The sequence below is a fragment of the Solanum lycopersicum genome, chromosome 7 (genome assembly GCF_036512215.1).
Source record: "Solanum lycopersicum chromosome 7, SLM_r2.1".
NCBI classification, from domain to species: domain Eukaryota; kingdom Viridiplantae; phylum Streptophyta; class Magnoliopsida; order Solanales; family Solanaceae; genus Solanum; species Solanum lycopersicum.
In genome coordinates, this window is record NC_090806.1 from 15,353,188 (window position 1) to 15,425,276 (window position 72,089).

Genomic DNA, 72,089 nt, shown 5'->3' on the forward strand with positions numbered 1-72,089 from the left:
GGAATTACCTTGATAGGTAATTCTGCATCTTTTCCATTACTTTCCTCTGCTTCACCACTACCCTTTACCACATTATCATTATCCTTTCTCACATATTCTTCAGTAGATGGCATAGGTGGGTCAATGGTTTGCCTACCACCCCGAGTAGTGATTGCCATACAGTGCACATCATTCTTTTGATTATGGACGGTGTTGCTAGGAAGAGTGACCGGTTGCCGTGTGTTCACTGTCGCAGATAATTGGGCCACTTGTAATTCGATCTGTTTAATCGAAATTGCATGTGTATCAACTTTTTTCCCAATACTAGCTAAGTCACACCTCAACTCTTTAATGTGTTCATCACTAGTGTTGAACCTCCTCATCATTTTGTGCAACATATCCTCAACTCGCGCCATACTATCTCCACTATCCCTAGGAGTAACTTCACGATTTTGAGGAGGGACATAGGGCCCATTCCTGTCGTTTCTGTTAGCATAGTTACCCCTGTTAAAGTTGTTGTCACGGTTGTAGTTTCCATATCGGACATAATGACCCTCACGGTTGTAGTTACCATAGTTCCGACCTTGGTTCCCTTGACCTTGGCACCAATTATCCTGATTTGAGACTTGGGCGCTTGGTCGGAAACCCCCTATCTGTTCATTTACTGCATAAGTGTCCTCTGCATAATAACACTCATCATTAGGTGGTGCTTGTTTAGCCAAGTAGTTGACTGCATTTATCTTTTCTGCACCCCCTGTGACATGTTTTAGTACCAACCCAAGCTCAGTTCTCATCTGAGCCATTTCTTCCCGAATCTCATATGTGGCTGGGTTGTGAGTGGACTGCACTGCGAAGGTGTTTCTCCCTGTATCAGACTTCCTAGTACTCCAACCTTTGTTATTTCAGGAGATTTTCTCTAATTTTTCAGCAATCTCAGCATAAGGGCATTCTCCATAAGATCCACCTGCTATAGTGTCCAACACTGCTTTGTTGTTATCATCCTGTCCACGATAGAAGTATTCCTTCAGTGACTCATCATCTATACGATGATTTGGAAAACTTCTCAAGAATCAGGTGAATCTATCCCAAGAACTACTAACTGACTCTCCTAGTAGTGCCACAAAGTTATTCACTCTGTCTTTGTGGTTTAGTTTCTTGGAGACCGGATAGTAGCGTGCCAAGAAAACATCCCTCAATTGGTTCCAAGTGAAGATTGAGTTGTATGGGAGCTCAGTGAACCATATAGCAGCCTCTCCCATCAGTGAGAGAGGAAGATTGAGTTGTATGGGAGCTTAGTGAACCATATAGCAGTCTCTCCCATCAGTGAGAGAGGAAACACTCTGATACCTATTACATCTAGATCCAAATCCGTCCTCCCCACACAACTTTTACACACTGCACTTACCTTAGCTATATCGGCATGTGGATCCGCAGAAGGTAGCCCTGAAAACAAACCTCTGGCAGTGAGCATTTGCATCAGGCTACTAGTTACCACAAAAGTGTGGCCTGTGGGTAGAGGGGGCAAGACAAGTGGCCCATCCGAGTCTGCTATGTTATCATACCCTCTGTAGTATGCTTGGGGCCGTGGAACAGGATTTTGTCCCCTCTGTTGATATTCACCCGGAGCATCGGGTAACATCTGACCATGAACATCAACCGGAGCTTGGATGTTCTGGTTCGGATCCTCATCATTTATTCCCAAGTTTCGATTCATATTGCGCAGTGTACGCTCTAACTCACGATCGTAGGGAAACAATGGTTCTCTTCCTCTCCGTGTATTTGGCATACAAGGAGGATAGTTCTGAAAAGAAATCAAAAACAATAAAACAAAGTAAAATCAAGAAAATATCAACTAAACTATAGTAATAAGTTCAAGTTAATCTAAAAGCTAAAATCCCCGGCAGCAGGGCCAAAATTTGATACGCTCAAACTTACTTCTAAAATAAGAAGTAAAGCGGTGATGTCAAGTAAATAACCCAACTAGTGAGGTTGGGATCGTTCCCACGAGGAAAATAGTCTAGACTTAACTTCAACCTATTATTACTATTGTTTGGTCATTGACTTCCTTGGAAAGTAAAAACATAAAAAAGGGGGTTTCTATCTCTAAATAAGTGAAAATAAATAACGTACTTGAAAGAGACACTTGACAGCTTTTAATGTTGGGTTTTAATCAATTAATCAAAGTAACTAGGGTTTACGTGTTCCCCACAGGTTCATAACTTGATAACTCTAACTATAACAATTCTTTCCTAGTATCTTGCACGCAAAGTGATAAGTTATGCATTTCTAAATCCTTGTTCTGGCATCTAGAAAATCTCACGCCGCACCTTGGTCCGGCTACGTGTGTTGCTATCCTATCCCTTATCCTTACCTTATATTAAGCATCGTATTCGATATTTGACTAAGTTATTACCTCGTACCAATCAATACTAGCCTATTAGATAGTATACACTAAATCTATGTTAGTAATTCTTTTCCTATTATCTACCTCCTTGGTCCGCCAATTAGCATTAAGGCGAGTTCTAACGTTGGCCATCCGTTAAAAAGAATTCTAAACGAAAGAATTATTAATACATGCAAGACACTATTCTAGAATTGTTATTTTAGTTAGGGTTTATCTCATTATTTGCCTATGGTTCCCACAACCCTAGTTATGGAGTTTAGTTACTCATAGCTATAAACACATTATTCAAATATATTAAATAAGAATTCATGTACTTACTTCAATGAGAAAGAATAAAGTCTGAAAAATTTGCTTGATTAATCACCAAAAATCACTTGTAAGAATCTCAAAATCTAACACTAATCAACAATAAAAAATTCCAACAATCCAACAATCCAAAAGTCTAGTAATATGGAGCCTAACAATACGGAGTCTAACATCAAAAACGAGGTTTTTCAAACTATTTATAAAAAAAATAAAAACCTAATTAAACATGGATTCTAATTGCTGGAAATCTGCCAAAACACGGCTGGGTCGACGGACCTCGCGAAGGACCGTCGTGATCACGACGGACCGTCATGGACTCCGTCGACCCATACTTGTGCAATTTCTTCTGCTGCTCTCTTCATTCCCCTCGACGGCAAGTATGACGGACCGTCATAGGCACAACAGTCCGTTGAGGGTCTTCATTCTAAAACACTTCAACTCTTGGAATCTGGGTACTGGGATCACTTCTCTGAACTTCACGACGAACCTGCAGGACGGACCGTCATAGCCACGATGGACCGTCACAAGCTTCGTCATCCCACACTTTGTCAGACTTCCCCATCTTCTTTCAGCAACTGCACTACGCTGCCACCTACGGACCGTCACAAGTACGATGGACCGTCATAAGCTCCGTAGGTGGTCTCTTCTGCATTTCTTCGCTCAAAATCTCCGCATTCAGCTTCGGACAGATTTCCTGCAAAACAAAGAGAAACTTAAATAAAAATTAGCACAAAAAGGCTTTTGGACACACTAAACTTAAGGAAAAAGTATTAATAATACCGTAAAACCATGGTATATCAGTGCAGGATGGACCGTCGATGCCACCATCGGTTGCCCCTGCAATTTTTTTGAAAAAAACTTATTTTTGGTCTATTTTGGCTACGGGGTGTTACATTATCTCCCCCTTGGGAACATACATCAAGATTAAAAAAATCATATTAGGAGGAATGTCATTATTTACTAATATTTTTTTAATATTTCTTCGGATACATGACCCAAACGTTTCTACCACAAATAAGAAGAACTTTCATTTGGTGAACTACGTCTAATAATTATCGCGTTTCAATATATATATATTATCAATAAGAAGACCAGAATCATAAAAAATAGTATTCTTATATAAATTGAAACAACCATGTCCAAACTTAAATCAAACTCTGAAACATCAAGTGTTGAAAGAGAAATCAAATTCCTAGAAACTGAAGGAACATAAAGAGTCTGTAAAAGATCAAGGTGATGTCCAGTCTCCAAGACCAAAAGACCTATTATGCCTTCAATTTTAGCCTTCAAGCAATTTCCCATGAACAAGAATTTTTTTTAATTCGGATTTGTAGTTTGGATCGTAGTGAATCCTAAAAACATAGTGGATATATAAGTAGTTGCACAAGAATCAAGGCACCAAGTATTATTAGGAACTTCTACTAAATTTGATTCGAAACACACAAAGGCACTAAATATAACTTTCTTTTCAAATCAAGCTTTACGTTTCACGCTATCTTTATGATAGTGTCCTTCATTTATAAAATAAACGACAAATCTCAGCCTTTAGTTCCTTATGAGCATCTTGTGGAACTTTAGTAGATACTTTTTTTTCTTAAACTTGTTGACTTTCACTTTAAGTGCTTTATCATCTCTTTGACCCATGAGGTTAATGGAATGACCTCCTTGTTTCTTAGGTATTAACTCGTCTTGAGTAATCGTAGTGGAAAATTTACTAACATTTCACTTATCCTTGATAGTGTTATTGTTAATTTGGAATGATTCATTCTCAAGAGGCAATGAGTTTAGAATAAATTGAACCAATAAGGTGTAATTCACTTTTATTCTCAAAGTCCAAAGTCTTGTTGCATTGTTTAGTCATCTCGATGATATGATTTTGCATACTATGCGGCCCATCAAACTTCATGGTCATGAGTTCAGCCATTAGTGTATCAACGAGAGACTTAATAGCATAATGAAAATGTTCTTCTAAAAATTTCAGTTATTCCCTAACACTTATGGTTTATAGAATAGTACTCTTAATTTTATTAGAAACAATCATTTGCATGAACTTAAGGTTCAATAAGGCTCAATCTGTTATAGCGCTCCATTATTTATGAAAAGATTTCTCATCATCACTACTCTTATTAGTAATGGCAGTGAGTTTTTCATTCAGCAGAGCCAAGTCAAGTTCCATTAAAACTCAGTGGAACTTGACTTGTTCATGTCATTTAGAGAAGTTCAATCCATTGACCACAGTAACAGACGGAGCATGCGAATGAAGAGGTATAACTACAAATAAATACATGCTCACATACAAAAAAAATTATGTGAATTAAGTAAATCGATAAAATTATGTTGTAATTCTCCTTTGCGTATATACTACGACACACTATCATAATTTGAATGTCATTTTTATTTAATTATTAGTAGGAAATTAAATAATCTTAATGAAACATATACGACATCTTTGGATATATAATATATGTTTTGATTGAAAATATTAATTTACACTATTCGTAGAATGATAGATTCACCTTTGGTAATTTTTTTATGTTCTTGCAATAGTGAAAGTCAATTTATCTTCTTATTTTTCAATGTAGACATTTAATTGACCATCATAGATAAATGACAATTTTATGAGTGCAAATTTTTCTTAACCATGCTAGTTCGGATACTTTGGTGACTAACAAGCTATATTAATACAAATGCATACATAATATTATAAAATTTTGTGCATGTGAATAATTTTAAACATTTTAGTTTGGCCTCTTTGGTGACTAACATAATATAGAAACATAATACATGATCAAGTAATCATAAACATGATATGTGTAGATGTTAATTTTCTCTAGTTTGGTCATTTTGGTGGCTAACAAACTATATAATTACAAAACACATATAATATCATAAAGTTTTGTGCATGTGCGTAATTTAAACATTTTATTTGGTCACTTTGGTGACTAACAAACTATAGAAACATAATACACGCATCAAGTGATCATAAATATGATATGTGTAGACGTTAATTTTCTCTAGTCTGGTCACTTTGATGACTAACAAACTATAGAATTATAATACATGCATCAGATTGAAAAATCAGACCCAGTCACTTTTGGAATACTTAATATGCAATAAATAATGAATTGTGTTAATCAACATATTCTAAGTGATCATAAATATTATATATGTATATATTAATTTTCTAGTTTGGACACTTTCGTGACTAACAAACTATATTATACTAACTGTACATACATTATTTATTGCTTTGTAAAACGGTCACTTTAATTATTGCACAATCTAAAACAAACATATATTATTACATTCTGGGAAGATTAGAAATTTTCAAAATTTGTGAAATCTAAAATAAAATATAATTATTTATTTAATTAGGGGTGGTGAGCGGTAATTGCCCATTATTACCCCACCAAGGTTGATGTGGTTATATAGTTTATGAAGATTTTATGTTTCAACAGTTCTTACTCTGATGCCACGTACAAGGTTAATTACTTTAATACATAATACCGGATCTTGAACACGATAATCTAAACATATAAACTGTTAAGGTCACATACATGATGAAGAAGACATCATGACAGAGAAAAAGAGGAATCGTTAGTCGTAAATTAGTTTCTACCTCCTTTCCCTAACTTGATGTTATCACACCCATCATTGATGGAATTATTGTAGAGAATATATGATAACCCTAATAAGTGGAGGGAGGACCAATTTATGGAGGTTATGACTTAATGTGGTATGTCCATCAAGTATTCAATGTACGGACGAGACCTATTCCTTATAAAATATTATTTATGATATTACTTGGATTATAAGTTAACTTGGGTCTTAAGTACGAAATAATTAATTATAGTTAACAATAATTCTTACATTCTCCCGTTTGCCCCAATAACCATATAACATTATTATTTAATAAACATTAATTGTGCATACAACCAATCTCTTCTATAATGTCCATCATACATACCATAGTATAACGAATTACTAATTCGAGTTATGGCGGTTGTATCTCAATTTTAATCTACATATTTCCTTCCATATACTACTACATTAACAACTTATCATACTAGCTCCATAAATTATAAAAAAAAAATATTACAGTCCACAATAATGCCTCATGGAGACTTATGTTATATTATCTCAAAACAATAGTGTGTACATCCTTATGAAAAACAAAATATTCATTAATGTATATCAGAAAAACATAATTTAAGCTCAGAGTGTAAAACATCATGAATTTATTAATCATAATTACAACCAAGACCCATTCTTTGAACATGTTCTTTAAGTATATTTAGTTGTACGCCTTTTGTTAACAGATCTGCAATCATGAGATAATTTATGATATTTTTAAGTAACACTTTTTGTTTTCAGAGAACATCTTTGACAATAAAGTACTTTAATTCAATATGTTTGGCACATTTGGAGTGCTTATCATCTTTGGAGAAGTTTACTGCTACAATATTATCACAATAAATTTTCAGCAGCTTGTTAATAGTGTCGACAACTCCAAGTCCTGAAGTTAAATTTCGCATCCATAATACATAAATTGTTGCTTCATAACTAGCAATAAACTTTCTTTGCATTTTTTCAGTGATCAATTCCAGAGATACTTTAATATCTTTCTAACATTTCGACCCACAAAGCTAATATATGATCTTGTGCAAGTTTGAACATACATCAAACATCCAACAATAGAATATTAAGAAATTTAGACCATTTCCTTTTGTTCTACATCATTATTTAGGCATAACATGAGATTAAATTTGTCCCTTTTTAATAGGAACTATTCCTACTCAACAGTTGTTCATGTTAAATCGCTCTAGAACTATTTCAATAAAGTCTTTTTGAGACAGTACTGATAATCCTTCTGATCTATCATGGAATATTTATATTCCTATCACATATGATGTCCCCCTCATATATTTTATTTCTATTTACGTAGAGATAATGTCTTTCGTCTCAAACAATATGCTTAAATCATTAGTAGCAAGTAAAATGTCATCGACAAAAAGGACTAAAAATTTTAAACTAACTCCCAATGATCTTTTGGTACAGGCACCAATCAACAGTAATTTCCTTAAATTTGAAATATGTTATATTAATATTAAACTTTATATATATAATTATCATTATTTTTGTTTAATTCCATATATTGACTTCTTTAGCTTATACATCGTTTGATCTTTTCCTTTACTTTCAAAACCCTTTGGTTGGTCCATATAAACATCCTCATTCGAGGTCTACATTAATAAAGAGAGTTTTCACATCCATTTTGATGTAACTCTAAATCATAATGAGCTACAAAAGACAAAACAATTCTAAATGTGTCTTTCTTTGAGACCGGTGAAAAGGTCATTTATAATCAATGCCTCCTTTTTGAGTGTATTCCTTGGCAACAAGTATGGCTTTATATCATTATATATTAGCATTTGAATCATGTTTTGTCTTGAAGACCCATCTGCACTTGATTATTTTAGAATTTTTTGATAATTGAACGAGATCCCAGACTTTGTTGTATTCCATGAATTTTAACTCTTCATTGATGGTATTAATCCATTTATCAGACTCGTTGTTCTCTAGGGTATGTGAAAACGAAATCAAATCTTTATTAATTCAAATGTCAAAATCTGACTCTTGCAACTAAATCGCATGTCGGCCGACTTTCTTTATTAGATTGTTTGTGTTTGATACTTGTGAGTTAGTTCCTTCTTGAAGTATTTCACCCAAATGTTGTTCAACATTGTTAAAGTGTTCTTCAACAAGAGGAACAACATTTGTGATTGGTGCGGAAGTAGGTACATTCATTGGCAATGAAATATTTACCCTTATCTCAATAATTTCCACACTTTAGCATTCAACACTCCCACCAACTTCACCAATCTCAAGGAATTTCAAAAATAGACCTACACACTCTTCGATTCATTAAATTTTCCATAATATTCATAATCTCTCTCTGACTTAATGATTTTCACTTTCTTATTTAGTTATCCTTCAACCTCTTTAAAAACGTACACTTTGAGCGTCTGCGGCTTGAGATTTTTCCTTTCAACAAATAGATAAAATCCATAACGTGAATTATTGATAAAGGTGATAAAATATTTTCTCCGCTAAAATATGGAACATCAAAGGGTCCGCAAATATCAATGTGTATAATTTCAAGAAGCTGAGTGCTCCTTGTGGCACTTTCTTGGTATACTTGGTTTTATTTCCATTAATGCAATCCAAATATATATTATCAATAAAATTTAGATTCGGGAGATTCTCACTCTTTAGTAATCTTCTTATTCTTTCTTTGGATACATGACCCAAACATTATACCATAAATAAGCAAATTTTCATTTAGTGAACTACGTCTAATTATTATTTAGTTTCAATCTATATAAGTCATCAATAAGAACACCAGAACCATAAAAATACGTACATAAATTGAAACAACCTTATCCAATAAATACATGTAATTCAGACAAAGCATGTGAATGAAGAGGTACAACTGCAAATAAATACATGCTCACATATCAAAAAATAATGTAAATTTAGTAAAACGATAGAGGTACATTGTAATTCTCCATTGTATAGATACTACGACACACTATCATAATTTAAATGTCATTTTTGTTTAATAATTAGTAGGGAATTAAATAATTTTAACCAAACATATACGACATCTTTGGATATACAATATATGTTGGATTGAAAATTTTCATAATTTTCACTATTCGTAGAATGATAGATTCACCTTTGGTTATAAAAGTTGTAAGTTCTAGCAATAGTGAAAGTCAATTTGTCTATTTATTTTTCAATATATACATTTAATTAACCCTCATTGATAAGTGCCTATTTTATGAGTGCATATATTTCTTAACCATACTTGTGTGACAACTTTGGTGACTAAATGTTATATGAATACAAATGCATGCATAATCTAATGAAAACGTTGCGCATGTGAATATTTTTTAACATTTTAGTTTTCCGTCTTTGGTAACTAACAAACTTTAGAAACATAATACATCCATCAATTGATCATAATCATGATATCTATAGACACTAATTTTCTCTAGTTTGACAACTTTGGTGAATAACAAACTATATAAATACAAAAACACCTAACATCATAAATTTTTTGCATATGAATAATTTCAAACATTTTAGTTTGGACACTTTGGTGACTAACAAACTATAGAAACATATTAAATGCAACAAGTGATCATAACATGAAATGTGTGTATGTTAATTTCTCTAGTTTGACCGCTTTGGTGACTAACAAACTATATAAATACAGAGAACACATAACATCATAAAATTTTGTGCATTTGAATAATTTTAAACATTTTAGTTTGGTCACTTTGGTGAGTAATAAACTATAGAAACATAATACATGCATCAAGTGAACATAAACATGAAATGTGTAGACATTAATTTCTCAAGATTGATCACTTTGGTTACTAACAAACTATATAGATAAAAAGTATACATAACAACATAAAGTTTTGTGCCTGTGGATAATTTTAAACATTTTAGTTTGGTCACTTTTGTGACTAACAAACTATTGAAACATAATACATGCATTATATTCAAAAATCAGACCTAGTCCCTCTTAGAATATTAAATATGTCAATAAATGATTGTTCTAATCCACATATATCAAGTGATCATAAATATTATATGTGTAAACATTAATTTTCTAGTTTGACTTCTTTGGTGAATGACAAACTATATTGCACTAAGTACACCCATATTATTTATTACTTAGTATAACAACCACTTTAATTTATTGCACAATCTAAAAGAGAACATAATTATTACATTATAGGAGGATTAAAAATTTTCAAATTTGTGCAATCCAAAACTAAACATAATTTTTTATTTATTCACGGATAGTGGGAATTAATTACTCTTTATTACCCTACAGAGATTGATAAGGTTATATAATTTATGTTGATTATCTGTTCAAACAGTCCAGACTCTGATGCCACCTGTAAGATTAATTGTTTTAGTTGTAATCCAAGTAATACCATAAATAATATTTAATAAGGAATATATATCTTCTATATATTGGTTACTTGGTACGTCTCTATATAAGATTATCGGGTTCAAGTTCCTGATATTATGTTATAAAGTATAGTGTTACATGTGGTATTGGAGCAAGGATTATTTGAACATATAATATTCATAAATTATATAACTCATTAGTCTTGGTGGGGTAGTAAAGGGTAATTACCGCCTAACACCCCTAAATAAATAAATAAATGTGTCTTATTTTAAGTTACATAAATTTTGAAAATTTTTTGATGTTCCCATAATGTAATAATTATGTTTTATTTTAGATTGTGCAATAAATTAAAGTGATCGTTTTACTAAGCAATAAATAATGTGTATTTAGTACAATATAGTTTGTCAGTCATCGAAGTAGCGAACTAGAAAATTAATGTTTATACATATAATATTTATGATCACTTAGCATATGTTGATTTGTACAATTCACTATTTATTGGAATATTCAATATTCCAAAATATATTGTGTATGATTTTTCAATCTGATGCATGTATTATAATTCTATAGTTTATTAGTGATCAAAGTGTCAAACTTGAGAAAATTAACGTCTATACATATCATGTTTATGATCTCTTGATGTGTGTACTATGTTTGTATAGTTTTTTAATCAGAAAAGTGTCAAAAAAAATGTTTAGAATTATGCACATGCACAAAATTTTATGATATTATGTGTGCTTTGTATTTATATAATTTGTTAGTCACCAAACTGGCCAAACTAGAGAAAATTAACGTCTACATAAATCATGTTTATAATCATTTGATAAATGATAGTTTGTTAGTTATTAAAGTTAACAAACTAAAATTTTTCAAATTATGCACATGCACATATATTATGTGTCTTTTGTATTTATATAGTTTGTTAGTCACCAAAGTGACCAAACTAGAGAAAATTAACGTCTACGCATATCATCTTTATGATCATTGATACATGTATTATGTTTCTATAGTTTGTTAGTCACCAAAGTGGTCACTAAAATGTTTAAAAATATTCACATGCACAAAATTTTATGATATTATGTATGCATTTGTATTTATATAGCTTGTTAGTCACCAATGTGGTCAAACTAGTATGGTTAAGAAAAATATGCATTCATTAAATTTTTATTTATCAATCAAGGTTAAATAAATGTCTACATTGAAAATTAAATAGATAAATTGACTTTCTCTAGTTCTAGAACTTAAACAAAATAAAACAAAGTTGAATCTATCATTTTACAAATAGTGAAAAATTATGAAGTAAATTAATATTTTCAATCAAACAGATATTGTATCCAAAGATGTCGTATATGTTTGACTAAAATTATTTAATTTTCTACAAGATTAAAAAAATTAAATTTGAATTATGATAGTGTGTCATTGTATCTACCCAAAGGAGAATTACTATGTACTTTTATCGTTTTAATGAATTCACATTATTTTTTATATGTGAGCATGCATTCATTTGCAGTTACCCCTCTTCATTCGCATACTTGGTCTGTTACTCTGTTCAATGGATTGATCTTCTGTAGATGGCATGAACAAGTCCAGTTCCAATGGATTTTGATTTGCTCCACTGAATGAAAAACCCCCTATCATTATTGATAAGAGTTCTAGTGATGGGATGTTTTTTGCTAAATCATAGGAGCGCTCTAAAATATTGAGCCTTATGTTCATCCGAATGAGTTGGTAATAACATTAAGAGTATTATTCTACAAACAAAAAGTGTCAGGGAATATCTGAAGTTTGTGGAATAACGTTTTTGTTTTGTTGATAAGTCTCCCGCTGGTACATTTATAAATGAACTCACGACCATGAAGTTGGATGGGTCGTGCACTATGCAAAATCGTATCATCGAGATGACTAACATTGCAGCAATACTTTGGACTTTGGGGATGAAAGTGGATGACACCTTCTTGGTTCAATTTATTCTTAACTCATTGCCTCGTGAGTATGGACCATTCCAAATTAACTATAACACTATTAATGATAAGTGAAATGTTTGTGAATTTTCCAGTATGATTATTCAAGAGGAGCCAAGAATTAAGAAATAAGGATGTCATTCCATTAGCCTCAATGGTCAAGAAGCTGGTAAAGGACTTAAAGTCGAAGTCAACAAGTTTAAGAAAAATAAAGAATCGATTAAAGTTCTACAAGATTCTCATAAGGAACTTAAGGCTGATGTCTGTCGTTTTTGTAAAAAATGAAGGACACTATAAGAAGATTGTCTGAAACGTAAAGCTCGATTTGAAAAGAAAGGTACATTTAGTACTTTTTTTTATGTTTCGAATCAAATTAAGTAGAAGTTCCTAACAATACTTGGTTTCTTGATTCTGGTGTAACTACTCATGTATCCATTATGTTGCACGGATTCACCATGATGCAAACTACAAATTAAAAAAAAATTGTTCATGGAAAATAACATGAAGGCTAAAATTGAAGGCATAGGGACTTATGGTTTGATCTTGGAGACAGCACATCACCTTCATCTATTACAAACTCTTTATGTTCCTTAAGTTTTTAGGAATTCGATTTCTCTTTCAAGACTTGATATTTCTGGGTTTGATTTAAGTTCGGACATGGTTTTTTTTATTTACATAAAAATACTAGTTTTTATGGTTCTGGTGTTCTTATTGATGGTTTATATAGATTGAAACTCGATAATAATTATACGTAGTTCACCAAAAGAAAGTTCTTCTTTTTTATGGTATAAACGTTTGGATCATGTATCATAAGAAAGATTAAAAAAATATTAGTAAAGAATGAGATTCTTCTGAATCAGAATTTTATTAATCTTGATATATGTTTGGATTGCATTAAAGGAAAGCAAATCAAGCATAACAAGAAAGGTAGCACAATGAACACTCAACTTCTTCAAATTTAATCTCATGTTATGCCCAAATAATGATGTAGAACGAAAAGAAATGGTCTCAATTCCTTAATCTTTTATTGTTTGAAGTTTGATGTGTTTTGTGGTTGAAATGGAGGAAAGATATCAATGTATCCCTGGAATTGATCACTGAAAAGCTGTAATGAAAGTTTAAGACATGTTATGAAGCCACAATTCATACATTATGGCTGCGAAACATTGTTTCAGGACTTGGGGTTGTCGGCACTATTACCAAACCGCTGAAAATTTATTGTGATAATGTTGCAGCAGTATTCTTCTCCAAGAATGATAATTACTCTAAATGTGTCAAAAATATGGAATTATAATACTTTACTGTCAATGAAGAAATTCGGAAACAAAGAGTGTTACTTCTGAATATTAAAATTGATCTCATGATTGGAAATCCGTTAACGAATGACTTACAACCAAAGACATTTAAAGAACATTTTCAAATGGGGGTCTTGGTTGCACTTATGATAAAATACATTTATGACTTTTTACACTCTGAGCTCAAATTATGTGTTTCTGATATACATTAATGAATATCTTCCTTCTCATAATGGTGTATACATTATTATTTTGACATACTACAAGATAAGTCTCTATGAGACATTATTGTGGATAGTAATGTTATAATTTTTAATAGCTTATGAACCTACCATGATAAGTTGCTACTGTAGTAGTATATGGAAAGAAGTGTGTAGCTTAAAACTTATGTACAATCTCCATAACTCCCATTAGTATTTTGTTATATTGTTATATGCATGATGGACATTATAGTAGATATATATTATATATGGAATTAATATTTATTAAATATTAATGTTATATGGTTATTGGGTCAAGTGGGAGAATGTAAGAATTACTACTAATTATTATTACTTATTCTTACTTATGACCTTAGTTTACTTGTAATACAAGTAATATCATAAATAAAATTTAATAAGAAATATATCTTGTGTGTACATTGGTTACTTGATGGACGTACTATATTAAATCATAACCTCTATATATTGGTCCTTCCTCCACCCATTAAAGTTACCACATATTCTCTATAATAATTTCATCGTTGACGGTTGTGGTAACATAAAGTTAGGGCAAGGAGGTAGATACCAATTTACAACTATCAATTCCGTTTTTCTCTATGATTATATCTTCCTTATCATATATGTGCTCCTAACAATCTCTGTGTAAGATTATCGTATTTAAGATCCAGATATTATGCTATAAAGTATTTAATCTTACATGTACTAGTTGCTAAATGCTAATTGCAAATATTCTTTAAGATTCATTTAGCAAATAATTCTTGTTCTATTTTCTACTTACAGGAGACACACGTATGGCCACCTCTGTTCATCCTTCTTTGATATTTACTTAGTCTAGGAATAACTTCCAAACACTTTCGTATTATAACATTTGCTCTTCCCTACTTTCAATTTTCAGAATATTTTTATGGGTTTTTGTTTAATATGCATGTGGTCTACAATATGCTAATTTTGATCATTACTTTTGAATTTAAAAGCTCCATATGTATGTTATATGATTTTTTTTCTGCGTTTTTTATTGTGTAATTGCATCATGTCAAAGGAGAAATTCAAGTCTTTATGTATGGTTTTAGAAGTAATAAAGACTTTTGAATTTTATGGTCTTAAACTAGAAATATATAGGATGTGTCAAAATGCTCTTTTGATCTTGTGGTCTTTAACTTAGAAAAAAAGAATTGCTAACAAAGTAGAGAAATTCTTTTAAAAAAATTAACTAGAAAAGTAATACAAAAAATTGAAACGGAGGGAGTAAATATGTTCTACTATCCTTTAGGGATGTTATATTTAAGGTAAATTTAGTTTATGTTATAAACATCTGTATATGGTCGTTTCCTGCTCAATTATCAATACAAAATTTTTAATATTATAAGAAAAATTGTTGTGATCATTGTCTATGTAATACTTACAAACATTAAATGTTGTCGATGTGATATTCCACTCGTGAATTGACAGTGTTGTTCAATTTAAGCTGCTAATCAGATGGTGTTCTACAGTACCATGTATCTAACTTAAATATGTTTTACCTTTCTTTTCTATCTTTTGACTAATACTTTTAGAAGATGTTATTAAGAAGGAAAACAATAAAAAACAAGGACATAAAATGTGTCTTTCTCACTATTAAATGTTTTCCAAATGCTCCTAGGGACTTTTTCAAGTTCAATGGGAATAAACAAGCGATGAATTGAAGTTACTTGACAGTATTGTTGGTGACTGTTGTTAGGTGAGGTATAAAATTTCACTCATTAAGAAATACTATTAGGTTTTTTTAGAAACAGTATAGTACCTTATTTAATCAATTATCCTTACATCTTCTGCTTTGGTGCATTTACAAAATACTCTTTGATTCAATCTTCTAGCAAGTAATATAATTCCTCTATTCTAATATGTTATTAGGAATTGTTGAAACATCAATTTTAATTACAAGCACCAAGTTCTCAAATCTTACTATTCTCCATTCCAATTGATCTTGGAGTTGTACTTCATCTGTGGAAGTAGCAATTTGAGAAGACATCAACACACCTCCAAAGAATGAAGAAGGTATCATCGAATGTTTAAAGGACCAACATTGTCATATCAGATAAAGGAACAAGACAAAAGTGATTCACACACACAGATAACTTACTATCTAATAGAGGAACAAATGGGGAAGAAGAGCACACCGGATGTGTAATACCCTATATTTGATAAGATTTAAATGTTCTGTTTGATTTTGAAATGCTTCTACCGTTTACAAGAAAAATATAAATGGGAGTAGACCTTGATAAATCCCGTAGCTAATGGCAGGATCTCTAGACCTGGTCACCTTGTACTTATTGATTTCTGATAAAGCCCTTGTTAGTGGAAAGGTGGAACTAGTATATTGTTACTGACATCCTTCAAGTAGGGATCTACTAATATGAGTATTTAACTCCTTTATGAGGAGTTCACCGTAAGTGGTTACTTGTTAAAGAGAAGGTCACTCTGATTACATGATTCATCTTTGGAAACCTCCCAGATATAAGTTTTGATATGAAAGTGTTTTTCTGAGTTTAGAGCTATAACATTTGATATGAAAATTATTTTCTACTCTACTAAAAAATAAAAGATATTTCTCAAAAATATTTTTCATTCAAAAAAAAACACTAAGGGTGTGTTTGGTATCAAGAAAAACATTTTCCGAAAAAGTTTTCCAATTTTCTGTAGTGTACAACAAGTACTCTTCTTGATGCTGACAATATAACCTCAAATTTATTCTCCACTTCCAGTGGAATTTGTAGGTTTATTCAGATCTTCTCTCTGACTACAAACATAGGTCATGCGACAATGATCATAACTAGAAAAAGTTTGCTAAGAAAACTTCTCATTGTTGGTTGTAAAATATAAATTCATGGACATATTAAGTTGCTAATACAATTTTGTTTACTCTTCTATGTGATTGTAGGTCTATCATACATGGAGAAAAAAGAAGTCTATGGAGGTTGGGTCCTATTTTATCTATTCCTCTCTTCATTTGGCATGCCTTCTATGTTTGGATATATATCATTACCAGGTCACAGTTAAAAAGCCTTGCAGAAGAACTGATCATTTTGAGAAAGTTGTTGGATTATTTCCAAAGACTTTGGTGAAATATAGATATATGGAAATAATTACCAAGTGGCAATAACTATTGGTACATAGCTGGTTTTTCAAAACAAGTTGCACTTATCATCCGAGAACCTTTGACGCTTTCTCAGAAATGTTTCCTCTCTCATTAGTTTAATGTTTCCAATGTGTACAGATTGATTCTGCCTTTAATAATCTTTTGTATTTATTGAAGCATTGTTGTACATTTTTCATTATTACTAATCTAACATTACCAATCTATTTTCTATACGACGAGTTTAACATGTAACTTATTCAAATTTGTCTAATAACATTTTAACTTCAACCTTTAAACATGTTGTGTATTTTGATAATTAGCTGCCAGCCACGAAATTCGTGTGATTCGATCAGTTTCTGGACAATTTAGACAAAAGGAAAGCAAGTATGCAACCTATTCACTATCTCTAAAACAGGTGAGCATCTTTGCTTACATTTTCAGTATGCCATATTGATTATCGCGTTATTATAAATTGAGATTGTTTGCACATAAGGGTGCATGTTGGATGCGTCTACTCAGCATCTTGAGACCTAAAATACATTTCCAACCAAAAGTTTAGTCTAAGTCGATGCTTCAATAGTATGTACATCACGTAATACAGATAAACAAAGCGAGTAATATAATTCTATAAAAGGTTCCTAATTGTTCAAACACAAAAAGTTTGAATATGAAAGAAGAAAACATTTTCAAACTTATATCAGAACATACCATAATATGTTTACGTTCACTTCGTTTGGTGTCGACTCTCCCACACCCAAGCACCCACCCACCCACCCCTACAACCATCATCCCCAAAAAAATAATTTAAGTTTGTTTTTACAAATGATATTAACTTCAAAAATTCAATTTTTCACCCTTATCCTTGACCCCCCCCCCCCCAATCAACCCACCCCTTACCAGCCCCTCCCCCCCCCCAAAAAAAAAACAGTTTGTTTTTAAAAAATATATTAAACTTCAAAATTTCATTTTTCACTCATACCCTTGACCTCCCCCCCCCCCCTCCACTAGCCCCCTACCATCACCCCCACCTCCCAAAAAAAAAAAATAATTTAACATTGTGTTTTTAAAAAAGTCAAACTTCAAATTTTAATTTTTTCACCCCTACACTCGAATCAATCCCTCCTAAAAAATTTAATTTTGTTTTTAAAAAATATTTTAAACTTCAAATTTTATAATTTTCACCCCTATCCTCAACCCCCTCCCCCCCCCCCCCCCACACACACACACACAAAAAAAAAATTAATATTGTTTTTTTTAAAAAAAATTGAACTTCAAATTTTTATTTTTTCAATCTTACCCTCGACCCACCCCCCTCTCTCACACACACACGATAAATTTTGTAAGTTTCTTTTTAAAAAATATTTTAAAATTATTTTCTACTCTAGTAAAAAATAAATGTTATTTCTCAAAAATATTTTTCATTATAAAGACAAAAACTAAGGGTGTGTTTAGTATGAAGGAAAACATTTTCTAGAAAATGTTTTTCAATTTTCTCATGTTTGGTTGAGCCAAATGTTTTGGAAAATGTTTTCCAAATCAACTCATTTTCCTCAAATTTAAGGAAAATGACTTCCCTTCAGAACATAAGGAAAACATTTTCCAAAATTCTCTTCCAACCTCCTCCCTTCCCACTCCACCCTACCATCCCCCAACCCAACACCTACCATCCCCCTACTCTACCATCCCCCAACCCACCCTTTACAAACCCCCCTACCCTAACACTCTCTGACAAGAGCTATGAATGACCAGCATGGTTTGTAGGTGGACCTACGGTCCGTAGGGGTTAAATTTGGAACCGTTTAGGCGAAATGCAGTTGGCTCAACTTAAAATGATCATAACTCTTAGAAAAAAATTAATTAGGTCTCCCATGACCTACCCACGGATAGATAATTGAATTTCTTTCCATAGCCACCGACCTTGCTAAAATCAAACCTCCAAGTAAAAGTATATGCCCATTTTAGTAAAGGCCTGTCGAACAAGCCCTCACGACGGACCCAATGACAGGGCGTCGGGCACACGACGTACCGTCATCCTGGCCGTCGTGAGGCCCAATAGCAACCTTCTCAGGGGTCTTTTTGACATTTCCCACTCCGTTTAAACCCTAAGTTACGTCGTTTTTACCCTAAATTATCAGATTTTAGTCAATTTAAGCCTAGAAATATGATTAAAACATATTCGTCAAATCATTAAATCAAAACTTAGAAAATTAGAAGCAAGAGAGGAGGAAAAAATCTCAACAACCCTAGTTCAAGAATGCCACAAGCTCCAGCAGTTCTAGCCCCGAAACTTAAGTATTTTTCTGGGGATTTCATCACCAGGTCTGTTGGATTTTACTAGTGGGTTCCTTTCACCCATATGATCCCTAGTTTTCAGTCAGATTCTTGATTCCCATATCATGATTAAACCTAGGGTTTCTAGAAATTTGTTAGAACTTAATGAATTTATTTAATATATGTTCCAAATAAGATTATCATATTATTACTCAGATTATCGCATGAATTTTTCAGAACCCTTGCTTTGTATTTCTTTAGTTCTTGAATTACACATGCTAGGTCATAAATTTCAGACACTTCAGATAGACATGCCTCAATTATAAATGCATAATTACCAGATTAATTGTTGCATTCTCTGTTTGCATGTTCAGTTTCGAGCTATTCAGTATTTACACAAATTCATATATAATTAGTTAATTTACAGAATTAATTGGGAGTAGCATAATACGGAGTTGGACTAGGGTTTAGCATACCCAATAGTCCCAGAACTACTAGCCGAGTAGGTTGTAAGTCCCCTCTGTGGGCAATCAGTTTAGTTATCACGCCAGCATGCCTTTATTCCTTTGGTAGGGTATATTGGGTCCTCTCGATGGGGCGTATACATCGGACTCCATATTTAGCTCATGTGGTTTTATTATCGGTTATTAGTAGCTCCCACAGTTCAGTCAGACTCTCTAGATTGACCATTTATCAGTATATTCATATTCAGCATGTTATAAATTGGTCATTGCATCCAGTTAGCTCAAAAATCAGCACATCACGTTTAGATTATTATACTTGTTTTTGTGCTTGTTCAGTTATGTTTTATTTCAGCTTTACTCTTTCCTACATGCTCAGTACCTTTCAAGTACTGACGTATACGTGCGGCTACATCTTCTCGTTATGTAGGTTCAGCTTCTCAGCATTCTGATCACGCATAGATTTATTTCTCGATCTCTAGTTTAGCAGATTCAGTGGTGAGTCCTCATTCTCCGAGGACAACAGTCATGAGTTTCATTTTAGTCTTTAGTCATTTAGTTTTAGTTTTTGCTAGATTTAGCTAGGGGCTTGTCCTAGTATTTCTAGTCTAGTTTAGAGGCTTTTTTCAGACATAGTTAGATTCAGCTTAGTATTGAGTCAATATTTCTTTTGTATTAAAATCATTTTTTTACAAATATCTCAGTTATAGAATATGGGTATTCCCCATCTTTTCATTTTAAGTATGCTTTAGCTTCCACAACATTTTATTATCTTTAGTATGCTCATGATCATGCCGACAAGGTTATCTTGACATCACTTTTTGTCCTAGGTTCCGTGTCCGCATCTCGGGGTAGCTCGGTGCATGACACAACCTTGTATTAGAGAACTAGGTTCAAGAGTTCTACGATGTCTGAAAAGCTGCTCTAAGTAGAGTCCTTTTCATTGGTGTGAAGTTCACCACATCTAATGAGAGGGAGGCTATTAAGTGTTTTAGAAAAACTTCACTTTCTTGATGTTCATATCGTGCGTTTGTATGATTTTCTTTCTAATCCATCATTATGCGCTTAAGATCATTCCTTCTCATAGATCTTAGGCATGGAATGCTAATGCTAACGCAGTTCCTCTAATACCAGATAAGGAAGTTCAAATACAGAGTTTTAGAATGCCAATTCATCTTTTGGATCAGGGTATAACAAACCAGAACAATCAGCAGGTTCTAGTTCCTACTAATAGAAATGACCGATTAGTGGCAGACATAGTTTGTGATTTTGTTAGGATGAATTCGCCTAAGTTTTTAGGGTCGCAAGTTAGTAAGGACCCAAAGAAGTTCATTGATAAGGAAAATAAAATATTTTGAGTTATGCAAGTAACTGGGAGTAATAGGGTGAAATTCGCATCCAACTAGCTTAAGGATGTGACTCACATATGGTTCACTTAGTGTAAAGACAACAGAAACTACTTTGTCTTTTATAACTCAGTATAGAACTAAACTTTAATATTATTCAAGAAACTCTCTCAGAACCTTTCACAGTCTCTACACCAGTCGGTTACCCAACTATAGCTAGACGGGTATGTAGAAATTCCCTGTCATAGTATCTTAGAAAGTCACCTCAGCAGATATAGTAGAGTTAGAAATGGTAGACTTCAATGTCATTCTAGGCATGGATTGGTTACACACATGGTTTGCCTCAGTCGAATGTTGAACTAGGATTGTTCTTTTTCAGTTTCCAGACGAACCAATCTTAGAATGCAAGGGTAGTAGCCTGGCGCCTATGGGTCGATTTACTTCTTACCCTAAGGCCAGAAATATGATATCTAAGGGTTATCTCTATCATCTAGTTCGGGTTAAGGTATTTTATCCTTGAAACCCCATCTCTTGAGTCAGTTCCAGTAGTCTGTGAATTTCCAAACGTATTTCCAAAAGATCTTCCCAAGGTTCCTCCCGAAAAGGAAATCGACTTTGGAATTGATATCCTTCAAGATACCCAGCCTATTTCTATTCCTCTTTACAGAATGGCTCCAGCAGAGCTTAAGGAATTGAAAGAGCAGTTGAAAGACCTTGAGATAAGGGTTTCATCAAACCTAGTATTTCACCATGGGGTGCACCAGTATTGTTCGTAAAGAAGAAACATGGTTCTCTCAGAATGAGCATTGACTATAGACAGTTGAAAAATGTCACAATAAAGAATAAGTATCCCATCCCCAAGATTGATGACTTGTTTGACCAACTTCAGGGTGCAAGTAATTTCTCAAAGATAGGCCTTAGATCGGGTTATGATCAGTTCATAGTCAGAGATAGTGACATTCCAAAATCAGCCTTCAGAACTCGGTATGGTCATTATGAATATGTAATTGGGACTAACTAATACTTATGCAACTTTCATGGATGATGAATAGAGTGTTCAAACAATACTTAGACTTGTTTGTTATCTTCTCCATTGATGATATCCTCATTTACTCTAGGAGTGAGGAAGAACATGCAAGTCATTTGAGAGTTGTTCTGCAGACTCTAAAAGATCACCAGTTATTCGCTAAGTTTAGTAAATGTGAGTTTTGGTTGCATTCCATTTCTTTCCTTGGTCACATTGACTCTAGCGAAAGGATCAGCGTAGATTCACTAAACATAAAAGCAGTGAAACAATGGACCAGACCTATCTCTACTACAGATATCAGAAGTTTCTTAGGTCTAGCAGGTTATTACAGAAGGTTCGTGGAAGGATTTTCATCCATAGCCTCACCATTGACTAGGTTGACTCAAAAGATGGTCAAGTTACAATGATCATATGATTGTGAGAAAATCTTCGCAGAATTGAAAACTAGATTGACTACAACTCCTGTCTTGACTCTACCAGAGGGTTCATATGGTTATGTGATCTACTGCGATGCATCTAGAGTTGGACTTGGTTGTGTGTTGATGCAAAGTGATAAGGTTATATCTTATGACTCAAGAAAGCTTAAGGTGCATGAGAAGAACTATCCAACTCCTGACCTCGAGCTTGCAGCAGTGGTTTTTGCACTCAAGATATGGAGACACTACTTGTATGGTGTTCATATAGATTTGTTCACTGATAATAAGAGCCTTCAGTATGTTTTCACGCAGAAAGAGTTGAATCTTTGCCAGGGGAGATGGCTTGAGTTCCTTAAGGATTGTGATATGAGTGTGCATTATCATTCTGGAAAGGCGAATGTAGTGGCCGGTGATATTAGTATATTATCTATGGGTAGTGTAGCCCATGTTGAGGAAAACATAAAGGAGCTAGTAAAGGATGTTCACAGGTTGTTCGCTTGGGAGTTCGCCTTATGAGCATATCAGACAGAGGTGTAACAGTTCAGAATGGGGCAGAATCGTCTTTGGTAGTGGAGGCTAAGGAAAAGCAAGAGAGTGATCCGGTCTTGCTTTAGCTAAAGGGTGCATTCAACAATAAGAGAGTGGAGGTTTTCTCCCAATGGAGAAATGGTGTACTTCCCTACCAAGGTAGATGGTGTATTCCTGATGTGGGAGAGTTAAGGCAGCATATTCTTACAAAAGCTCATAACTCCAGGTATTCTATTCATCCAGGTGCCACTAAGATGTACCGCGATCTGTAAGAAGTCTATTGGTGGAATGGCATGAAGAGGGATATAGCAGACTTTGTGAGTAAGTGCCCCAATTCCAAGCAAGTCAAGGTAGAACATCAACAACCAAGAGGTATGACTCAAGAGATCGATATTCCTACTTGGAAGTGAGATGTGATCAATATGGATTTCATCACAAGGTTACCTCGTACTCGTAGACAACATGACTCAATTTGGGTGATAGTTGATAGGATGACTAAGTCTTCTCGCTTTTTAGCGGTGAAGACTACATATTAGGCAGAGGACTATGCCTAGCTTTACCTTACTGAAATTGTTAGGTTCCATGGGGTTCTTTTGTCTATCATATCAGATAGAGGTCCTCAGTTTACCTCTCATTTCTGGAAGTCATTTCAAAAAGGTCTTGGTACTCAAGTTAACCTTAGTATAACATTTTATCCACATACGGATGGGCAGGCAGAGCGTACCATTCGGACCTTAGAGGATATGTTGAGAGCTTGTGTGATCGATTTCAAAGGTAGTTTGGATGATCACCTTCCTCTTATTGAGTTTGCCTACAATAATAACTACCATTCCAGCATTCAGATGGCCCCTTATGAGGCTTTATAAGGGGGGTAGATGTAGATCTCCTGTTGGTTGTTTTGAATTAGGTAAAGCAGTTTTAATAGGGCCAGATTCAGTCCTTTATGCTATGGATAAAGTGCAACTCATTAGATATAGATTTAAGACAACCCAAAGTCGTCAGAAATCTTATGCAGATGTGAGGAGAAGGGAATTAGAGTTCTAAGTTTATGATTGGGTTTTTCTTAAAGTCTCACCTATGAAAGGGGTGATGAGATTTGGAAAGAAAGAGAAACTTATTACTAGATATATAGGCCCTTACAAGATCTTGAAAAGGATTGGAAAGGTGTCATATGAGTTAGAGTTGCTAGCAAAATTAGCAGTAGTGCATCCGGTCTTCCGAATCTCACTTGAAGAAGTGCGTGGGTGACCCAGCCTCTATAGTGCCATTAGAGAGTGTGGCGGTGAAACATAGTCTTACTTATGAGGATGTACCAGTTGAGATTCTTGCCCGTCAGGTAAGAAGGTTGAGAAACAAAGAAGTCGCTTCAGTCAAGGTTTTGTAGAGGTGTCAGTCCGTTGAAGGAGCTACTTGGGAAGCAGAAGCAGACATAAAAGCCAAGTATCCTTACCTTTTTCCTTCCGATTCCATTCCAGCTTGAAGTAATAGTTCCTCTTCAGTTTTACAGTCATTCATGCGTAAATTTAGTTTTAGAATCATGTTCCCTCAGTTTGTACTTTCATTTTTAGCTTAATTGCATGTACTCAGAACTCAGTTCTCTGTGTTTAGTTGTAGGGCTTGCATCTCTGTCCCTCTATTTCAGCTAGTTCAGTCTTCATTTGAGGACGAATGTTCCCAAGGGGGAGATAATGTAACACCCCATAGCCAAAACAGACCAAAACATAGTTTTGCGGAAAAAATCTGTAGGTTCTACCAAAGGTGGAACTGATGGACCGTAGACTGAACCACGGTTTGTCCTGCACAACCGTCGATGGGATCAGAAATTCCCAAAAATTTCAGCCTAGAATAATTGGTTAAGTCTTGGACGACGGACAGACTTATGGTCGGTAGGTCAAACGACGGTTCGTAGTCTGTGATCGTCGATCAAGACTCACTTCAACCACTCTCTGACAAGATCTATGTATGACCAGCATGGTTCGTAGGTGGACCTATGGTCCGTATGTCTGATCGTAGGTGGAAAATTTGCAGCCAGTTAAGGGGAAATGCAGTTGGGTCTAATTAAAATGATCATAACTCTTAGCACAAAATGAATTAGGTCTCCCATAACCTACCCACATATATAATAATTGAATTATCATTCCGTATCCACAAACCTTGCTTAAATCAGACCTCCGAGTAAAACGTTTTGCCAATTTTAGTAAAGGCTTGTCGAATAGGCACTCACGACAAAACCAACGACACGGCGTCGGGCGCATGAAAGACCGTGAGTCCAGGCCGTCATATGGCCCGACATTAACCTTCCCAGGGGTCTTTTTGACCTTTCCCACTCTGTTTAAACCCTAATTTACGTCATTTTTACCCTAAATCATCAGATTTTAGTCAGTTTAAGCCTAGAAATATGATTAAAACATATCCAAGTCAAATCATTAAATCAAAACTTAGAAAATTAGAAGCAAGAGAGGAGAAAAAAAGCTCAAGAACCCTAGTTCAAGAACTCCACAAGCTTCCGCAATTCCAGCCACGAAACTTAAGTATTTTTCCGTGGATTTCATTACCAAGTATGTGGGATTTCACTAGTGGGTTCCTTTCACCCATTGGATCCCTAGTTTTCAGTCAGATTCTTGATTCGCATATCATGATTAAATCTAGGGTTTCTAGAATTTTGATAGAACTTCATGAATTTATTTAATATATGTTCCAAATCAGATTATCATATTATTACTCAGATTATCGCATGAATTTCATAACCCTAGCTATGTATTTCATTAGTTCTTGATTTATACATGCTAGGTCGTATATTTCAGAGACTTCAGATATAAATGCCTCAATTATAAATGCATAATTACTAGATTAATTGTTGCTTTCTCAGTTTGCATGTTCAGTTTCAAGCTATCCAGTATTTATAGAAATTTAGATATAATTGGTTAATTTACAGAATTAATTGGGAGTAGAATAATACCGAGTTGGACTAGGGTTTAGCATACCCAATAATCCCAAAACTACTAGCCGAGTAGGTTGTAAGTCCCCTCTGTGGGCAATCAGTTTAGTGATCACGCCAGCATGCCTTTATACCTTTGGCAGGGTATATTGGGTCCTCTCGATGGGGCGTATACATCGGTCTCCACATTTAGCTCATGTGGTTTTATTATAGGTTATTAGTAGCTCCCACAGTTCAGTCAGACTCTCTACATAGACCATATATCAGTATATTCAGTATTCAGTTTCAGCATGTAATAAATTGGTCATTGCATCCAGTTAGCTCTGAAACAAGCACATCACGTTCAGATTATTATGCCTGTTTTTGTGCTTGTTCAGTTATGTTTTATTTCAGCTTTACTCTATCCTACATGCTCAGTATCTTTCAAGTTATGACGCATACGTGCACTAGATCTTCTCGTGATGTAGGTTCAGGTTCTCAACATCGAGATCACGCATAGATCGATTTCTTGATCTCCAGTCCAGCAGATTCTGCGGTGAGTCCTCATTCTCCGAGGACAACAGTCATGAGTTTCATTTCAGCATTTAGTCATTTAGTTTCAGTTTTTGCTAGATTTAGTTGGGGTTTGTCCCAGTATTTTTAGTCTAGTTTAGAGGTTATTTTCAGACATAGTTAGATTCAGCATAGATTGAGTTAATATTTCTTTTGTATTAAACTCATTGTTTTCAAACATCTCAGTTATAGAATATGGGTATTTCCCATCTTTTCATTTTAAGTATGATTTAGCTTCTGCAACATTTGATTATCTTTAGTATGTTCATGATCATGCCAACAGGGTTAGCTTGGTATCACTTGTGGTCCTAGGTTCCACGTTCGCGTCTCGGGGGTAGCTTAGGGTGTGACATTATGTTACATAATATGATCACTAGATTCATATTTTAATTATTAAAATATTCTTTTAAAATGATGTATCAGTAGTTTTTAATTAATTTGAAGAAAATATCAAATTTCATGACTGAATGAATGAACAATGTTTGACCATAAAGAAATCAATAATTTTATAATGTATTCGTCGAAAGATTATAAAATATAAAATTTTAATTTTGATATCTTCTTAATATCAAATATGATAAACTATTTAACAGAGGAAATTTGATAAGGTCAACGTTCAACATTCAAATCCTAATGAATATTGAAATTCAAAATAAACAAAATGAGTAGTTAAAAAATAAAGGAGAACAACAAAAGAAAATGTTAATAGAAAAAGCCCTTTTTATAGAAATATAGAGGAAGAAAAAGCTAAAAAATAAATAAATTAGAAAAAACAATAACCTGAAAAAAAGTATACTGGTTATTTTGTGGGAGGTAAGCTTTAGAGTTTTCTTTACGGCATGATATTAAGTGTAGTATACAAAAACTAATTAATTTAATTTAGGTGTAAAATAATAATTTTATAATTAATGGTCAAAATGAAAATCTAGAAGAGTCTATATATGTCTTAACTTTTGTTATGGGCCCATAAGGATATTATGTAATTTTGTTTAAATGAATAATCTATTACTTGATTAACTTCTTACAAATAATAATTAATGTGTTTTGCCATATTTTAGAAAGAAAATTTTGAACTTATTAAAATAAAATGTGTTTGAATGGTTCATATTTTGTTCCTAGAAATAATTTAAAGGATTATCGCATAAGCATATTTTAAATATTATGTTACATAATATGACCACTAAATTTATATTTTGATAATTAAAATACTCTTTAAAATGACATGTCAACAATTTTTAAATAATTTGAAGAAAATATCAAATCTCATGACAAAAAGAACGAACAATGTTTGACTATCAAGAAATCAATAATTTTATAATGTATCATCGAAAGATTATCAAATATCAAATTTTCAGTTTGATATTTTCTTAATATCAAATATTATAAACTATTTAACGGAGGAAATTTGATAAGGAACGTTTAACATTCAAATCCTAATGAATATTGAAATTCAAAATAAAGAAAATGAGTAGTTAAAAAAAAGAACAACAAAAGAAAAAGTTAATAAAAAAAGACTTTGTTTAGAAAAATAGATCAAGAAAAAACTAAAAAATAAATAAATTACAAAAAAAGTAACCTGAAAAAAGTATATTGGTTCTTTTGTATGGGGGGGGGGGTAAGCTTTAGAGTTTTCTTTACGGCAAGATATTAAGTGTAGTATAAAAAATTAATTAATGTAATTTAGAATATAACATTAAGATAATTCTGATTGTATATAGAAAGAAAGTTTCTTTAATGATTGTTTTTGTTTTTGTGGAGGCAAAAATTGCTCTTTGATAGATATTTTCAAAATTCAGAATATAACATGATGATAATTGTTATTATTATAGAAATAAAGTAGCTTTCTTGATTGTTTTTATTGTTGTCAAGTTAGAAATCAATTTTTTAAGTATTTCTATTTATGGAAGAGAACAATAAAATGTATCACAAAATTCATCGACAAAGTCAATTACAAACACATTATACTTAAGTTGAAGCAATAGAGATTTGAAAGACTTCAAAAGAATCTTTACGAATTGATTGATCAATGATTAGTATTTTAAAAGATGCAATGCTTATAGTGTTGCCAATCTGTGTTAAGAAAATCAGAAATTACTGGTTGTAATAAATCATTCAGAAACACGAAGTAACTGAGATTTTAGAACCAGTAAATAAGATGAACATAAATTTATTTGAAAAAATAATTTAATATGTATAACTTACCAGAATCTTCAATACTCTTTTTGATAAATTAGGACGAAAATCAAGTCCACTGAATTCACAGTGTCCCCTTAAGGAAATTATTCCCCTCTAGTATCTGAGGTTTGATTTGGAATATAACCTCCTAGGGTAAAATGATTTCAATCAGTAGAGTATAGATACCAAAAACTCTACTGTCAGCGAATCAATCCACAGCAGGAAAGTACACGAAAAAATGTATTTTTTAAAGAAGAAGGAAGATCAGAAAATTTGTTTAGTAAATAGTCTGAAGACTGAATGGTATTTATAGGCAAGAATAATATATTCTAAAAGGTTGCAACCCTTTCAGAATCGACACGACCATTAATGAAAGGTTGCAAACTTTCAAATGGTATTGACTATTCCTGAAAGTTGCAACCTTTCAGAACAGTGGCGGGAATTTTTAAATATAACGGAATTACCGTCACACGAGCGGATCCGAGTCGGGTCCGGTTAACTAAAAAAGTTGAAAATATTTCGGTTAATTTTTGTTATCAACTAATTAATTGAAAATAATTTTTGGCCATATAATTAATTAAATAAATAATTAAAATAAATTTGTCCAAAAAATTATCTCTCGATCGATCATTTGCCAAAGCCAAAGCCGTAGCCGAAGCCGAAGCGAGCGAGCGACGACGACGACGGCACGAGGGGGGCCCCTCTTTCCAACCCTTTTAATAATTAATAGGAGTGTTTATTTATTTAAACTCACCTATTTTCATTTCCATTACCGATGAGGGACTATTGCCTTTTTTATTAAAGCATTAGAGGACTTTTCAAGTTCCTAACCTTTCAAATTCTAAACTTTTCAAATTCCTCTCCTTCCCTCTATTTCCCATCAATTCTTGCTACACACCCAACAATCTCCCACATTGATGGGAGATAGTTATAACATAGGAATGCACGGACAATTGTGTACTTTACAAGCAAGGATTAATTGCATCTGGATAAGTAGGTTTGCCCTTGGACTTTCCGTAGTGAACATATGTCGGATATACTCGGTCAATCGGTATATGTGATATCTTTGAACCGTCGAACTTTGGTGTATACCTAGACAACCATATGTCACACAATTAACCCTTTACTGTTTATGATTCTTACGATTGTGTTCGTTTCAGCCATGAACACCTCCTGGTTTCATGAGTGTATAGAGAATAGGCTTTTGACATAAAATTCTCTTTGAAGCGGCTTCCACTTCACACTCACATAGGTGATTTCTAACCGTGTCATCTCATAGATACACTATTTGGTCAAATCTACCAAACTTAGCAAATCATTAAAAACTTTAAGCTTTATTAACTCATTAACAAGCCTTAAAGTCTTAACCTTTTCCTGAACATTATCTTCATCATGAGAATGGATTGAGTTAATTGACAATGTCGAACCGTCAACCACAATTTTGTTTTTCTCCTTGAATCTAGCTCTTGGGATCTCCAGTCTGCTAGATAGAGTTACCGTCTTGCTGACTTGTCCTAAGTCGTAAATCCATTCCCTTAGATGACCTTTCAACTGTCTCTTTCACTAGGCCTTTCGTTAGTGGATCAGACACATTATCGCTTGACTTTACATAGTCAATTGTGATAATTCCACTAGAGAGCAGTTGTCTTATGGTGTTATGTCTACGTCGTGTATGACAAGACTTTCCGTTGTACATAACGCTCCCTGCCCTACCTATTGCTGCTTGACTATCATAATGTATGCAAATTGGTCCAACAGGTTTGGGCCAGAATGGAATATCCTCTAGGAAATTCCGAAGCCATTCCGCTTCTTCACCAGCCTTATCCAAAGCAATGAATTCAGATTCCATTGTGGAGCGAGCAATACATGTCTGTTTGGAAGATTTCCAAGAGACAGCTCCTCCACCAAGTATGAATACATAACCACTCGTGGATTTTACATCATTTGACCCGGTGATCCAATTTGCATCACTATATCCTTTAATCACAGCAGGATATTTATTATAATGCAAAGCATAATGTTGTGTCCATTTTAAATAACCCAACACACGTTTCATAGCTATCCAGTTAGTTTGGTTCGGATTACTAGTGTACCGACTCAGTTTACTAATAGCACATGCTATATCTGGTCGCGTGCAATTCATAATATACATAAAACTTCCCAACACTCAGGCATATTCTAATTGAGAGTCACTTTGACCTTCATTCTTTTTAAATGTATAACTTAAATCAATTGGAGTTTTGACTACATTGAAATTCAAGTAATTGAACTTATTCAATATTTTTCAATATAATGAGATTGAGATAATGCTAGTCCCTGGGGAGTTTTGATAATCCTGACCCCTAAGATCAAATCAGCAACTCCTAAGTCTTTCATATCGAACTTGCTGGATAACATGCACTTAGTAGCATTTATATCGTCAATTTGTTTACTCATTATTAACATATCATCAACATACAAACAAACAATGACTTCATGATTCATAACGTTTTTAATGTAAACACATTTATCATATTCGTTAATCTTGAATCCATTTGCCAACATTATTTGATCAAATTTAGCATGCCATTGTTTGGGTGCTTGCTTGAGTCCATAAAGTGACTTCAGAAGTCTGCACACTTTCTTTTCTTTACCAAGAACTATAAACCCTTCAGGTTTTTCCATGTAAATTTCTTCCTCTAACTCTCTATTTAAGAACACTGTCTTTACATCCATTTGGTGGATTTTAAGATCATACACTGCTGCTAGTGCTATTAACATCCTAATTGATGTTATCCTTGTTAGTGGAGAGTATATGTCAAAGTAGTCCAGACCTTCCTTTTGTCCGTACCCTTTAACTACTAGTCTAGCCTTATATTTTTCAATAGTCCCATCAGGCTTCATTTTCCTTTTAAAGATCCATTTTGATCCTAAAGGTTTATTTCCTGGAGGAAGATCAGTCAATTCTCAAGTGTGATTGCTTAAAATTGATTCAATCTCACTATTGACTGCTTCTTTCCAATAAGTTGACTCTGACGAAGACATAGCTGCTTTAAATGTTTGAGACTTATTTTCAAGCAATAGTGCTACAAAATCTGGTCTGAAATAAACAGATTTTCGTTGTCGAGTACTTCGCCTAGGTTCCTCAGTTAGAATATTTTCCATTGATTCTTCTCGTGGTCGTTTAGGTCTTTCACTTTTTGATTCACTTTCAGTTTTATACGGATAAATGTTTTCAAAAAACTCTGCATTATCTGATTCAATTATCGTATTAACATGAATCTCAGGATTATCAGATTTGTGAACCAAAAATCGACAGGCTTTACTATTTAGAGCATTCCCAATAAAGACACAATCTATTGTTTTGGGTCCTATTTTAACCCTTTTAGGTAAAGGAACCTCTACCTTGGCTAAACACCCCCACACTTTGAAATATTTCAAGTTGGGTTTTCTTCCTTTCCACAACTCATATGGAATTGATTGTGTTTTTTGATGGGGTACTCTATTGAGTATTTTATTAGCTGTAAGGATGGCTTCCCCCCAAAGATTTTGCGGTGAACCAGAATTGATCATTAAGGCATTCCTTTCTGCCAAACCATTTGACTGTGGTGTATATGGTGCAGTAGTTTGATGAATAATACCATATTCCAAACATATCTTTGCAAAAGGAGATTCATATTCTCCACCCCTATCACTCCGAATCATTTTTATCTTTATATTCAATTGGTTTTCCACTTCGTTTTTGTATTGCTTGAATGCATCAATTGCTTCATCCTTACTATTAAGCAAATATACATAACAAAATCGAGTGAAATCATCAATAAAAGTTATAAAATACTTTTTCCCACCACGAGATGGTGTTGACTTCATATCACATATATCTGTGTGAATTAAGTCTAAAGTTTTAGAATTTCTTTCAACAGGCTTGTAAGGATGTTTAACAAACTTACTTTCCACACAAATTTCACATTTCGACTTATCGCATTTAAAATCAGGCAATACTTCTAGATTAACCAATTTTCGCAAGGCTTTGTAATTTACATGTCGCAAACGGGCATGCCATAAATTACTTAACTCCAATAAGTAAACAGAAGCAGAATTTTTATTAATACTGTCAATAACCATTACATTTAGTTTGAAAAGACCCTCATTGAGGTAGCCCTTTCCTATGAACATTTCATTCTTACTTATTACAGCTTTATCACTAACTAGGACACACTTAAACTCGTTCTTAACGAGTAGTGCAGCAGAAACTAAATTTTTCCTAATAGTAGGGACATGCAGAACTTTGTTTAAAGTCAACACTTTGCCGGAGGTCATTTTCAACATTACTTTCCCAGTTCCTGCAATCCTTGTTGTTGTTGTGTTTCCCATGAATAAATCTTCATCGTACTCAGCAGGAGTGTACGTTGCAAAGGCTTCTTTTGCAGAGAAATTATGTCTAGTAGCACCTGAGTCGAGAAACCATTCCTTGGGATTTCCAACTAAGTTACACTCTGATATCATTGCACACAAGTTATCTGCATCTTCCATCTTTTCCACGATGTTTTCTTGACTTTTGCCTTTGCCTTTGTTTTTGTCCTTTCTTGGAGTATGAAAATCAGAAGATCTATGACCAGCCTTGCCACAATTATAAAAGTTGCCTTTGAATTTCATCTTGGCCTGTTCTGACTTCAGCCCATTGGACTTTTTTCTCTTTTTGTCTTTGGTAGGATCTTCTTCAACAATATTAACTCCAATGATTGTTGAACTCTTACGCGACTTCTTTTCAGCATTTCTGTTATCTTCCTCAATCTTGAGACGAATCACAAGATCTTCAAGCTTCATTTCTTTACGCTTGTGCTTTAGATAATTCTTGAAATCATTCCACGAAGGAGGCAACTTCTCGATCATTGCAGCCACTTGAAAAACTTCATTTACTACCATATCTTCAGCAATCAGATCATGGAGAATAAGTTGAAGTTCCTGCACTTGTGATCCAACTGTTTTACTATCTACCATTTTATAGTCTAAAAACTTTGCGACCACAAATATTTTTAAGCATGCATCTTCTGTCTTATATTTCTTGTCAAGTGCATTCCACTACTCTTTTGAAGTTGTTATTGCACTATAGACATTATATAAGTCATCCTTAAAAGCACTTAAAATGTAACCTTTACATAGGAAGTCTGACCGTTTCCATGCTTCAACAATCATAAATTTTTCCCTGTCTGGCATATCATCAGCAAGTACTGGAGTATCTTCACTTGTAAATTTCTGCAGACCAAGAGTGGTAGGCCAGAAAAATACTCGTTGCTGCCAACCTTTGAAATTCGCACCTTTGAATTTACCCGATTTCTCTGCTTGTGATACAAGAGTTCGGGTTGGTGCAACAACAGCCTCTGTAACACCAGTGTTTTCCATTTCTGATAAACAAAATCGATACAATCTAAGTAAGCAATAAATTATAATTGCAGACTTAAAGGAGTATAAAATCACAAAGATTTTTCTCTACACCAGAAACACAGATTTATATAATTTCCTTAAGATTAATGCCAATGTCTATGAAAATCAGAAATTACTGGTTGTAATAAATCATTTAGAAACACGAAGTAACTGAGATTTTAGAACCAGTAAATAAGATGAACAGAAATTTATTTGTAAAAAATAATTTAATGTGTAAACTTACCAGAATCTTGAATACTCTTTTTGATAATTTAGGAAGAAAATCAAGTCCACCGAATTCACAGTGTCCCTTTAGGGAAATTATTCCCCTCTAGTATCCGAGGTTTGATTTGGAATATAACCTCCCAGGGTAAAATGATCTCAATCAGTAGAGTATAGATACCAAAAACTCTACTGTTAGCGAATCAATCCACAGCAGGAAAGTACACGAAAAAATGTGTTTTTTAAGAAGAAGGAAGATCAGAAAATTCGTTAGTAAATATTCTGAAGACTGAATGGTATTTATAGGCAAGAATAATATATTCTGAAAGTTTTCAGAATTGACACGACCATTGATGAAAGGTTGAAAACTTTCAAATGGTATTGACTGTTCCTGAAAGTTGCAACCTTTTAGAACAGTGGCGGGAATTTTTTAATATAACGGAATTCAAAACGGGTCACGCGTGCGAATCCGAGTCGAGTCGGGTTAACTAAAAAGTTGAAAACATTTTGGTTAATTTCTGTTATCAACTAATTAATTGAAAATAATTTTTGGCCATTTAATTAATTAAATAAATAAATAAATAAATTTGTCCAAAAAATTATCTCTCGATCGATCATTTGTCGAAGCCAAAGCCGTCGAGCGACGACGATGACGGCGCGAGGGGGGTCCCTCTTTCCGACCCTTTTAATAATTAATAGGAGTGTTTATTTATTTAAACTGTCCTATTTTCATTTCCATTATCAATGAGGGACTATTGCCTTTTTTATTAAAGCATTAGTGGACTTTTCAAGTTCTCAACCTTTCAAGTTCTAAACTTTTCAAATTCCTCTCCTTCCCTCTATTTCCTATCAATTCTTGCTACATACCCAACATATAGTGCAAATATCACAAAGTGAAGATAATAACATTGTGAAAGACAGATACCATTTGCGAATATATATGAACACCGATGAATTTTTTGAAAGATATCAACATTTTATATGTTCATTGAACATGAAATGTTTTAACTCATAATCTAACGCAATTCTCTATTTCGTTGCTGAAAAGAACTTTTTTGTTTCTAAATTTAGGTTGTAAACGACACATATATGTCGTGTGACTATTTGAAATAGATTATAAAGTAATATATTCAAGTTGTTTACTAAAGAAACAAATAGTATAACGTACAAAAATTTCATATCTTTGGTGGCTGATTATATCATATCCAAGAAGTTTTCTCAATTACAAAAATCTCAAATTTTTCATTTCTCTTGAAAATATTCCTTGATTGTCCAATAAATTACAAATGATATATTACTTCAGGGAAGGGATAAATTCGAGAAGGGATAGATATGTATCCGAGAAGATATAGATGTATCCACGAAAAATAGTGATGCATCCAAGAGAGGACTATAATAACGTTCAAGTAAAATAAAAGGACTGATTGCTTTAATTTTGGGTTACAATTCAGGTTATTAATTTTTTATAAACAAATCAATCAAATGTGCATATAGTAATATTTTCTTTTAGATCTTCTGTAATCAGAGATAACTAAAGAATTCAATTTTGATTTTCTTTTTAGAATTAGATGTCTTATTCGCTGAAACTTTAAGATAAAAAATTACATTAAAATTTGATCGTGTATAAAACATCTAATAGTATTAACATAATATATTCATCTTCCATTGACTTTACGTGTTGTTGGAGATATATAGTTGGGAAAGAATAAAAACTGTACTTTCAGCCTATTCATCTTACTTAACAAAAACGCAGTGAAGATCGAACGAACCTTTAAATTAAAAAAAACATTTTGAAACTTATGTTTTCTAGAAAATACTACATAAAGTAATATTCATTTGACGATTATAATTCAGTACTCACTAATTGATAAAAATAATTAATATGTTACACTCATATCAATAGATTAATAATTAGTGCAACAGAAAGTAATAAAAATTAAAATGAATTATGAAAAGGGGTCAATTTCAATTAATAAATAATAGTACATAAATAAGAATGAATGGAGAAAAAGAAAGGAAAAAAAAGGAAAGCAAAAGAATAGAAGTTGGTGTTGTGGTTCGAACCTTAGTTAACAAGTTGACGGACTCTCTTGTTTGTCAATTGGGCTATTCTACAGTATAATCATTAGGTGGCAAAAGTAATACATATTTAATTATTATACATAGATACATGTGTATTTAACATTTTTTCTAAAATCACTGGGTGTCGTGGCACCTCCACCCAACAACGTAGATCCTCCCTTGTATATAGTACAAAATGGAAAGAGAGAATTAAGCAATTAAAATAATAGTAATACTCTATGTCATCAAGCCAATTAAACTGTAATGACCATGTTAGACATTAAAATTCAAACAAGGAAAATGTTGAAACTTTCAATTAACCGACAAATTTCATCACTTGTATTTTTATATTATAATATATTAACAAGAAGTGACTAGGTTGGTGTATTGCCAAGTTGGTATTTATCAAAACAAAAATTCTAAAAGAGATTAAAAAAATCCTTGAGGAAGTGCATGTACGTGGGGGGATCAAAGTTGTCAATAATTGAACTAGGAGAATTTTTTTATAAAATGTGGATTCAAAAATCAAATAATCAAATATAGTAGGGGCCCTCTTTAAGCATGATAGATTTGATCTCTATATGTATATTCTATTAATTTGCAGAATATTTGAGATATTCAAAAGTTAAAGGGAACGTACTATAAATTGCAATAATTTACATATTAATATGATGAAAAAACTACAAATTGAAATCACATCTGTATATTATACTTTGATAGTATCGAGAAGGAAGGAATATTCCTTCAATGAAAACACTGTTGCGTTACTCTTCCATCAAAGTATATTGTGATATTATCACAGAGGAAAAAAAGGAAGGGTAGGCCCAGACGTCAAAAATAGATGCACGTTGTTTTAAAACGAAAGGAGAATATGAAAATAATAAAGATTGGGGTCTATTGCCCGGATTTCCACTACATTGCTTGTTCTTAAGATACTCCTTCATGAAGTGACCCTCTTGACAACACTTGAAACAACCTATCTGGTCATCATGATACTTACCTGGGTGGGTTCTACCACATTTAGCACATGCAGGAGCCCAACTACCTCTTTGTATCACACTACCTTGAGGTTGTGTCGGTTTAGCTCTGAAGTGTAGGGAATTCTGACAATTATACTCACCTTTGTTTCTGGGTGCAGATGCACTAGCAGTTGATGGAGCAGGTCCCTTTTTCTTTTGCTGAAATGAAGACCAGTTCACTTTATAATTTCTGCTGTCCGAACTCATTTCCTGTCTTAGTTTTCTTATTTTTGAATTCTTCCTTGTACGTCAGTTTCTCTTCCTCAACTTGCTGCACATCGATCATCAATCTTGATATATCCATGTCCCCAATCAGTATGGCATCCCTACCTTCTTTACTCGACAGACGAGACAACCAAGCAACAAACAAGTTCATTCTACTCGCCATGTCCACAACTATCTCCAGAGCATAATGACATACTTGGGTGAACTTCATCCCATATTCATGAACACTTAGAGAATCTTGCTTAAGTGTGAGGAACTCACATACCTTGGCCTCATTCAATTCTCGGGGAAAGAAATGCCCAAACAAAGCTTCCTCAAAACAGACCAAACTAGAAGGTGGTGCATCCTCAACTCTACCCCCTTTCCACTGGTCAAACATAGTCCTAGACACACTCTTCATTTGATATGCAATCATTTCAACTCCCTCAGTGTTGACAACACGCATAACATCAAATATCTTCTTCAGCTCTTACATAAAGTTTTCTGGATCCTCAGTAGTGCTTGATTGTAGATGTTTCATTCACTTCTTGTCTAACTCCTCTTTATTGTCCAAACAGGTTAGTCACAGATTGACTCAACACCCAAGATAGCCTCACGGAACTCAGTATTGGTAACCTCTCCTTGAGGTTGCACTTTAGGTGCATTAGGTAACCCTTCCTCTTCAACATCTCTCCTAGATGGACGACCTATGACTTCTCTTCGTGGAGGCATGATTATCTGAAACCACGCGCAAACACGAATTAGAGGGAGACTTTTTTGAGATTAAACTGTTAAAGCATTGAATGAGAGTGAAAGAAGTGAGAAATTTTCCTAAGTGTTGCAGCCTCCTAATTGTAGATGTGTCACTCTTTACACCAATAACTAGGGCTCTACAGACACGCTTTCATAGACTCCCTAGGACTCTTTAAATTTGTTCTCTAAACCAAGTTTGTCACGGCCCGAACCTATACCCTAGGCGTGGCCGACACTCGAAAATCATTGATGGACTTAAGAGAACCTTTGACCTGAATTACTAACTTAGCGGAAGACACAAACACAAGAGATATAGCTCAAAAAATAACTCAAAAGATAGTAACTTAACCAAAAACGGCAACAGAATTCTTAAACGTATACAACTGAAAGGAATAAGACTAAAGAACTAATACCATCTTTCTATGAAATCTCCAAAAGAAAGAGGGATGGTCGGAAAGAACCCCCAATCATCCTAACAACTGAAAACTAGAAAGAAAGTGATAAAAAGAGTCCTCCAGAATGTAAGGAGGCTCATCAACTGACTCTGAGCTGCTTATTGGATTAACGGTGCACTGGATGCAATCCTAGTTACCTGAGTCGTATTATAAGATGATGCAAGTCAACTAACATCAGTAAATTGAATGTACGAGTATGTGAGTTGTAATGTTAAATGCTACATAGGCTTGAAAAGGATTCTAAAAGAAACACTTACCTTGACATAATTCAATGGAAACTCAATTTTTCTCAAATAATAAAGTAACATAGTTTCTGTGGGAAATTATCTTACCGACAACTATCACTATGAGCCTAAATGGTGATACAACTCTTGCCCACGCTGCCAGAAAATTCCTATACTTTGTCCTCATATAGACGCTTAACTTAGTGGATCCACTAGCTTGTGCTAAAATCATATTAAGGAATCATCCATAAAGTATGATCATTTACTATCCATGATGGCTACATGGTTTATGGAGACTTGATTTATCTGAACTCGCATCCTCATATCGATGTTCAATACTACTCCCAAAAAATACTTAGCTCATTAGTTTGTAAAAATAAAAGTCTTTCTTTGGATTAAGATAATTACTCAAAATTTAGCTTAAAAGCTCTCTTTGAATTGATGTTCCCTTTCATTCTCAAATGTGAAAACATTCTAAAACTCTTTGGGAATGCATAGTCCCCATATACTTCTTTGAAGAAAAGACTTCAATCTTTACTCTTTACTAAACATGAAATTTAAATCTTTAATCAAAGTTGAAATGTTTGCAAAAGACTTTTGAAAACTTTATAATCTTTGCTTTGACTTGCTTCATAACATCTACACTTGAGTTTTAACTCTCCACTTTGATCTTAACTTTCCTTGAATTGGATTATGGATTCAAGGTTCATGATGTCTTATTTATGGATGATTTCATTATTTTTATATGTACCTTAGTGTGTTGGAGTCAACTAGAAAAGATAGGTATATTGATAATGAACAAGTACGAAAAGATGGGAAAGATATGGAGAGAATTGGCGTAGCTGACGCTCTAAGAGGTGACGGGCATTAGCCCTAAAAGTTCAGAGTACTCCCCATGACGCTTTGGATGGCGCTACATGCAAGAGGCCAAAGTTCAAAGGAACATATGTGGCACTTGGCAGGCACGACGCCCAAGCGTTGCCCAGAAAATCCCCGATTTTTCTCATTCATTTTCATCTCTAAACCCTATAAACTTCAATGGTTTTCCCCTCAAACACTTGGAATCACTTATAATATCAATATATGATAGATTCAACCCAAAATTCCACCCAAAAATATGAATCAAACCTCAAGAAACTCTAACAACACAACTCATAAGAATTCAAACGAATATCATCAAGAACTCAATGGATTTACTTTCCAAACAAACATATTTCTCTGAATTAAATAATGATTGTCGCGTGAGTGAACTAACCCAACGCTATGTGATCTCACATAGTTTATAGGAATCATTCCCGAAGAAATCCACAAGCTAAACACGAAGATCTTTACGAATCTTGAATGTTCTTCACCTTTCTCCTCGTTTCTCCTCTTTTTTTCACTTCTCTCAAAACCCTAAATTATTTTTCTAAAAGGGTAAACTGAGTAAGATCAGTTAAGACCCCAATTAATTACCCAAAAATGAAATAAAATAATTGTGTAAGGAAAAGACCAAACTACCCTTTTCACAATTTGGATTGGACTTTCCTTATTCCAATAGCCCAACTTTCAAAGGGCATAATTCACTCATAAAAACTCGGAATCGTGCAAACTCAACGGCGTTGTAAAGGTTATTCCAAGATATTTCCAACCATTTCAGGAAGTATACCTAAATCATCCTGAGCCAACATTATTTTCCCAGTTCTTGTTGTTATTGGAATCACACAACAGAAGATTGCAGATCAAAGATACACACTTGAAGAGGTATTCTCGATTTATGTTTGAATAAAATTTGATATGTGTGATGTCTATCTTTCATGCAAAGTTTATGGTTTCGCTTCCGCTGTTTAACCATATATTCCATCATGAACCTTATTTAACTCTCCTTCACACTTTAGGAGCATTCATCATATCTTCCATTGAACTTACACTCATAGCTAAACTACTTACTTATCCTCACTTGTCTTCCGTCACATTCAAATTTTCCGCACCAATTTCTTCGTCAAGTCTTAGCACTAAATTCTGCAATATAGAGATGACTTGAGAAAATAAAGTGTACTTTTTCTACTAACTTAGTTTTTATATAAAATAGTCACACATATTATTAGTATGTCATGAATCGACAAACATCCTGAGTTTGAATCTCATATCTATCCGTTAAAAAAAACAGTACTTAGCTCATGGAAAATAAATAAGTTAGCAACAATTAATTACGATCAAACTTGTATTAGCTATTATTGCAAACCAGAGGTGTAATATTTGTACCGAACAGAACAAGGATTCTTATCACCTTCTGAGTTATTATTTCTACTAAATATATAAAAAGGCGATTGGACGTTCCTTACATCAAATTATGGACAAAATTAATCATCAATAATGCAGATTTGATTGAACAGACTAATGACAATATTGGTGCAAATATATCTGAAAGAAAAAGGTTGATCACGAGAGATATACAGTTATATCAAAGAAGGAAATAATTTGAGGGCAACTGTAGATAATTACTTCTCCCTCAAAGCAATTTGTTGTTTTTGTGCTTACTCGGCAGCAGAGCTTGGTCTCTACAAATACAATTGTGAACAAACCAACTAGAATTGGCTATGGTGAATCCAATGTTATGTGTACAATGATTCTAAAGAATGAAACACTAATCGTCAGTTCAAGTAAATGTAGTTGTGGATCTCCACCATGTGTTAGCAAGTTGAGAGTTTTTGATTTGCATTTACCTTTTTTCATAAAATGAGAATTGAATGGATCAACAAACAAATTGCAAATTGCATATTTGTACGCCAAAACATGAAGAAATCAAACTCTTGCCTTTATCATGCAATAAGTCTGCAAAAACATGAACAAATCAAACTTTTCTACATCTTAGATATACAACCACAAATAATTTATATCATAGACCACCATCAAAGTTTTTTTTTCTTTCAAAGAATGAATAACGAACCCAAGAAAGGAGCCTTCATATCTCATCAATATGAGAATTTGGTGTGCATAGTTCATGCACATATATTCTTGAATAATTGAACAATTTATTTTTCGTTTTGAAACTTGAAAGAATGAATACTAGACCCAAGAAGGGTTACCTACTTATCTCAACAAGATGAGAATCAGGTTCGCGTAGTTTGTACATATATGTCTTTGAACATATGCAAAAACGATTTGACTTCTTTTTTTTAATTTAAAAAATGGATACCGAACCCAAGAAGGGTTGCCTACGTATCTGAATGAAATGAGAATTAGGTTCGTGTAGATCATACATATATATCTTTGAAAATATGCACAAATTATTTTACTTTTTATTTTGAAAAATTATAAATTGGTATCGAACCCATGAAGGATTGCCTACGTATCTCACCGAAATAAGAATTAGGTTTGCATAGTTTGCACAAATAGGACATTGAAAATAGGCACAAATTATTTTTATTTTTATATATTTGAAAAGATGAACACCAAACCCAATTAGTGTTCCCTACGTATCTCACCGAAATGAGAATCATGTTCGCGTAGTTCATTTAGATATGACATAAAATAATTTCAAAATTTTGACAAACTCACAGTGATTCATTGTATCATTTTAATTGTCGATCTTTGTACTGCCTATTGAATATCGTCTCTAATTTTTTACGATAACAACTAGTTGTTGTATTCTTTTTTTTGAATGCCTCTTGGAAATCTGTTGTTCTCCCAATTATCCATGAAAACTACGCATTATTATGACAATCTCTGACTAATGTTAGGGATAGTTTTCCTGCAAAAATATGAGAAATGTGTGAAAGCAGGGTCTTTATGTAGAATAATATAAAATAAATGAGTGCAATCTCATAATCAAACATTTCCCCAATTTATGTTTTTCATTTGATATTAATGTCTTGTGATATACAAAGACTCAAATTATGTGAGTCATCTTGTCACATGGAACTTTGAACAAACAATGACTTTTAGAATCTTACATAAATCAACACTACAAAAAACTGGAAAAAAAAATTAAGAGGTTTATTTGTGGGGTTTATAAAAAACTCCATTATAAAATCATTTTGTTGCATTTATTTTAACCCTTGCGATATAATTTATTTTGTGACAGTTTCATTTTGGGGACTTGTTATAACCTCTGCTTGCACTAATTTGTGAGGTTTGGTGAATGCCGCAATTTAATATAATTTGTAGCGGTTTTAGTAAGGAGGTTTGTGATAACCTCTGCAAATAACATCAAATTGTGAAGCTTTGTAAATGTCACAATTCATTACAATTTGTTACACTTGTACAAAAAAGAAAATAAATCAAAAAACTTGAAATATAGAAAACACTTTAGAAAATAAGGTAATCATATATATATATATATACACACACACACACACACACATTAAAAAAACGTGAACTTAGCACCAAAACATACTTAAACACTTTATCTATACAAATATTTATAGCACTTTATCTATACAAATATTTATTTATCATCTTTATCATATTCGAAGTGTATAAACCCCCCCCCCCTTTCCTAATGCTGATGCGGCATAAAGAAAATAATCAAGCACGTCTTTCTTTTTATTTATGAATTGGTCCCACTAATATATGTATTATATAATTATACCAAAAAAATCACCTATCCCTACTTTCATCTTCTCTGAACCCTCCCAACCCCAATCCCCTTTTTCTTCTTCTGCAAAACCCCCCAGCCCTTTTCTCGCCCCCTTTCTCCTTAAACGAACACCTCAATTGTATCCTACCTCACCTGTATCTTAATCTTCATCTATTTTTTTTTCAAATCTACTAAAGAGAAAAAATTATTAAATTTAATTCCGATCAAACTTGAGATATCTTATAAACAAAAGAAAATTACATCAACACATTTTTATGATTTCAAAAATTATGATTGTTGCATTTCATGAAAAAATAACGATTTTTGAAGATGTAATATTGGAAAGAATTGTTTTTTTTAACTAAAGGATTGAATTCATCTACATTTTCAGTAGATTTATTTGTCCTCAAATACGAAAGAGAACAATAAAATCATCAAAAAATTCAATGAAGGTCCGTATTGTTGCAATCTCACATCAAAGGATATAGATAGAAAATGTATGAGAATTTTCTCAAAAGAAATTGGTGAAATTGTTAGAAGAAATTGAGGTTGAAAATAGAGAAGTCATTAATGAAAATTAATGATAATCAAGAAACAACTGAGAAAACACTAATGAAAAGGTAGTTCATCCATTGGAGAGAGAAGGGAAAAAAATTAAATTATAAAAATTGATTCCTCACATGGGAGAGAAAGAAAAAAAATTTGAAATTGATTTCTAACATGGTTTTGACGTGGCAATGAAGTGGTGTTCATGTGGCAATGACTTGGCGCGTGTGTAACCACTTGCCATTGTGAGACTAATTTTGTATTCTTAGGGTGATATTTATTCACTTTAAATGAGATTAGGGGGGTAAATATACGAAAGCGAGTTTTTCTGCCAAGTTAAAGGGGCTTTTAATGTATTTTCTCAACTATATATATTAAAGTGAAAGGTAAATTTAATTATATGATGATAAACACTAGATTGGTAAAGTTGAATATATTTCCATGAGATGAATATTTCAAAGAAGTCGATGTTAGATGTGAAGTCATACAAGATTAGGTAAGACTAAAACATAAAAACCTTCACCATAAGGTACTAGTAGCACGTTTTGAATTTAATATGCGAAATCATTTGAGATGATTTAGGTATCATTTACTTTTAATAAAATTAAGATGTCAAAATCTGAATAAAATTAAGTTGTGCATTGAAATTTTTAATATATGACTTTAAATACAGGTTTAAATATTAGAATGTTCTACTAAGACCCAACAACTATATAGTTAAGAATATTTTTACATATCAATGTATAAATTTGTCTTTATCTAAAAATTAATGAATATAAATTTATCAAAATGTGAAATTCATCAAATACTATATCAACAAAATCTTGTTATGTTATAAGAATGTATGGTGTTGTTATGATGAAAGAAAATATGAAATAAAAATAATAAACTCTAATGACTATAATCAAATTACTATATTACCTTTTTTACATTTACTTGATCTGAAATCACTTGTTAAAGTTTTTACTTTAAGTTATCAAACATAGTTTCTAATTGTGTTAATATGTCACGAATTAAGATTTATGTAATTTTGTAAATCGAATATTTTTGTAGTTTATGTTATAAATGACAGAACTCAAGTTTCTTAATGACGAGAGGGAGTTTGTTGGACAGTAAATACCCCTCACTTCAAACCCATAGGTTGTGAGTTCGAGTCACCAAGGGAGCAAAAGGGATAGGAGTTGAGTTGCGAGTTCGATTCACTAAGAGAGCAAAAAGGGTGGGAGCCCCTAGGGAGGGCGAAAAAATGGTAAAATCTCTTCCAAAAGAATTAAATAAGATATTGAGACTATATAGTGTGTGTTATAAACCCTTTATTACAAACCATTTGTAGAGTGTAGTTATTGAAGTTCTAAAATTATATTTAAGGGGTTACGAATAACCGCAAATTGATTTTAAAAACCACCACAAATTGTAAATTAATTTTGTGGCGGACGTAATGGAGGTTCTATTAAACTATCACAAACGTGCTCATGGCATAGGTAATTGTGGCATTTTCTAAAACTGCCTCAATTAATTTTGTGTGGGTCAAAAACTCCCACAAATCAATAAAAAACCCTCCACAAAATGACCCATTTTTTTGTAGTATCGCATAAAAAAACAAAGAAAAAAAACTCAAAAGGTAAAAGTGTTAGTTTGTGTTCATAATGAATGAAGAATAATATCACACAATAAATTAATTAAAGATATAAGCATTGTTTCGATTGAAAAGTAAACTTAATTATATCACATATTATACAAATAGTTATTGCGAGTCCTATACAAATGTGACCCTTTTGTCTCAAGTATAAGCCTATTGATCTGATGGATGTATTACGCCATTTGAAAACATTTCATTGTCCCCAGAACACTTAGTACAAATTTTATAAATAAATCAAATAGGATTCCAAAATAAGAAAAAAAAATACAAATAATAAATTCCACGCAAGGGTGTCATCCTAACTAGGCCTCTGTGGAAGATACTTCCTCTTGAACTTCTTGTCTTCTCGAAATACCAACACCTTTGGGTGGAATTATAGATTGTGAAGATCTTGATTTTACTAAAGTAATCAATTAAAATAAACCCCTAACCCCGATGGACAATGGTTTGTCAAACGACATATACATCCGTCAAATTTAAACACACAATTATAATCAGCTAAGGACATTTTTGGACTCAAGGTGGTCTTTCAAATGGATCCAATAATCCTCAGATGTTTAGGTAGTTTTAGGACAAATGCGTTAAATCAGGATTGGTTTTGATATGCGCTAGTTGACTGAGAGTGGGTTTTATTTAAAGTGGATTGGTGACCCTAGAGGACAACTTGGGCTAGGAAAGTTAGTGATCATTGTTCATCTAGTAACCAACTATGTTTTCCAAAGTAACCTAATTGTAACATCTCGCAAATTTAAATAGTTAGGTAGAAGCTTAGAAGTTGAAATAGAATGTTTTGGGAAGAATTTAAATTTGGAGATTTTCTTCACTTCGGAAAAAATGAGTTTCTGGTCAACTTCAAACGGACATAACTCTTAGCTAGTGATGAGTTAGAGATATTTCTTGGTATGGTTGAAAATACCTTGGATAGATATTTCCAACGCCACCAATTTTTCGCGATTTTGATTTTGTATGAGCGAGTTATGCCTTTCGGAAGTTGGGTTGCTGGATTAAAGATAGTCCAACACGGATTTGGGAAGGGTAAAGTTGTGTTTTCCTTACCCAATTATTTTATTTCGTTTTTGGATAATAAATTGGGGTCAAAACTGATTTTAGACGGTTCACACTTTTAGAAAACAAGTTAGGGTTTGAGAGAAGAGAAAAGTAGAGGAGAAAAGAGGAGAAAGGAGCAAGAACGTTCAGGATCGTCAAAGTTCGGGTTGTAGAAATCGTCGAGGGTGATACCTATCAAGGCATGTGAGGTCTTTCTGTGTTGGGTTCGTTAACATGCACACCAATATGTTTAAATCAGCAACTTTCGTATTGAATGAACGGTAAATCCTGAAGTTCTTGATGCACAATTGTTGAAGTCTTGTTGGTAGAGTAGTGTACCTTTAATGGTTTTGATTCGTGTTTTTTGGGCTGTTTTACGAGTCCAAACTATTGGATATTGAGGATATTACTGATACTAAGTGTTTGGGGGAAGATCCAAGGAAGCTTGGCACGTTTAGGATTGAAAATCGAGAAGAAAAGTTGGAAAACTCATCTGACAGGCCCTTGAGGACCGCACCTATAAGAGCTCCTAAGGAAAGACTCTGTCCTGCAGGCTCTGGCACTCCGCGACAGCCAGAGCGCCTGAGGATAGCCTCTGTCCGTTAGTCTTTGGCACCCCGTGCCTCTCAAGGCGCCAGGGTCACCTGGAGTTCCCATTTCTCCACCATCTTCTCGTACGAGTTCCTAAGTGATGTACCTACAAATCCTAGTTGATTTCAACACTCTAAAGTACATCTAAACATCATGAAATCATCCATAAACATGAGATCATGATCCTTGAATCCATAATCCAATTCAAGAAAAGTTAAGATCAAAGTCAAAGGAGTTAACTCTAAGGCAATGAAGTAAGTTAAAGCAAAGTTTCTTAAAGCTTCCAAGAGTTATTTAAATGTTTTAACATCATTATAAGGCTCAAGTCTAGAGTTAAATAAATAGTAAAAATTGACATCTTTCCTTCAAAGAAGTATAAGGGAACTAAGTATTTCCCTAAAGATTTGAAGTTCATTCTTCAAAGAAGTATAATGGAACTAAGTATTTCCCGAAGAGTCATTTCAAAACACAAGTTTCAAGGGAAGTAAAGAGTAAAAAGTAAAGAGTTAAGTTAAAGTTATTTTCTTCAAAAGTATAGGGTGACTAAGTATCCCCAATAAAATTTTGAAATCTTTTCACATTTAAACATGGAAACAAAGTTTCCCAAAGAGCCTTCGGGCTAGTTTTCATAAAAGAGTTATAGCTTTATAAATTGAAGCAAGCAGGAAACTATGATTTCCAAGAGTTATACATATAGGACTAATCTCAAACCACAGAATCAGTATGTTTTAAAAACATAAGAGCCAGTACAATTTTGGGAGTAATATTGAGCACAGATGTGGGGATGCGATTTTTATATTAACTGAAGTCTCTATGAAAACCATGCATCCATCATGGGTGAAAAGGGTCATACACTTTGGATATATCCTTTTACAGTTTACTAGTGGATCCATTTGGTAGCTCAGGTCCTATACTCTACAAGGTTTATGATGGTCCTTGGAAGCATGAGGTAAAAACACTATACTATAACTATGATTATTAAGTGTTTATTGTCGGTCAGAGAAACTCCCACAACAGTATTTGCATGGTTCGTCAAGAGTTTCTTCTTAGTATTAATGGGGGTATGGGACTTCATTCATGTATTGCACGAATAGACTTTGAGAGGAAGCATGATATATTTACTTTAGTATTAAGATTATCAGTTAACATCATATTATTTTGTATTTTTACGTACATTTAAGAGTTAATGGTATCTTTGCATATACAAAGTTGAAAACTATGTTTTAAACAACTTTTATTTATATTGCACATGACTTTAAACTGCTATATAATGAAATGAGTAGTTATAATGAGTCAGTTATTCATGAGTCGAGCAGATCCAAGGTAAGTGTTCTTTCTTACTCCTTTTCAAGCCTATGTTGTTTTATCATGCCAACTCGCATACTCGTACATTCAATGTACTGATGCCAGTTGACCTACATTGTATTATGATGTAGACACAAATAACTAGGGTCGACATTCCAGTGCACCATTGATCCAGTGAGTAGCTCAGAGTAAGTTTTTGAGTCTCCTTTTATTCTAGAGGACTTTTTACCTTTCAGTATTTTCTTTCAGTTTTCAGTTATTAGGATGATTGGGGGTCCTGCCGAGCATTCATTTTCAATCTAGAGGCTTCATAGATAAATAGACAGTCAGATAATTCAGTTTTTTGTCTCTTTTTATCTTATATGACAGATGTTTTAACTTTGAGACTTAAGTGTCATTTTGGCCAAGGTAACTATTAAGAGTATTTCTTTTAAGAATGTTCTTAGTTTTTAATTGAGAAGAGTTAGGTCTTCCACTGAGTTAAGTAAGTTAGGTCAAGGGTTCGCTCAAGGCCAGTAATGATCACCAAGTGCAAGTCCCGCCCAGGGTGTAGGCTCGGGGCGTGACACCAATAAAAAATTTGGATAATGAATATAAATATATATATATATATATATATATATATATATGTATATATATATATATATATACACACACACACACACACACACACATACATATATGTATATATACACACAAAAAAAATTAACCAATTAATGAATATAGTAGAAGTACAATATAAAAATAATCAACAAAATATTTAAAATACAAGTTATAACACAAAAAATAAAAATCCCGTCAAGTTGAAAAAAATTAACTCATAATGGTTAAAACCTCAGTAATCACAACAGAGACGTCATTTTGTTTACATTCCTACTTTATTCAAATAAGGCAATATTTTGTGGTAATTCAAAAAAATAATTAATTAATTAAATTTTAAGAATAAATAAATTTTAAATGTAATTAAAGAAAAAATAGGAAATCAGTTAATTAGTTAACTGAAAGAATGTCTATGAAACCAATAGATTCTAGGAAAGGGGTTCAAGTTACTAAAATTAAGCTACAACAAAAAAAATGAAAATACAATATGAATTAAAAGTTTGTCATTGTGTTACTCTTTTCTTTTTTTATGAGAAGAAGATGAAGAAACCTACTGTCCTAAGTCTGAATGATTGATTTAGTCAATATTACACAAGTCACAATACAAAAATTAGTCTAATTAATGAATAAATTAACATTTAATGTTACTTCTTTCTTTTTTGTAGAAAGAAGAGGAAGAGACTCTAGTGACCTAGTTTAAATGATTGATACACACAATATTAAGTAACTCTCACTACAAAAATAATGAATAAAATTACAAATATAATATACAAATAATCAACAAAATATACAAAATATAAGATATAACACAATAAAGGAAAAATCTCCTCATTTTGAATAATAAATAATCTCATAATGGTTTGAACTTCTATATCCTCAGCAGAATCATCATTTTTTACATCCCTACTTTATTAAAATAAGGAAAAACGTAGCAATGACTCAAAAAATAATACGTTAATTCAATTTTAAGAGAATTTTAAGAATAAATGAATTTAAAAGGATTGTTCACCTAATTAAAGGGAAAATGACACACCCAGAAATTCAACGACTTATGCTAGAGACTTATATGTATATTAACGATGGTTTTACATCTAAATAAGTATAACTAACTTGTTTTAGAATCATTGGAGCAATAGGATTAAAGAAAAACCTTAATGTCCGGAAACTAGAGAAATTTAACTAGTTGATGTCCCTATGTTTAATGAAGGTTTCAGTGGGTCATATGGAGTCCAAAACTTTAAAAAAGGCCCTGAATAGGTATAGTGTAGTATATAGGGTCAAAACGTACAGTCACAACACCCCAAGGACCTCCAGAAGGGTCCTTGGGAAGGACCCAAACTTGGGCCAGCAAGCAGCCAAGGCAGCTGCCCGCAGGCAGGTTTCTGGTGGCTATTGTGCGACGCGCAGCCATCACGTGGAGATATAGAGTTGGCCACGCGACGCAGGGCTGACAAGGAACCTACCGTTTCAGCTCAAAATTCCCAAATAATGTGGGGAATTAGGCTTGCGACGTGCACCTACTCCCCAGATATCATAAAAGTAGGGTGTTTTGACTTCTCAAATAAACCCATTTAAGTGAGGGGTATTTTGGGTAATTTAATGGTGACTATATAATGTATTAGGGTCAGTCTTAGGTCAATTTTATCAAACAACCCAAGTCCCACAAGTTGAACTCAAAAATCTCTCTCCCCCCCCCCCAAATTCTCTCTTCCTCCAGAACTCGGTTGAAGACCCATAGAGCTTCAAAAAGAATATCAAGCCTTCAAGTTTTTCAACCCAATTTCATGGATTTCTCATATATAAGGTATGGTTTCTTACACTCTTGATAATCCTTTCCCCAAGATGTCCTTCCAAAGATGATTTGTAGATCCCCCAAGCCAAGGGTTTTGCTCCTCACATGGGTCTTCTTTCTAAAACGAAATTGTGATGAATTAATGCTTTTTAAGTATTAATTGACGGTCAATTGATGAGTTCCTATATGTTTTCTCTTGACCCATGTCTTTCCCCCAAATCCCTAATTTGTTAGATTGATTACGGTGAATTGTTGAGGGTGATGAACAGGTCCCTTGTTTAATTTGATTATTGTTATGTTAATACTTGATGAATTTCCCTATTTTGATATGTTGGTTGTAAGTTCTTGGGTGTCGAAGGGTGAAGTCCCATGAAGGGCAATGATGTATGATCTTGAATATTGTCCTTTGATCTCAATTATGCTAGGTGAAATCTACTTATGTGATAATGATATTATAGCTAATTCTGTCATTGTGATGTTGGTGACAAGGAACCCTCATCTCAAACCCTAGATCTATGAATTGGCTATGAAGTACGTAATTATGTTATGATGTGATCATTATATGATTGAATGTAGTTTTTCATGATTATGATATTGCGTCAAAAGTGAAAGGATAGTTCTCACTTGTAATCACCTACAAGCTACTATGATAAGAGGTTTACCTAAGGGTCTAGAAGAGACTAATGTGAACTTATACGATTTAATAAGATGATTACTACAGGGTAAATGCTTAGAACTTAAAGGGCATGTAAATGAGATGGAGGTATCACATTAGTAAGTCTGATCTCCCACATGGGTTCCTCAAGTTATTATGTTCAAATTCCCTAATTATGTGTGTTGTCTCATGAGATGGAAACCTCCAAATTAGTAAATCAAGGTTTCTAGCAATAATCTCCTTGACCCTTAACTTTGTGCCCGCATAGGACCCTATCTTAGTGGAACCACCTAGATAGCTACGTACGGACGGTTGCACCTTAGACAAGTGTTAACCCCTCTTTTTGGTGTGGGTGTAGAACACCGGATTCCATGTACTTCACCTGGTCTCATGTAGGTTATTGCACTTCTTTCCCTAACATAAAAGTAAATGAATAATTTAAGTATGTAAAATTTTATTAGGGTTGTCGTGAAGGCTTTTACATAGGGTAAGGGAGGATATGTGACTTCTCTTACTCATTGCACATGTGGGGTCTTAATGGATAGTTGTAGTAGTGTTCTTTTTTTATGATTATGACTATGATTATTATTATGTGGATAAGCTGAGTAGTATTCATGTATTAATCATGTTATGATGAATTATGAGAATATGTTGTAAGTATGAAGTGGGTTGCTTAATATGATTTTAGCCTTGGATATAATTATGGGGTTCTATATTTGGCATTAAACAAGTATTGCTTTGGTGATCTATATGGTACGTAACTATTATGTTGAATTGACTTATTATGCTTTTGATATATGAATGTTGAGTTAAATTGATAAAAACCATGATTTTGACTAAATTGTCCTTTTTTCATGCATTGATGATTTTGTGCATAGGAGTCATACTTAGTATATGTGATTTGTACTAACCCATATTTTTTCTCTTTTTGCCAAACATTTTAGGTTTGGGACATTGAGAAGATTCGTGGTCATTGAAGAAGACGACATGGCTCTTTTTTAAGTTAATTGGTGAGTCATCATGAGTTCCGAGAATAAAACCACTCATCGAGCCTTATTAGTATTGTCTATGTTTTGAGACAATTATTGCATTCTTATGTTAATACTTTCATTGTAGACTATATGACATATTCTAATAGACTAAGAGCTACGCTCAAACTATTGTGATTCACTTTATAGATCATTTAACGTGAGAAAAAGTATAAGACTAAATTCCTATATGTTGTATGTTGTTTATGTGAAAAGCCTATGAATGCTTCCTATGTAGAGGTCTATGAAAACCTCCTTGCTATATAAGCAAAAAAAATTAATTTTCTCGTATTTTCTTACCTATATTGTGCTATGAAGAATGCTAAGGGCTTGTCTTAGTCCTCGTAGAGAAGGAGGACGCCCGTTATGCCTAGGAGGCACTTTGGTTTGTAACAAACTTGGTATTAGAGCATGAGGTTAAGTATACTTAGAAAACGATGTCTAACTAAACCACGTCTATGTATGGTCTTATTCATAATTGTGAAGCGCGCCACACTGATGAATGTGGCACTATTTTATGCTTCGGAACTCTCACTCTCTTATTCTTCCTTAGTCGTGCCTAAGAGTCTTAACTCTATCTAGTCCTTTTCTTCTAACCTCTGTCTTGTGCCTATAGTCAATGAATACAAGAAGGAACAATGCTCGAAGGACCGGAGAGTTCAAAACCCTCAAGTTCCTATTGAAGAAGGGACTATGTCTAATGTTGAGATAAGGTCAGCCATTCATAAATTGACTGTAGTATTGGATACCCAAGTTGCTAGATATTCAAGGGTGCAAGTGGACCCCAATGGTATCACCACCGCTTCAAGGATTAGGGATTTCAATAGGATGAATCCCCCTACTTTCTATGGGTCTAAGGTAGAGGAACACCCACAAGGGAATGAAGTGTTCAAAGTTCTTGATGATATAGGTGTTTCTTCTCAATAAAAGGCGGAACTAGCCGACTATCAACTCAAAGATGTATCTCAAGTGTGGTATGAGAAATTGAAGGATGAGAGGCCGATTATAGAAGGTCGGATTACTCGGGGAGCTTTCAAAACGGATTTCCTTGATAGGTTTCCCTTGGAACTAAGGGAGAGGAAAATGAAATAATTCATCAACCATCATTAAGGGGGTATGAGTGCAAAGGAGCATAGCCTTAAGTTTACTCAACAATCACAGCGTGCTCCTACTATGGTTGCGGATTCTAGGGCCAAATAAACAAATTTTTCATAGGGAAAATCCAATCTTGTGGTTAATGAATGTAGGTCGGCTATGTTTATTCCTAGCATGGACATCTCTCATCTCATGGTTCATGCCGAATAAATTGAGGAGAAAAAGCTTAAGCAAGTTGGTAGGAAATTGAAGAAGGTGAGAACCGAAGAGGGGAATTATTCTAAGAATAGGTTTGAAGTTCAAGATAAACCAAGGTTCAAAAGGAGGATTTCCAACCAAGGTCCTCCTAATGCTCCAAGGGTAAACAAGAGTAGGGTTCCTACTTCCAAGACCTAAGAGGTAAACATATATTGGTTGCATTCTTGCTTTGCCTCTATTGATTGTTGGACAAGGATAGTGAAATTCAATTCCGAAATGAGCCTATTTTTTAGTGGATGGGAGGAAACTCAATTGTAAGGGTAAGATCATCTCATTTCTAAAGGCTTGCAAATTGATTGCAAAGGGTTGTCTCTACCACTTAGTAAGAGTTAGGGATCTTGAATCCGAGGTCCTCCCAATAGAGTCGGTACCCGTAGTGAGGGAATTTCCAGAGGTCTTTCCCTATGAATTTTGTGGAATTCCTCCCGAATGGGAGATTGACTTCGGCAGAGACTTGTTGTCGGATACACAACCTATTTCAATCCCTCCTTATCGGATGGCCCCAGAAGAGTTGAAGGAGTTAAAGGCTCAACTCAAAGATTTTTTTCATAAGGGCTTTATTCAACCGAGCATATCTCCATAGGCGATCCGGTATTGTTTGTAAATAAGAAGGATGGGTCGTTGAGAATGTGTATCGACTATCGTCAATTAAACAAAGTCATTATAAAGAATAAATACCCGCTCCCTAGGATTGATGACTTGTTTGATCAACTCCAAGTAGCGAGCTATTTTTCGAAGATTGACTTGAGGTCGGGTTCTTATCAACTTAGAGTGAGGGAGGTTGTATTCCAAAAATAGAATTCCGAACAAGATATGGTCACTTTGAATTCCTAGTGATATCATTTGGTCTAACAAATGCCCCGGGCATTCATGAACCTTACGAATCTAGTTTTTTTGAGTATCTTGACTAGTTTGTGATTGTCATTATTGATGACATTTTGATATATTCTAGGAGTAAAAATGATCATATGAAACACTTGAGAACAATTTTGCAAGTTCTTAAGGATAACCAACTTTTTGCTAAATTTAACAAGTGTGAGTTTTGGTTGAGATCTCTTGCCTTTCTTGGAAACATCAGCTCTATTGATGGGGTCGAGTTTGACCTAAGGAAGATGGAAGTGGTCAAAAGTTTTCCTAGACCTTTGAAACCTGCCGACATCCAAAGTTTTCTAGGGTTGTTCGGTTACTATAGGAGGTTTGTTGAGGGATTCTTGTCTATAGAATCTCCATTAACAAACTTATCCAAAAATAATTCCAAATTCAAATCGTCGGAATCATGTGAAAAGAATTTCCAATTATTGAAAGATAGACTCGCCTCCACTCCAGTATTGACTTTACGGAGGGTACCGAAGGGGGTGTGGTTTATTGTGATGCCTCCTGAGTGGGTCTAGGGTGTGTGCTCATGCAACATGGAAATTTATAGTGTATGCCTCTAGACAACTCAGTCCACATGAGAAGAATTACCCAACTCATGACATCGATCTTGATTCCAGGGTATTTGCATTGAAAATTTAGAGACATTATCTCTATGGGGTACATGTTGATGTATTCACTGATCACAAGATCTTAGAATATGTGTTTATCCAAAAAGAGTTAAACCTATGTCAAAGAAGATGGTTTGACTATGACATGTGTCCTTTACCATCCCGGAAAATCTAATGTGGCAGCGGAAACTTTGAGTAGAGTGTACATGGGTAGTGTTACTAAAGTGGTTGATGATAAGAAAGAGTTAGTAAAAGAGTTTCATAGGTTGGATCATTTCGGTGTCCGACTAGAAGACTCTCCAAAGGGTGGTTTTGTGGTTCGCCACAACTCCGAGTTATATTTAGTGGTTGGGGTGAAATTCAAGCAACACCTTGATCCTCTATTGATGGAATTGAAGGAAACGGTTCTTAGTAAGTCTAACGAGAATTCTCTCAAGGAGAAGATGTGGTGCTTAGTCACAAAGGAAGGTTGTGTGTGTCGGATGTGGATGGTTTAAGGGAATTGATCACTTAAGAAGATCATGTATCCCAGTATTCCATTCACCCGGGTGCTGAAAAGATGTACCACCACTTACAAGAAACATATTGGTGAAATGGTATGAAAAGGGACATAGAGGAGTTTTTTGCTAAGTGTCAAAAGTGCCAACAAGTGAAAGTGGAGCATTAAAGGTCGGGTGACTTAACTCAAAATATATATATTCCTACATGGAAATGGGAGGATATTAACATGGACTTTGTAGTGGGGTTGCCTCGTACTACAAGACAACATGACTCGATATGGGTCATTGTGGATAGGCTAACCATGTCCGAATATTTTTTTCCAGTCAAAGTTACATATTCGGTGAAAGACTGTCCCACATTGTACATAAAAGAGATAGTGAAGTTACATGGAGCCCCTTTGTCCATCATTTCGGATAGAGGTACTTAATTACCTCCCATTTTTGGAAAGCATTCCAAAGTGGGATTGGTACGAAGGTAATGTTTAGTACCGCTTTTCATCCCAAGACGGATGGTCAGGCTGCGCACTATTCAAACTCTTGAGGAGAGGGCATGTGTCATTGAATTCAAGGGTAATTGGGATGACCACCTACCCTTGATAGAATTCTCCTACAACAATATCTACCACTCAACTATATCTATGGCACCCATCGAGGCACTTTATGGGAGAAGCTGTAGATCTTCGGTTGAGTAGTATGAGGTAGGTGAGTTTGCCTTACTTTGTCCCGACTTGGTATTTGAAGCCCTTGAGAAGGTTAGAGTCATAAGATATAGACTAAAAGCAGCTTAAAGTCGACAAAAATCTTATGCCAAAAATAGATTAAGGGACCTTGAATTCAAAGTAGGATATTGAGTCTATTTGAAAATTTCTCCCGTGAAAGGGGTGATGAGGTTTGGAAAAAAAGGGAAGCTTAGTCCTCATTATGTGGGACCTTATGAAATTTTGAAACGATTTGGGAGTGTGGCCTATGAGTTGAAGTTGTCAAATGAGTTGGCCATGATTCATTCGGTATTCCATGTTTCCATTACTAAGAAGTGTATAGGGGACCCAGTTTCCAGTCTCCCTCTAGAAGGTTAAGGGGTAAAAGAGGATCTTTCTTATGAAGAGTTACCGGTTGAGATCTTGGACCGCCAAGTTAAGAAATTGATGAATAAGGAGGTCCCCTCTGTAAAAGTTCTATGGAGAATCACCTTGTTGAGGGTGTAACATGGGAGGCCGTGACCGACATGAAGACCCGCTATCCTCATATTTTTCCCCTTACTTCTATCCAATATTAAGGTTAGTAATTCCTACTATTAGTACTATGTATAATGTTGAATTTATCATGTTTTTCGAAATATGTGCATATTATAATCAAAATTCATGCCTAAGTTGAGTTCTTGTCTTTCCATGAAATATATTTATTATGTGACTTTCACTTGAGTGTGTTATATCCTATAAGTGTTCATGGAAGATTATAATGAGCATAATTGATATTGTTTTGATAAGAAAACATGTCAACTCTTCATGTTCATATTGATCTCATATTAAAATGGAGAAGGTAGTATCTCCATATATAATATGAAAAGTTGAGATTTTGTTAAAAGTATGTGTGGAGTAAGTTTCTGATTGTTAATGTAATGTTATGGGTCGAAAGGAGTTGAGATTTCCCCCTATGATTTGTGACTCATTCTATTGTATTGTGGGTTGGTTGGCTGCTAGTCTTGAGTCTTTTCTTCCTATAAAAAGGTTTAGAGTATCATTCGGGGACGAATGTTCCTAAGGGTGGGAGAGGGAGTATTGTACACCCGGAAATTTCCACGACTTATCCTAGAGCATTATATGTTGAGTAATGATGGTTTTAGACCTAAATAAGTATTTATAACTTGTCTGAGAAGTATTCAAGCAATAGGATTAAAGAAAATCATTAACATCCGGAAACTAGCGAAATTTAACTAGTTGATATCCCTATGTTTGGTGAGGTTTCGGAGGGTCATATGGGTCCAAAACATGAAAAAAGACTTTGAATAGGTAGATTCTAGTATATAGGGTCAAATATACAGTAACAACACCCCAAGGACCACCGGAACGGTCCTTGGGAAGGACCCGAACTTGGGCCAGCAAGCTGCCCAGGGAGCTGCCCGCAGGCAGGTTTCTGCTGGTTGCTGCACGACGCGCAGCCATAACGTGGAGATATGGAGTTGGGCTCGCGACGCGCACCTGCTTCTCAGATATCATAAAAGTTGGTGTTTTGACTTCACAAATAAACCCATTTAAGTGATTGGTCTTTTGGATAATTTATTGGTGACTATATAATGTCTTAGGGTTAGTCTTAGGTCAATTTTATCACTCAAACCAAGTCCCACAATCTGAACTCAAAAATCTCTCCCTGCCAAATTCTCTCTTCCTCCAAAACTCTGTTGAAGACCTATAGAGCACCAAAAAGAAGATCAAGCCTTCAAATTTTTAACCCAATTTCGTGGATTTCTCATATATAAGGTATGGTTTCTTTCACTCTTGGTATTTCTTTTCCCAATATGTCCTTCAAAAGATGATTTCTAGATCCCCCAAACCAAGGGTTTTGCTCCTCACATGGGTCTTCTTCTAAAACAAAATTGTGAATTAATTGTGATGAATTATGATGAATTAATGTTTTTTAAGTATGAATTGATGGTCAATTGATAAATTGCTATGACTTTTCCATTGACCCATGTCTTTCCCCCAAATACCTAATTTCTTAGATTGATTACGGTGAATTGTTGAGGCTGGTGAACAGGTCCCCTCTTTACTTTGATTATTATTATGTTAATACCTGATGAATTGCCCTATTTTCATATGTTGGTTGCGAATTCTTGGGTGTTTAAGGGTGAAGTCTCATGAAGGGCAATGAGGTATGATCTTGAATATTCTCCTTTGATCTCTATTATGCTAGGTGAAATCTACTTATGTGATAATGATATTATAGCTAATTCTGTCGTTGTGATGTTGCTGACAAGGATCCCTCATCCTAGATCTATGAATTAGCTATGAAGTATGTAATTATGTTATGACGTGACCATTATATGATTGAATGTAGTTTTTCATGATTATGATATTGCGTCAAACGGGAAAGGATAGTTCCCACTTGTAATCACCTATAAGTTATTATGATAAGAGGTTTACCTACGGGTCTAGAAGAGACTAATGTGAACTTATACGATGTAAAAAGATGATAACAAAAGGGAATAAATGATTAGAAATGAAAGGTAATATAAATGAGATGTAGGTATCATGTTATTAAGTTCGACATCCCACATGGGTTCCTCACGTTAGTAAGTTCGGATTCCTTGATTATGTGTTATCTCATGAGATGGAAACCCCCACGTCAGTAAGTCAAGGTTTATCGCAACAATCTCCTTGACACTTAACTATGTGCCCACATAGAAATCTATATTAGTGGATCCACCTAGATAGCTACGTACGAATGCTTGCACCTTATGCAAGTGTTAACCCTCTCTTTTCGATGTGGGAGTAGAACACCGGATTCTATGTACCTTCCATGGTCTTATGTCAGTTTTTGCACTTCTTTACCTAACATAAAAGTAAATAAATAATTTAAGTATGTGAACTCTTATTAGGGTTATCGTGAAGTTTTCTACATAGGGTAAGGGGGGGTATGTGACTTGTCTTACTCGTTGCACATGTGGGGTCCTAAGGGATGGTTCTAGTAGTGTCTTTTTATGATTATGACCATGATTATTATTATGTTGATAAGATATGAGTAGTATTCATGTATTAACCATGTTATGATGAATTATGAGAATATGTTGTAAGTATGAAGTGGGTTGCTTAATGTGATATTTAGCCTTGGATAGGATTAGGGGGTTCTATCTTTGGCATTGCACAAGTATTGCTTGAGTGATCTATTTGTTGGGTTACTATTATGTGAATTGACTTATTATGCTTTTGCTATATGCATGTTGAGTTAAATTGATAAAAAAAACATGATTATGACTAAATTGTCCTTTTCTCATGCATTGATGATTTTGTGCATAGGAGTCATACTTAGTACATGTGGTTTAAACTAACCCATATTTTTTCCTTTTTTCCAAAAATTTTAGGTTCGGGCCATTGAGGAGATTCTTGGTCATTGAATAAGAAGACTTAACTCTTTCCTAACTCGATTGGTGAGTCCTCATGAGTTCCGAGGATAAAGTCACTCATCAAGCCCTATTAGTCTTGTGTATGTTTTGAGACAATTATTTCATTCTCATGTTGAGACTTTCATTGTAGCCTATATGGCATATTGTAATAGACTAAGGTCTATGCCTAAACTATTGTGATTCACTTTTTAGATCGTTTAACGTGAGACAAAGTATTAGACTAAATTATTATATGTTGTATGTTGTTTATGCGAGAAGACTATGTATGTTTCCTATGTAGAGGTCTATGTAAACCTCCATGCTATATAAGCGAAAGTTTTAAATTTTTGTCATATTTTCTTACCTATTATGTGCTATGACGAACGCTAAGGGCTTGTCTTACTTCTCGTATAGGACGACGACGCCGGTTACGCCCAATTTGGATCGTAATAAAAATTAGGAAACGAAATTACTAGTCAACTAAAAAACATCTACGAAACCAATAGATTTTAGGTACTAGGTTCAAGTTATTCAGAAGAGAAAAGGTTGGGCATTCTCCGAAATCCACAATTTTTAGTTCTGACTGAGTTCATTTGATGGATATCTTATATTATATAAGTGGTTTAGATTACTAAAATTAAGTTACAAAGAGGTTGGAATAATGTAACTTCTCTTTTGTAGGAAGAAGATGAACAGATCATAGTGGTATAATCTAAATGATTGACACACTCAATATTACACAAGTTACATCATAAAAATCAGCTTAATTTAATGAATAAATTAGAACTTAATGTCATTTTTTTCTTTTTTGTTGGAAAAAGATGAAGAGACCCTAGTGGTCTTGTCTGAATGATTGATTCAGTCAATATTTCACAAGTGACATTACAAAAATAATGAATAAATTACAAGTGCAATATACAAATAATAAACAAAATACACAATATAAAAATATAACACAATATAAGGAAAGTCTCCTCAATTTGAAAAACGGAAAAGGACCTAAAATACCCTTGAAGTATTGAAAATGGTACAAAATTACCCTCCATCCAACTATTGGCTCCAAAATGCCCTTCTCATCCACCTATTGGCTCTAAAATGCCCATCTAATCTACTTATTGGCTCTAAAATACCCTTGTCATCTACCTTTGGGTTCAAAATTGACCACTTATTTAATTTTTTTAAAATTAAACTCTTTAAATATTTTAAATTACTTGGCGTTCAACTATTGATTATAATTTATTTATTAATATAATTTAAAAATGAACCCACTATCCACTCATTACTAACTAAACGCCACTCAATTAATAATCTAATTATAATATCAAAATCGCCATAAATACTACTAAAACACAATGAAATTATAGATTCTTAAAAATGACATCTAAAATTATTCGAGTCCAACTCGAAACCCCAATTAAATTTAGGTTGAACCGCTTATTTAGGATGACACTTTCAATAGGATTCTCTTTCAAGATTGAATTAGAAATTTATGATTAAAGGTAAAGAATTAATACATCCCGAATTAATTCATGCACCTTTTTTAAATATAATTCTATATATATTTATGATTTGTTTTAAAACCCTTAATATATTATTTTGAAAAACGATTACCTATGAAGTAACATCACATAATTAAGACATAAGGATAGTTAAGATGAACATAGTCAGACTTTTAAATTTATCGATAATTTTTATTTAGAAACTTGAATGTATGATAGTTTAATTTTATCGATATTTTCACCTCAAATTTTTAAAAACACTCAATTGGTAATAGTTGTTTTGTTGTTGCATTAATAATGTGACGGGTTTGGAAGATTTTATTTTGTAATGGATGGGTAGTGGATTGATTTATAACTTATACTAATAAGTTAAATTATAACAAATAGTTTAGCGCCACGTATTTTTAAAAAAATATTTAAATAGTTTAAATTTAAAACCGTTAAATATGTAGTCAATTTTGAACCAAAAGGTGGATGACAAGGGTATTTTGGAGCCAATAGGTGAGTGAGAAGGGTATTTTGGAGTCAATAGGTGGATGAAGGGTAATTTTGTAACATTTCCAATACTTTGAGGGTATTTTAGGTCATTTTCCGTTTGAAAAAAAAATGATGATTAGAGTATCATCCCCAGCGGAGTCGTCTTTCTTTTATATTCCTACTTTATTCAAATAAGGCAAAACGTCGTGGTTACTCTAAAAACAATTAATTGATTCAATTTTTAAACATTTTACGAATAAACAAATTTTAAAGGATTTTCACGTAATTAATCAAAACACTAAGAAACCAATTAATAAGTTACTAAAAGAATGTGTACGAAACCAATAGATTCTAGGTAAGAGATTTATGTTCTTCAAATAAGAACGTGTTAGGCATCTTTGGAAATCCATAATTTTGGGTCCCGATCGAGTTCATTTGATGAATATCTTGTTTTGTATAAGTTGTTTAGATTACACAAATTAAGCTAAAAAAAAGTTGCAAATATAATATAAGTTAAAAGGTTGTCATTGTATCACTTCTTTCTCTATTTGTAGAAAGAAGATGGAGAGACTCTAGTGGCATAACTCAAATTATTGATTCACTTAATATAACACAAGTCACATTACAAATATTAGCCTAATTGATGATTAAATTACAATTTAATGTCACTTCTTTCTTATTTGTAGGAAGAAGGTGAAGAAAATAGTGACGACTAAAATATTGATTCACTCAATATTATACAAGTCACATTACAAAAATAATGAATAAAATACAAATACCATATATATAAAAATACAAAATTTATACATAATATAAAATATAACACAAAAAAAAAGTCTCAAAAATTTGAAAAAAAAAACTTATGCTAGTTAAAAGCTCTATAGCTGCAGCAGAGTCATAATTCTTTTTAAAATCCTACTTTTTCAAATAAGGCAATATGTTGTGGTGTCTCAAAAAAAATAGTGAATTGATTTAATTTTGAAAGCATTTTAAGAATAAACAAATTTTAAAGGAGTGACCACCTAATTAAAGGAAAACTAGAAAACTAATTGTTTAGTTAATTAAAATAATGTCTCCAAAACTAATCAATTCTAAGTAAAGGTTCAAATTCTTAAGAAGAAAATGTGTTAGCATGAAAATCCACAATTGTGGGTCCTGAATGAGTTAATTTGATAGATATCATGTTTTATACAACTGGTTTTGATTACTAAAATTAAGCTACAAAAAAATTGTAAATACAATATTAATAAAAAAATTGTCATTGTGTCACTTCTTTCTATTTTTTGTAGGAAGAAGATGTAGAGACCCTAGTGGCTCAGTGTAAAATATTGATTTACTGAATATTATACAAGTCACATTACAAAAATTATCCTAATTAATGAATAAATTACAATTTAATGTCTATTCTTTCTTTTTTAGGAAGAAGATGAAGAGACCCTAGTGGCCCAGTGTAAATGATTGATTCCCTCAACATTACACAAGTCACATTACAAAAATTAGTCTAATTAATAAATAAATTATAATTTAATGTCACTTCTTTCTTTTTTTTAAGGAAGAAGATGAAGTGACTATAGTGGTCTAGTCTAAATGATTGATTCAATCAATATTATAGAAATTACATTGCTAAAATAATGAATAAATTACAAGTAAAGTATACAAATAATCAATAAAATATACAAAATATAAGATATAACACAATAAAAAGATATCCTCAATTAGATAAAAGAATGAACTAATAATGGTTAGAACTTATATATCTCCAGCGAAGTCTCTATTCTAATTAATTCCTACTTTATTCAAATGAGGCAAAATGATGTGGTGACTCGTGTAATAATTAATTAATTTAATATTTAATATATTTTATGAATAAATGAACTTTAAAGGAATTGCCACCTAATAAAATAAAAAACTAGGAAACCAATTAATTAATTAACTAAAAGAATGTCTTCGGAATCAATATATTCTAGGTAATGAGTTCAAGTTATTCTGAAGGGATTGCGCTAGGAATTCATTGAAATCCACAATTGTGGGTCTTGTCCTAGTTCATTTTATGGATATCTTGTTTTATATAAGTGATTTATATTACCAAAATAAGCTACAAAAAATTGTAAATACAATATTAATAAAAAAGATTGTCATTGTATCACTTCTTTCTTTTTTAGAAGGAAGAAGATGAAGAAACTCTAATGGCCTAATATAAATGATTGATACACTCAATATTACACAAATCACATTTCAAAAATTAGCCTAATTGATGAATAAATTATAATTTTATATCACTTCTTTATTTTTATTTTTTTATAGAAAGAAGACTAAGAGATCGCAGTGACCTGGTCTAAATGATTGATTTACTCAATACTACACAAATTACATTACAAATATAACAAATAAATTACAAATACAATATATACAAATAATTAACAAAATATACGAAATACATAATATAAGTCAACAAAATCTGTCTCCTCAATTTGAAAAAATAAATCATAATGGTTAAAACCTCAAAATCCCCAGTAGAGTCGACATTCTATTTAAAATCCTACTTTATTCAAATTAAGAAAAATGTCATGGTAACTCAAAAAACAATAAATTAATTCAATTTCAAAAGTATTTTAAGAAAAATGAATTTAAATGAATGATAACCTATTTAAAGGAAAAACTAGGATACAACTTAATTAATTAACTTAAATAATGTCTACAAAAAAATAGATTATAGTAAAGGGGATCAAGTTATTCTGAAGCGAATGTGTTAGCATTCTCCTAAATCCACAAATGTGGGTTTTGACTGAGTTCATTTTATGGATATTTTGTTTTATATAACTGGTTTAGATTACTAAACTTAAGCTACAAAAAAATTGTAAAGACATTATGTATAAAAAGTTAGGCATTGTGTTACTTCTTTCTTTTTTGCAGGAAGAAGGCGAAGAGACCCTAGTAGCCTTGTCTAAATGATTGATTCACTAAATATTACACATATATTACAAAAATAAGTCCATTTGATGAATAAATTACAAATTAATATTATTTCTTTCTTTTTGTAGGAAAAAAGATGAAGAGACCCTAATGACCTAGTCTAAATGATTGATTTACTCAAAATTACACAAGTCACATTACAAAATTAATCAACGCATTACAAGTACAATATACAAATAATCAACATAATATACAAAAAATAAGATATAACACAATAAAATAAAAGTCTTGTCAATTTGAAAAAAAGATAAGCTCAAAATGGTTAAATAAAACCTTTATATCCCCAGCATAATCGTCATCTTCTTTATATTCCTACTTTTTTCAAATAAGACAAAATATCGTGATGACTCAAGAAATAATAAATTAATTGAATTTTAAAAGAATTTTAAGAATATATGAATTTCAAATGAGTGTCCATATAATAAAAGAAAAAATAGGAAACCAATTAATTAGTCAACGAAAAGAATGTATACGAAATCAATGCTTCTAGGTAAAGGGTTCAAGTTATTCCAAAGATAAGTATTAGGTGTTTTTTCGAAATTCACTATTATGGGTTCTGACTGAGTTCATTATATGAATATTTTATTTTATATAAGTTGTTTACATTACTAAAATTTAGTAACAAAAAAACTGAAAATAAAAAATGAATTCAAAGGTTATCATTGTGTCACTTGTTTCTCTTTTGTAAGAAAAAGATGAATAGACTCTAATGGCCTAGTTTTAATGGTTGATTCACTCAATATATACAAGTCACATTACAAAAATTAGTCTAATTAATTAATAAATTATAATTTAATGTCCCTTTTTCTTCTTCTTTTTTGTAGGAAGAAGATGCATAGTGGCATAATCTAAATGATTGATTCACTCAATATTACACAAGTTACATGACAAAAATAATGAATAAGTTACAATTACAATCGTGTGTGTATATATATATATATATATATATATATATATATATATATATATATATATATATATATATATATATATATATATATATATATATATGTAAATATATAAAAGAAAATCTTAAGCCCGCCTACGTGGTGGTGCCACCAGAAATTAGGATTCCCTTTTAAATTATTTTATTACCAAAACTACCTTTCCCATTTCGTGAAACGTTATGACTTTTATAAAATAAAGTCATGACTTTAATGAAGAGTTGTGACCTTTATGAAAAGTTGTGACTTTATGAAAAGTTGTGACTCTTATGAAAAGTTGCGACTTTAATGAAGAGTTGCGACTATTATTAAAAGTTGTGTCTTTTATGAAAAGTTGCGACATTGATGAAGAATTGCGACTTTTATGAAAAGTTCCAACTTTTATGAAAGCTTGTGAGCTTTCCAAAGGGTTGCAACGTTTCCAAATAGTTGAAACCTTTCTGATGAAGCACAATAACTATTTTTTTACACTACCCTTTGTTGTCTATAAATAGAGAGATTTTCTTTCATTATAAAACTACGAAAATTCTACACCTCTTAGTATTTCTTGTCCTCCTCCTTCTCCTCCTCCTCATTCACAATTAAATATTTGTGTATGTATTTCTTCTCCTTCTCCTCCTCCTCCTCATTGACAATTAAATATTTGTGTACTTTGCTCATCTTGAGTGACTCTCTAAGACCATTTCTTGTGTTATAAATCCTGGTATGTCATTTAACAATCATTAATTTATGCTTATATTATTAAGGATAATGGTAAGATGTAATAATTTTCATTTTCTTTTACATTATTAATGTTTGTTATCACGTAATCTTGCATGTAAGATAATATAGTATTTTAGTGATAATGCCGGATATACTTTAAGTAATACTTTATAATTTTTGTGATACTTAATTCCCACGCGAAGTGCGGGTATTTTTATTAGTATACAAATAATTAAAAAAATATACAAAATACAAGATATAACACAATAAAAGAAAAGTCTCACCAATTTGAAAAAATTGAATTTGTAATGGTTATAACCTATATATATCCTCAGAGTAGTTGTCATTTCTTTTACATCCCTACTTTTTACAAATAAGACAAAACATTGTGGTGACTCGAAAAATAATAAATTGTCACAATTTTTAAAGAATTTTAAGAAGAAACAAATTTTAAAGGAGTGATGACCTAATTAAAGAAAAAAACTAGGAAACCTTAATTAGATAACTAAAAGAATGTCTACAAACCAATAGATTTTAGGTAAGTGTGTCAAGTTATTCCAAAGGAAAGATGTTAGACATTCTTCGAAATCCACAATTGTGAGTCCCGACTGAGTTCATTTGATGGATATCTTGTTTTATATAAATTGTTTAAATTACTAAAAGCAAGATATAAAAAATTACACATACAATATGAATTAAAAGTTTGTCATTGTATCACTTCTTTCTCTTTTTTAGGAAGAAGATGAAGAGATTATAGTGGTCTAACCTAAATGATTGACTCACTCAATATTACACAAGTCACATTACAAAATTTAGCTTCATTAATGAATAAATTATACTTCAAAGAGTGTATGGTATGGAGAAAATAGTTTCCTATTTCTTTTGTTTGGTTGCAACAAAATGTTGTGAAAACATTTTCTTAAGTGACTTGTTTTCCTTTATATATCGGAAAACGACTTCCGTAACAAGTCTCCGGAAATGATTTTCCAAGAAATAAGTCGACGTGCAACACATGAATTTCACCCCAGCCTACCCCTTTGCCCACCCTCAAACGTTGTAAAGGAGCATTGTTTCTCCATTATTTCTCCATATTGTTTCTCTCCAAATTTAAGATTTTCAGTGCTGTTCTTTTCATTCATATTATTGTAAGAATTTTGAAGGTATGTTTCAATAATTATAGTTGTGCGATTTTTAATTGTGAAGTTTCTTATCAAGATATTCGTCTTTCAATTGCTTTTCTACTGAAATACTTGCTCGTGTCTTTGAATATAACTTTATTTGGTGAATTTATGCATTTAATTCGATATTTTTTTATACATTTATTAATTTTGGCCTTTTGTTTTTGATTATTTCATATTTTTCTGAGATTTGACCCAAGTGTGTTTGGTTGTGGGTATAATGTTATTCCTTCACTGTTTGATAGTTGAGCTAGAGATATGTAGATCTAAAACAGGATTTTAGATTCTGGTTTGTTGATTCTAAAGGGAAAGTTAAAAAGAGTTATTGGGTAATTTGGAGGAAAGAAATTTTAATTCTCTGCGGGTTTTGGTATTAATTTCCTCAAAATTGACCAGTTGTTGTTATATGCCTTGACAGATTTTCTTATTATGTTCTTTTCTTTGTTATATCATAAATGCAATTACATTAAATTGGTCGTTGGAACAGATGGATATGAAAAAGATGAAGATGATGAAATAGTTCAAGATATAGCTACATCTATTTTAGCTTTCGGAGTTGCAATTAACGTAGCCTATGAAAATTAAAGTAGCAATCCTAGAGGAACTTATACGAATAAAGATCAAGAAAGGAAATTTTACATGAATACTATTTTAAGTGGAAGTGATGTTCATTACATAGGATAAATAAAGATGAGAAAACATGTATTTTATGAACTATGTAGTGCTCTTAGAAGAAATAATTTTTTGTGTTCAACCAAAAACATATTTATTCAAGAACAAGTATTCAGATTTTTAGAGATCGTTGATTTTAATGAGCGATTGCATAAGATTGTATCACACTTCTATAGGTTAATCAAATCTATTTATCAATGCTTCCACACGGTACTTCAAGCAGTTTTGAAGCTCTACCCTATCCTTATAAGACAACCAGATGGTTCTATTCAATTAGAGATAAGGAACAATTATTGATATCATCCATGGTTTTCTGTAAGTGACATACTAAAATTTCAAAATTTAAATCATTTTATGAAAAATAGTACATATTAATAACTTAGTAGTATATAGAATTGTGTAGGAGCAATAGATGACACACATGTGCTTGCAGCTGTTCCTATTGAACAACAAAGTAGATTTCGTGATCAAAAAGGCACAACAACACAAAATATATTGGCTAGGAAGGATCTGCTCATAACTCTCGCATATTAAATGATGCATTAGAGAGATCACATGGTTTTCAAATCCCCCAAGGTATCTTATTCAATCTAAAATAGTTTATCGAAAAAAGTAGGTGAAAAATGTATATTAACTGACTATATTATGACTTTGTAGATAAATTTTATCTTGGAAATGCGGGATATGGACTTCCTAAGGGATTCATTCCTCCTTATCACGGAGTACACCATCACTTACAAGAGTATAATGATCGTTCTCCCCCAAATGAAAAAAAAATTATTCAATCTTCAACATGCATCATTAAGAACCTTATTTGAAAGAGCCTTTGCTACTCTCAAGCGGCGATTTCGTGTGATTGATAATGAACTCTTTCGAGACTTCAAACCTCAAGTGGATTTGGTATTAGCGTCATGAATTTTATATAATTACATAATTGATTTGGAACCTAATGACATTATAATTCAAGAAGTAGATGTGGAACCACTATTTCAACCTCAAAATGCTCAGATTAATCAAAGCCCTAAAGGGAGTCAAAGCTATCAAACCCAAAGAGAGGCGTGAAGAAGCTAGAGATAGTGTTAGCACCTGGTCAGAGCTTTGAGGTGTTCAATAATATCAAATCATGTCAATGATTTTGAAGAAGGGAATTCAGTCGGCTCCTGTCTTTCTTTATTTAATCTTGCCTTAGATGGTGGTATCAATCTCTGTTGAGATTCAACCCATTGAGATATATAGAGGGGAAAGAAATCATGATTTATAATGTAGGGGGATTCATCCTTGTGAAATCCCTTATCCTTGATGCGGTGTTCCTAGCATTGGGATTCACTTGAACCCTAGAATCCCTAGCAACCTGAGTAGCCAACATCTGAGTCAAACTATGAATGGCAACCTTATCTCAACATTGGACATAACCCCTTCTTCAATAAGAACTTGAGGGTTTTGAGGAGCTTGAGGGGGAACCGCCTCACTCGCATTTTCCTCTTCGGCCCTTCTAGCATTATTCCTCCTTGTATTTATGGCCTATAAGTACAAGGGAGGATTAGAAGGAAAGAGTTAAATAGAGTTAGGATTCCAAGCACGATCATAGAATAATGAAGAGAGGAAGGTTCCTAATCATCTCATAGCCTCCTATTCATAAAGGTGGAACACTTCACATTTATGAATAAGACTCTACAAGACGTGGTGTGTATGACATCAACCCTATTATTATCCCAAAACCTTATGCTCTAATACCAAGTTATAACAACTAGAGAGTACCCCCTAGACATTACTGAAGTAATAGGCCCCAAAAAAGTCTTATACAAGCACTTATCATAATCCTCACCGCATAATAAATTTGAAATAATGCGGAATTTAAAACTTCTTACAGTAGGAGTTAAGATCAGTAAGTCTAATACATCAATAGAGAAATCAGAAAGTGGCATCAATTGCATTAGTTCTCAGAATCTTTGAGGACCTACCACAAGTATTGGAGATAAGAAGTCCAAGCTTTCTTCAAGGATGTAGGAGCAAACCAATTAGTCGAAACCTATGCTCATAATAGAAAAGGGAGAAAAGGGTTAGTACAATTAATGCACTAAGTATGGAGAAATGCATAAAACCTTTAAATCATGAGAAAGGGACATTTACATGTAAAGTATGCAAGGTTTGGAAAAACATTTCACAGCATCAAGACAACACATAATATAATACCTCAATAATGTCCAAACTATAATGAAGGCATGACCTTAGCACTTCCTAGGGTCCACTTGTGCAATGTAGATTTAGCATTCCGTACTACCAACACTACCAAACATTCCCATAGAAACCACCTTGGCCACACATATGATATTTTACATTAATTTAATAGACATATTATCATAATCATCTCATAACTACAAAGAACCCCCTACAACATTCTCATAAGCCTACTAGTGCAATGTACAAGTGGAGTCTCATACCCTCACTTCTACTTAGTAAACTCATTAGAATGACATAGACTAATTCATACTTCTTCATTAGTTCATTACTTTAGGGAATATGAACCATAACATACATAGACCATCAGAGCTTCCATGTAATTTGGTGTCAAAAAGCCCCACACAGAAAAAAGGGGTTCTACTTGCCTAGGTAGAACCTACATACCAGCTACTATGTGGATCAACTAGCTATGTCCTAAGGGGGGCACGTAGTTAAGGGATAGGGAGATTGCTTATAAGACTCTACCTGCATTAGCGGAGGAGTCCCTATCTCATGAGTATCACTAGGATGACCCAACCTTTTGCATTAACAGAAGGGTCTTTTACTCATTATCCATATCCTCTCCGTGCTAGTATACTTTCCCAACATACTACCAGTGTTATTTTAATTGTATTTACATGTGTGAAGAGTTATCCATCTTCACTTTCATCCTAGAATAAAGATATATATGCGAGTAGCCTTTTCATAATCTTAATTACGGTGTTTTCATGAGGACTATACCTTCAATCAACACAAGAGACCAAGTTCATTATACATAATTCTGGCCATACAATAAATAAGGTTCAAGAGAATGCGAATCATCCCATTACCTTTCTTGCATCCTTCCATAAGCCATACACCTTGCAAGTAAATTCAAAGTCTATGTACAATATTC

The 72,089-nt window shown here is 33.2% G+C and overlaps 1 protein-coding gene across 1 annotated transcript; it reads right to left on the reverse strand.

Annotated features, from left to right (window-relative positions):
- Positions 1 to 881: 881 nt before the first annotated feature.
- Positions 882 to 38,363, reverse strand: LOC138337319 (uncharacterized). Its single transcript, XM_069287227.1, has 6 exons — positions 37,962 to 38,363; positions 37,795 to 37,852; positions 34,271 to 34,372; positions 33,376 to 33,685; positions 1,385 to 1,436; positions 882 to 980 (listed from the first exon to the last, which is right to left on the reverse strand). Exons 1-6 carry the CDS (start codon positions 38,361 to 38,363, stop codon positions 882 to 884), a joined length of 1,023 nt encoding a protein of 340 aa, XP_069143328.1.
- Positions 38,364 to 72,089: the final 33,726 nt, after the last annotated feature.

Bases quoted from the DNA above. Each gene is read 5' to 3' on its own strand.
- LOC138337319 (XM_069287227.1), bottom strand. From the start codon at position 38,363: ATGCGTGTTGTCAACACTGAGGGAGTTGAAATGATTGCATATCAAATG. The intron at 33,686-34,270 runs GTTGGCAGCAAC...ATATTGTTGAAG, and splicing joins CAAAGGTGCGAATTTCAAAG to AAGATCCTACCAAAGACAAA. The intron at 981-1,384 runs GTAAGTGCAGTG...TATCGTGGACAG, and splicing joins CACATGCCGATATAGCTAAG to GATGATAACAACAAAGCAGT.